Below are 72,089 nucleotides of genomic sequence, written 5' to 3'. Positions count from 1 at the left end.
AATTAGTCTGTCTAGAACTTTATTACAATATTGAGCAGATGGGGTGAAAATGAGCATCCTTTTCTTGATCCTAGTCCTAAGGTTGGGTTTTTAGTCTTTCAGCATTGAGTATGATATTACCTGTGGGTTTTTCATGAAGCTCTTACCAGCTTAAGGAAAGTCATTTCTATTCCTATATTGCTAAATGCTTTTATTATTAAAAGATGTTGAATACCATCAGTTGCTTTTTCTGTGTTATTTAGTATGATAACATTTTTGATGCCTTCATTCTACTAATGTAGTATTAAGCATAGTCTTATTTTTATACGTGGAAACACCTTTGCATCCTTAATAATCTTCACTTTGAAAAGGTTATATTTTTTAATATGTTTCTGGATTAGATTGAATAGTATTTTTCTGAGAGTTTCTCCATCTATACATAATGTGCATATACATATATATTCTATAATTTTCTTTTTTTTACAATGTTCTTTCCTGTATTTTAAAAAAAGGTAATCACGATCTCACAGAACATATTAGGATGTACTCCCTCGTCTATTCTTTTGGAAGAGTTTGAGAAAGATTGATATTAATTCTAATTTTAAAGGTTTGGTAGAATTCATCAGTGAAACCATACAGTCCTGAGATTTTCTATGTTAAATTTTTTATTACTGATATAATTTATTCTCTTATTGCATAATAGAGATTCCATAAAGATAAGAGGGACTCCCTGGTGGATCAGAGGGTAAAGCGTCTGCCTTCAATGCAGGAGACATGGGTTCGATCCCTGGGTGGGGATGATCCCCTGGAGGAGGAAATGGCAACCCACTTCAGTACTCTTGCCTGGAAAACCCCATGGATGGAAAAGCCTGGTGAGCTACAGTCCATGGACTCACAAGAGAAAGGGGGATCAAAAATGTATTTGGAGAAAAGTTCCCCAAGCTAAAGAAGGAAACAGATATCCAAGTACAAGAGGCACAGAGAGCCCCATACATTATGAACCCAAACAGACCTACAGAAAGACATATCATAATTAAAATGGCAAATTTAAAGGTAAAGAGAGGATTCTGAAGTAGCAAGAATAAAATAAGGGTCAGTTACAAGGGAACTCCCATATAATTATCAGATGATTTCTTTACAGAAACTCTGCAGGCCAGAAGAGTGTAGAGAGATATAATATATTCAAAGATTGAAAAGGAAAAATCTACAACTTAGGATACTCTAGCCAGCAAGGTTACCATTTAGAATGGATAGAGATAAAAGAATTTCCCAGACAAGCAAAAACTAAAATAATTCAGCAATACTAAACCTACCCCAAAAGAAATATCAAAAAGTCTTCTCTAAAAAAAAAAAAAAAAAGAAGTAAGAATCTATAGGAAAGGGAAAATTGCAATAGGAAAAGCAAATAAAAAAGATTATAGATCATTTAAATAAAGCAGTACATAGATTTAAGTAAACAAAAAAAATTTTGTGAAAGCAATTATAACTACTGTGAACAGCAAGAGGATAAACACCAAGATGTAAAATCAGACACCAAAATCACAAAATATGAGGAGAGGAGTAAGAAGATGTAGAATTTTTAAAGAATGTGTTTGAGCTTATACTACTACCAATCTAAAGCAGGTAGATGTAATAATGGGTCAACATACTTGAAAACAAGGGTAACCACAAGTTAAAAACACAAGTTAAAAAGATTCACAAAAACAAAAAAGACAAGAACTCAAGAAAAATTCAAAAGAAAGCCATTATACACACCCAATATAGGGACACCTAAATACATAAACACTAACAGACATAAAAGGAGAAATTAACAGGAATACAATAATAGTAGGAGAGTTTTACACCCCACTAACACCAATAGACAGCTCCTTCAGACAGGAAATCAATAAGGCAACATAGATGCTAAATAACACAGTCAAGCAATTAGGTTTAGTTGATATTTTCAGGACATTGCATTAAGAAAACCGGAATACAAGTTCTTTTCAAGCACACATGGGACATTCTCTTGCATAGTTGCTCCATGGCATGTGAGACCTTAGTTCCCCAACCAGGATTCAAACCCATGTCTCCTACAGTGCAAGGTGGATTCTTTACCATTGGACCACCAGGGAAATCCCTATTTGATGTAACCTAAAGGATAATTTTTATATAATCTTCCAGTTTGTTGGCTAGTCTATAGAGATAAAATTTTTGGTTTATCAAATTTGTGTGCATTAACTTTACCAAATTAACTTAATAATTATAAATGTTTATGGATCAATCTTAAAATTTAAAATAAGAAATAAAGTCATCCTGAAAATTAATGAATGATTACATAGAAACTAAACAACACACTACTGAAAAATCAATAGGCCAATGATAGAATCAAAGAGGAAATTAAAAAACAGCTAGAGACAAATGACAATGAAAACACAACTACAAAATATATGGGATGCAGCAAAAACACTCCTAACTGGAAAGTCCACAGAGATACAGGCCTTCCTAAAAAAATTGAAAAATATAAAATAAACAACCTAACCTACTACCTAAAGGAAGTAGAAAAAGAGGAACAAATGAAACCTAATCAGCTGAAGGAAGGCAATAATAAAGATCAGAGTAGGAATAAATAAAATAGAGATTTTTTAAAAGTAGGAAAGAATAAATAAAATCAGAAGCTGGTTTTTTGAAAGTATAAACAAAATTGACAAATATCTGACCAAGTATTTGACAAATATCACCAAAAAGAAAAGAAAGAGGACTTAAATAAACTAAATAAGAAATGAAAGAGGAGAAATTACATGCAATACCACAGAATACAAGAAACCATAAGAGAATACTATGAACAATTATATGTGAGCAAATTGGACAACCTAGAAGAAAGGGACAAATATCTAGAAACACACAGCCCACAAAAACTGAATCAAGAATAAACAGCTAATTTGAACAGACCAAACAGTTTTAAAAGAATTTGCAATTAAAAACAAACAAACAACAACAACAAAAAACTCCTCAAAAGCAAAAATACAGGACTAGATAGATTCACTGGGGAATTCTACCAAACATATTAAGAACTTATGTTGCTCCATCTCAAATCCCTCTAAAAGATTAAAGAGTAATGATCACTCCAAAAATCATTCTATAAAGCCACCATTACTGATACTAAAAACCAGACAAAAATACTATCAAAAAAACTACAGGCCAATGTCTGATGAATATAGATGAAAAACTTCTCAACAAAATGTGATCAAACTAAACCTAACAACACATAAAAAAGATCGTACATCACAACCAAGTGGGATTCATTCCAAGTTCACAAGGGTGCTTCAACATAGACAAATGATTCAATGTAATATACCATATAAACAAATGAAAATACAAAAACCATATCTCAATAGATGCAGAAAAAGCATTTGACAAAATTCAACATCCATTCATGATAAAAACTCTTACCAAAGTGGATACAGCAGGAATATATATAAATGTAATATAAGCTGTTTATGACAAAACCACAGCCAATATAATACTCAATGGTGAAAAGCTGAAACACTTGTCACTTAAACATAGAATGAGACAAAGATATCCACTTTCACTACTTCCCTTCAACATAGTATTGAAAGTCCTAGCCACAGCAATTAGGCATGAAAAAGAAGTAAAAAATATCCAAATTGGAAAGGAAGAGGTAAAATTGTTGCTATATACAGATGACATGATATTCTCTATATAGAAAACCCTAAGGACTCCACACAAAAATTGTTAAATCTAATAAATGAATTCAGCAAAATAGCAGACAACAAAATTAACACTCAGAAATTACTTACATTTCTTACACATAGGAATAAACCTGACCAAGAAGGTGAAAAACTCATAAACTGAAAACTGTAAAACATTAATAAAGGAAATAAAAGAGGATTTAAATAAACGGGAAAATATCCCATGCTCTTGGATTGGAAGAATTAATATGGTTAAAATGGCAATACTACCCAAAGCAACCTACAGATTTAATGTGAGCCCTATCAAATTAACAATGACATTTTTCACAGAACTAAAACACATAATCCAAAAATTTATATGGAATCATAAAAGATCCATAATTTACAAAGCAATCCTGAGGAACAAAAACAAAGAAAGAGGCATAATTCTTCCAGATTTCAAACAGTACTACAAAGCTATAGTAATCAAAAACAGAAGGGTATTGGCACAAAAACAGACATATGGATCAATGAAACAGAATAGAGGGCACAGAAATGAACCCTCACACATATGGTCAATTAATCTACAATAAAGGAGGCAAGAATACAAAATGGGAAAAAGTCTCTTCAGCAAGTGGTACTGGAAAAGTTGCACAGCTGCATATAATTCAATAAAGTTAGAACACACCTCCACACCATGAACAACAATAAACTCAAAGTGGTTTAAAGACTTAAACTTAAGACATGGCACCATAGAACTGCTCGAAGAGAACATAGGTAAAACATTCTCTGACATAAATTGTGTCAGTGTTTTCTTAGATTAGTCTCCCAAAGTAATAGAAATAAAAATAAAGATAAACAAATGGGACTTAATCAAACTTATGAGATTTTGCACAGCAAAGAAAGCCATTTAAAAAATGAAAAAACAACCTACAGATTTAATGTGATTCCTATCAGGTTACCCATGATGTCTTTTTCATTTTTCACAGAACTAAAACAAATGATCTTACAATTTATATGGAACCACAAAAGATCCAGAATTGCCAAAGCAATCCTGAAGGACTAGAACAAAGACAGAGGCATAACCCTCTCAGACTTCAGACACTACTGCAAAGAAACAGTATTCAAAACAGTGTGGTGCTGGCACAAAACAGACATATGGGTCAATGAAACACAGTAGAGAGCACAGAAATAACCCCACATACCTATGGTCAATTAATCTTCAACAGAAGAGGTAAGAACATACAGTGGAGAAAAGGCAGTCTCTTCAATAAGTGGTGTTGGGAAAAGTGGACAATTACGTGTAAAAGAATGAAATTAGAACACGCCCTAACACCATACAAAAAATAAACTCAACATGGCTGCCATATGACCCAGCAATCCCACTCCTGGACATACACACCGAGGAAACCAGATCTGAAAGAGACACGTGCACCCCAATGTTCATCACAGCACTGTTTATAATAGCCAGGACATGGAAGCAACCTAGATGCCCATCAGCAGACGAATGGATAAGAAGCTATGGTACATATACACCAATGGAATATTACTCAGCCATTAAAAAGAATTCATTTGAATCAGTTCTTTTTTTTTTTTTTTTTTGAGGTGCTAAATACTCTTTATTTGATGCTATACATAAACCACACTAAAATGCCTTTCATTAAGTAAAAGGCTAAATTTTAGATAGAGAATTTTAATTAAATTGGCATAGTTTATAAAACCAAAAAGATAAAGTGGAGTTTGTCAGTGTATTTTCAATTCTTGCCTTAACAGGCTAATGAACACAACTTCAAACACATCTGAATCCTCCTCTGTTCTATGAGACAGTGAAGGGACCTTTTCAGTATTTAAATATATTAATATAACCAGTTATAGAAATCTAAATATAAAACCAATCTCTTACAGGGTTTGAGAAGGAATGCACCATCTCCCTAAGAAGTTTAATATTCCTTATTCAAGTTCAATCATCTCTTTAGAATGGGAAAAGTGATAGTACTTGTTGAACCGGAATTACTATCAAAATTAAAAAAGCTGACCATATTTGTTTAGCCACAAACCAATCTTATTTAAATCAGGACTGTCCAACAGAATTATTCCATCAGCCGTTCATGATCTGAATTCTAGTGTGTGAGATCAATTTAAATATGGTACACATAAAAAGTCATGAGACACTTCTGTTTCATAATAAATAAGGCAGTGGCCAACTATTACTCATTGGTAGCTTTTTTGAGATAAGCTATCAAGTCCTCCCTCTCTCCCTTCTTCTTAATGCCAGCAAAGATCATCTTTGTTCCAGGGATGTACTTCTTGGGATTCTCCAAGTACTCCATCAGCGTCTCCTCTCCCCAGGTGATACCTTTGTTCTTGTTGGCATCTGTGTAAGAGAATCCAGCAGCCTGACCCGTCTTTCGTCCAAACAGACCATGGAGGTTTGGCCCAGTCTTGTGCTTGCCTCCCTTTTCCACAGTATGGCACTGGGCACACTTCTGAACAAAAATCTTCTTGCCCTTCTCAACATCACCCATTTTTAAATCGTTCTTTCTCTGGGCGCGACCGAGAAGTTCCCGCTCGCAAGCCGAACGCCCCGCTTTCTCTGAATCAGTTCTAATGAGATAGATGAAACTGGAGCCTATTATACAGAGTGAAGTAAGCCAGAAAGATAAAGACCAATACAGTATACTAACACATATATATGGAATTTAAAAAGATGGTAATGATAACCCTATGTGCAAAACAGAAAAGAGACACAAATGTACAGAACAGACTTTTGGACTCTGTGGGAGAAGGTGAGGGTGGGAATTTCTGAGAGAATATCATTGAAACAAGTATACTATCAAGGGTGAAACAGATCACCAGCCTAGGTTGGATGCATGAGACAAGTGCTCGGGGCTGGTGCACTGGGAAGACCCAGAGGGATGGGAAGGGGAGGGAGGTGGGAGGGGGGATCGGGATGGGGAACACATGTAAGTCCATGGCTGATTCATGTCAATGTATGGCAAAAACCACTACAATATTGTTAAGTAATTAGCCTCCAACTAAAAAAAAAAAAAAAAATCTAAATGTCAGGCCGGATACTATGAAACTCTTAGAGGAAAACATAAGTAGAACATGTTTTGACATAAATTGCAACAATATTTTTTTCAATCCATCTCCTAGAGAAATGGAAATGAAAGCAAAAATAAACAAATGAAACCTGATTGAACTCAAAAGTTTTGCACAATAAAGAAAATCATAAACCAAAAAAAAAGTAACTTGCTGAATGGGAGAAAATATTTGCAAATGATTTACTGATTAATTTCCAAATTATAGAAGCAATTAATACAGCTCAATATAAAAAACAAACAACCTAACCAAAAAAACCTAAAGAGACAGTTCTCCAAAGAAGATGTACAGGTGTCCATCAGGCACATGAAAAGGTGCTTAACATTACTAATTATCAGAGAAACTCAAATCAAAACCATATTTAAGTTTCACCTCACACCAGTCAGAATGACAATCATTAAAAAGTCTACAAGTAGTGAATACTGGAGAGTGTGTGGAGAAAAGGGAACTCTCCTACCCTGTTGGTGGGAAAATAGTGCAATCATGGGCTTTAGATGGTAAAGAATCTTCCTGCAATGCAGGAGACCTGGGTTTGACTCTGGGTAGGGAAGATCCCCTGGAAAAGGAAATGGCAACCTAATCCAGTATTCTTGCTTGGAGAATTCCATGGACAGAGGAACCTGGTGGGCTACAGTCCATGGTGTTGCAAAGAGTCAGACATGACTGAGTGACTAATACACACAGCACAACATAATACAGGTTCCTTAAAAATTAAGAATGGGTTTACCATATGATTCAGCAATCCTACTCTTGGGCATATATCCAGAAAATAAGAAAACTCTAATTCAAAAAGGTGCATACACTCCAATGTTCATAGCAGAACTATTTACAATATCAAAGACATAGAAGCAACCTAAGTGCCCACTGACAGATGAATAAAGAAGATGTGGTGTGTGTACATATATACAATGGGGAAACTCTATACAGTCCGTAGACAGAAGACTTGAAGCTGGCTGTGGCTCAGATCATGAGCTCCTTATTGAAAAAGTCAGGCTTAAATTGAAGTAAGTAAGGAAAACCACTAGGCCATTCAGGTATGACCTAAATCAAATCCTTTATGATTATTCAGTGGGGATGATAAATAGATTCAAGGGATTAGATCTGGTAGATAGAGTGCTTTAAGAACTATGGGCAGAGGTTTGTAACATTGTACAGGGAGCAGTGACCAAAACCATCCCCAAGAAAAAGAAATGCAAGAAGGCAAAGTGGTTGTCTGAGGAGGCTTTACAAACAGCTGAAGAGAAAAGAGAAGCAAAAGGCAAGGGAGAAAGGGAAAGATATACCTAACTGAATGCAGAGTTCCAGAGAATAGCAAGGACAGATATGAAGGCCTTCTTAAATGAAAAATGCAAAGAAATAGAGGAAAATAATAGAATGGGAAATACTAGAGATCTCTTCAAGAAAATTGGAGATATCAAGGGAAATATCATGCAAGGATGGACACCATAAAGGACAGAAATGGTAAGAACCTAACAGAAGCAGAGGAGATTAAAAAGAGGTAGCAAGAATACACAGAACTATACAAGAAATGTCTTAATGACCTGGATAACCACAATGGTGTAGTCAATCACCTAGAGCCAGACATCCTGGAGTGTGAAGTTAAGTGAGTCTTAGAAGGCATTACTATGTACAAAGCTAGTGGAGGTGATGGAATTCCAGCTGAGCTATTTAAAATCCTAAAGACGATGCTGTTAAAGTGCTGCACTTAATACATCAGCAAACTTGGAAAACTCAGCAATGGACATAAGATTGAAAAAGGCCAGTTTTCATTCCAATCCCAAAGAAGGGCAACATCAAAGAATGTTCAAACTACTGTACAATTGTGCTCATTTCACATGTCAGCAAGAAGACATGCTCAAAATCCTTCAAGCTATGCTTCAGCAGTGTATGAACTGAGAACTTCGAAATGTATAAGCTGGGTTTCAGAGCGGGAGAGGAACTAGAAATCAAGTTGCCAACATTCAATGGATCATGGAGAAAGCAAGGAAACTCCAGAAAAACATCTGCTTCATTGACTATGCTAAATCCTTTGACTGTGTGGATCACAACAAACTGTGAGCAATTCTTAAAGAGATGGGAATACCAGACCACCTTGCCTGTTTCTTCAGAAACCTGTATGCAGGTCAAGAAGCAGACATGCAACAACTGACTGGTTCCAAATTAGGAAAGGAGTACAAGTTTGCATAAAGTTACCCTGCTTATTTAATTTCTATGCAGAATATATGATGTGAAATGTCAGGCTGGATGAATCACAAGCTGGAGTCAAGATTGTTGGGAGAAAAGGCAACAACCTCTGATAAGCAGATGATACCTCTCTATTGGTAGAAAGGGAAGAGGAAATAAGGAATCTCTTGATGAGTGTCAAAGTGGAGAGTGAAAAAGCTGACTTGAAACTCAACATTCAAAAAACTAAGATCATGGCATCTGGTCCCAGCACTTCCTGGCACATAGAAAGGGAAAAATTGGTAGCATGAACAGATTTTATTTTCTTGGGCTCCAAAATCACTGCAGATTGTGAATGCAGCCATGAAATTAATTTTCTTTGGAATGAAAGCTATAAGAAACCTAGACAGTGTATTAAAAAGCAGAGACATCACTTTGCCAACAAAGGTCCATATAGTCAAAGCTATGGTTTTTCCAGTAGTTATGTACAAATGTAAGAGTTGGACCATAAAGAAGTCTGAGTGCTGAAGAACTGATACTTTTGAAATGTGATGCTGGAGAAGACTCTTGAGCATCCATTGGACAACAAAGAGATCAAACTAGTCAATTCTAGAGGAAATCAATCCTGAATATTTGTTGGAAGGACTGATGTTGAAGCTCCAATATTTTGGCCACCTGATGCAAAGAGCAGACTCTTTGGAAAAGACCCTGATGCTGGGAAAGACCAAAGGCAAAAGGAGAAGGGGGTGGAAGTGGATGAGATGGCTGGATGGTATGATCGACTCAATGGACAATAACCTGGGCAAACTCTAGGAGACAGTGTAGGACATAGGAGCCTGGTGTGTTAGAGTCCATGAGGTTGCAAAGAGTTGGACATGACTTTGCGACTAAACGCAACATATATATACTCACACAATGGAATATTAGAAATATAAAACAATAAAATAATGCCATTTGCAGCACTTGGATGACCCTAGAAACTATAATACTAAGTAAAGTAATTCAGAGAGAGAGTGATAAATATCACATGATATCATTTATATGTGGAATCTAAAAAATGATACAAATGAATTTATTTACAAAACAGAAACAGACTTAAAGACATAGAAAACTAATATATGTTTATCAAAGGGGCCAGGGGGAGTGGAGTTTGGGATTTACAGATAAACACTACTATATATAAAATGGGCTTCCCAGGTGGCACTAGTGGTAAAGAACCCACCTGCCAGTGCAGGAGACTTAAGAGATGTAGGTTTGTTCCCTAGGTTGGGAAGATCCCTTGGAGGAGGGCATGGCAACTTACTCCTGGAGAATCCCATGGACAGAGGAGCCTGGTGGGGCTACAGTCCATGGGGTTGCAAATAGGTGGACATGACTGAAGCAACTTAGTACACACTCATATATAAAATAGATGAATAACAAGTACTTACTCTATAGCATGGGACTTTCCAGGTGGTTCAGTGTTAAAGAATCTGCCAGCTAATGCAGGAGATGGAGGTTTGATCCCTGGGTTAGGATGAACCCTGGGGAAGAAAATGCCAACCCACTCCAGTGTTCTTGCCTTGGATTTCCCATGGGTAAAGGAGCCTGGAAGGCTGTAGTCCATGAGCTTGCATACGACTTTGCTGATAAACCACAGAAACAACAACTCTATTGCACAAGGAACTGTATTCAATATCTTGTCATAACATGTGATGGAAAAGAATCTGAAAAAGAACATATATATATATATTCTTAATAGAATATATTTATATAAATATATAAATTATATGGGCTTCCCTAGTGACTCAGAATCTGCCTGCAATGTGGGAGACCTGGGTTTGATCCTTGGGTTGGGAAGATCCCCTGGAGAAAGGAATGGCTACCCTCTCCAGTATTCTTGTCTGGAGAATCCCATGGACAGAGGAGCCTAGCAGGCTACAGTCCATGGGATTGCAAAGAGTCGGACATGATTGAGCCAATAACACTACAATAAGAAAACCATAGACTTGGAAGGCAGGGGAGTGGGGGTGGGGGAGCAGCCTGTCCTACGCCTGCACACTCAGACTAAGATGGCAGCAGTGGCCAGCCTGGGCTGGGGAGCTGCTGCCACTGCCATGTGTTGTTTTGTGATGCGATGAATCCATTAAGAAACAGTTTCTGTCTCAGTTTGCCCAGAGACCACTTTTCCCACTCCCTGTAACCTTATGTAACACAGTGAAATACATGTATGTTCAAACACAAGATACCCCAAATCCCAACAGTATAAAGTTTATTCCAGGAAAACCAGTTCTTGAGACAAGGACCATGGATTTTCCCACACCAGCTACAGCATTTCGCTCCCCTCTGGCTAGGCAGTTATTTAGGATTGAGGGAGTAAAAAGTGTCTTTTTTTGGACAAGATTTAATCACTGTCACAGAGGAAAATGAAGAATTAGACTGGAATTTACTGAAACCAGATATCTATGCTACAATTATGGATTCTTTGCATCTGGCTTACCTTTAGTTACTGAGGAAACACCTTTAGAAGAAGCAGGATCTGAAGATGATGATGAAGTTGTGGCAATGATTAAGGAATTGTTAGATGCTAGAATACGGCCAACTGTGCAGGAAGATGGAGGAGATGTAATCTATAAAGGCTTTGAAGATGGCATCGTACAGTGGAAACATAAAGATTCTTGTACCAGCTGTCCCAGTTCAATCATTACTCTGAAAAATGGAATTGAGAACATACTGCAGTTTTATATTCCAGAAGTAGAAGGCATAGAACAGGTTACGGATGATGAATCAGATGAAAAAGAAGCAAACTCACCTTAAACTCATTTGAGTTTTCTGTGGCCCCCACAGTTGGACTTGTTGATAATATGTACTAAGCTTTTATTATTAATCTTCTAAGGAATTTGAGGATTAATAAAATATGTCTTTTCTTCAAATGATTAAAAAAAAAGAAAACCATAGAGTCTCAACTCTTCCCCCTTCTCCATTGCCATTTTCCAAAAGTAAACTCTCCTTGACCTCTGCCTGCTTTTGGATGCTTTCAAGTACTTTTAAATATTTGTTTTCTTATATTCTTTTCCAGATTGCATAATGGCTATCTATGGGATGGTTCACCTGACTTTTTCATTCATTTTATTCTTCTCTTGTAACCAGTTCTGGACAATTTTTTAAATTCAGAAGAGAAAGGAAACTTATGAAGTCTCTGAAAGTGTTTTAAAGTGACAGGAAAGGGAAGATTTGACATACCATAAGTGAAAATTTTCCTGGAGTATCTGTATTCATTTGAGACTCCTCAGTAAAAGTTACACCAACACTCGCACAGGCCTCCCCCAAACATACAAACAAGATATATGCAGTGTTTACAGCATTGATATCACATTGCAAATATTAATAACATCCCCAGAAGCACTTTCTCTTTTCCTTCCTATCCCACTTGAGCACAACATTGTAAATCAACTATACTTCAGTTAAAATAACCAGGAAAAGAAAAGCTTAAATAAATACATATATTAAAAAGAAAAAAAAAAAGAAGCAGAAACCTCAATTAAATAAAGTTGATAGCCCAGAAGGGGGAATTGTGCCCTACAATGGTAGGAAAGTTGAATGACAGGAAGGAAGATATCTTATTTCTTGGCAACAATTCGGCCCATAAGAAAACATGAACTTTGTTTACTGTAACCCTCCAAATTTCCTTTCCCCTTCTATTAAAATGTTCTCCTTTCCTTTCTGTGTGGGAACTTGTGCATGACTCACTATGGCTGCAGATCTCAAATGACAACTCTTTGCTGATCCTAAATAAACACATTTTGCCTGGAGTAATAACTGAAAGTCTATTTTAGGTCAAAAGTAATAAACAATTCTTTCAAGAACAGTTGTCTCTGTGTCTGTCATCCTGCCATACCTGATTAAAACTAAATCCCAGTTGCTTTTTAAGACATTGGGGCAAAATTGTGGTTAAATGGAAAGCAGTTCATCCCTACAGGAGATCTTTCTGACATTCAAAATGATTCTGTCTACTAATCACAATTTGTTCACCAACTTTTCAATCACATGTGAAGATAATAACTCACCTGGTAATTTCTCTAACCAACTCATGACAGGTGACCCTCTACCAGCAATGTCAATAAATGGGGGAAAGGTTGAATTCATCATAAATCCTTAGAACTATGTTTTGAGAGGATAAATAATTCTACTTATGTGAGAATTCCCAGAAATTTCCATTAAGCTGTAAAGCTCATATTACAAACACTAGCCTTCAGACAAATATTCAACCTTTACACTGTTTGGTCTCCCTGGCTACTGTGGAAGAACTTGCATCCAATTTTTGTGTTGATGTTATCCATGACAAAGTAACAGACATTGGAAGAGTCACTTCTGTGGGTTCAGTATCTATTCAACAGAGGGGAGGAAATATGTTTTTAAGAAAACTGTGTTTATTTTCATTCTTTTCACCATTTGAAGTTACAACTAAGTTTTACGATTCAGAGATGAGTGACTTATTTTTTCAAAATCATATTCAGAATATTTCATCTTCAACTATCTTTATACAAAAGGTTTCCTTCGAGCCATCTGAAATGTACATTGTGGTAGAATTAAATACTGTCAATCAGGCTGGAGAATATGAATGTTTCTTTGGAACAAGAACATTTTTGCAGTCAATTGAAGGACCAACTTTTGCAGTCAATTGAAGGACCAGTATTTATATCACCTTCAGCTCAAGCAGGAATTTTCAGAAAAATCTGCTCCTATAGAGGACTAGCAGAAATGGGCAAGTTGGATATAGTATAGAAAAGAAATCTGGGTGAAATGGCAATGCTAGAGACAATTGAACTTGAAAGAGAGACTCCAGGTTACAGAAATGTGAGGCTGTCTTTGGAGACAATCCCAGATACTGTAATTCTAGAAGAGCCTTTTCATATTACCTGTAAGATAACAAACTACAGTGATAGGAAAATGAAATCAGTTTTGATGATGTGTGGTACAGATTCTATTCGTTGGTGTGGTAGTTCAGAAAGATACCTTGGAAAGCTACCACCAGGTTCAACTCTTAGCTTTACCCTGACAATACCGTCCTTGCAACTGGGCCTACAAATTATCTCTGGTATACAAATTACAGACAAATTATTAAAGAAAGATTATGTTTGTGATGATCTTGCAGAAGTCTGTGTAATACCTCCCATGGTTAAAATGAGAAGCTGAATAAAATTTGTAGTATTATGCTCTCCAGAGCATTTCACAGAAAAGCTTTTCATAGTTTTATTAGCAGCAAAATTATCAATTAATAGCAAATATATAGGCAGATTATTTTCATTTTTTCCTTTGAAATCATGAATATATTAAGAATTAAACATATCTTGATCTAAAAAAGTACAATCTTGACTTTCATGTTATATGAAGTACTTCCTAATTCTACATTTGTATATTTCCTAATATTTGTGACTTAATTAAGGTCATTACGGGTAGCCATTGATTTTTTTTTCAGAATGAGATCACCATTTAAAAATGATTACATCTGCTTTCCATAAATGCTTAATAGCATTCAACACTTTCTTTATCAGTAAAGCTGATATTGAGAGAACATAAACTACTGTAAATCTATTGACAATTTAATTAAAATAATTACTATGGTTTACTTGGTCAAATTTAAATATACCCTGTTTTATTATTTTCCTTTTTCATTTGCATTCAACAGAGTACTATCAGTGGCAGTGCTTAATATAATTCAGGATGGTCCTCATTATTTAAACTTGTTGACATTTACTACTTGGAAAAGACATAAGCTTTTCAAATAATATTCCAAATTATTGGGGCTATAGAAATGCATTCATGTGACATATTGAACTGTTTTTCATTTCTCTTGGCAAACTTCTATGAAATGTGGAGTTGGTTTACTTTCATTAGTTAGTCCTACAAGGGCCCTTGTGTATACTACTTGGATTGCTCACTTGCTTCTTAACCGTTCACACAATATATTCTTTTCCTTTTATACAAAACCAAAAATCATGACGAAGAATTTGCTAGAGTGCTTATATTTTGGTTTGCTCATTTCTTTTCATTCTTCTTATATTTTATTTACATAGCAGTATTTCTTTTGGAAAACAAAACCATTTCACATATTAACTAATTATTGACTTGAGAATGTAAACTTTACTTTTATTCTTTTTTCTCTTTTTTAAATTGAAGTATAGTTCATTTACAATATTATATTAGTCTTAAGTATAGAATATAGGATTCAATATGTTTATATATTATATATAGATATGAATATTTTACATAGTTATTACATAATAATGGTTATATTTCCTTGTGCTGTGCAATACATACTTGTTGCTTATTTATTTTACACAGAGTAGTTTCTTTCTCTTAATTACCAGCTGCACCTTTTTGGGCCCCAAAATCACTACAGATGGTGACTGTAGTCATGAAATTAAAGGATGCTTGCTCCTTGGAAGAAAAGCTATGACCACCCTAGACAGCATATTAAAAAGCAGAGACATTACTTTGCCTACAAAGGTCCATATAGTCAAAGCTATGGCTTTTCCAGTAGTATGTATGTATGTGAGAGTTGGACCATAAAGAGAGCTGAGGGGCAGAGAATTGATGCTTTTGAACTTTGGTGTTGGAGAAGACTCTAGAGAGTCCCTTGGAATGCAAGATCAAACCAGTCCATCCTAAAGGAAATCAGTCCTAAATATTCACCGAAAGGACTGATGCTGAAGCTGAGACTCCAATACTTTGGCCACCTGATGTGAAGAACTGACTCATTGGAAAAGACCCTGATACTGAGAAAGATTGAAGGCAGGAGGAGAAGGGGATGACAGAGGATGAGATGGTTGGATGGCATCACCGACTCAATGGATGTGAGTTTGAGTAAGCTCCAGGAGTAGGTGATGAACAGGGAGGCCTGGTGTGCTGCAGTCCATGGGGTCGCAAAGAGTCGGACTGACTCAGTCACAACTGAGTGACTGAACTGACTTATCTGATCTTGCACCTCCCTCCTTCCTTTTCCCTACTGATCACCACTAGTTTGTTCTCCATATCTGTAAGTCTGTTTCTGTTTTGTTATATATTAATATATTTGTTTCTTTTATTTTTTAGATTTCACATATAAGTGCTAATATACAGTACTTGTCTTTCTCCATATGGCATAATACCCTTTAGGTACATCTGTGCATGCACGTGCTAAGTCACTCAGGAGTGTGTGACTATTTGAGACCCTATGGAATGTAGCCCACCAGGATCCTCTGTCCGTGGGATTCTCCAGGCAGGAACACTGCTGTGAATTGCCATGCCTTCTTCCAGGGGATCTTCCAAACCTGGGGATCAAACGCACTTCTCTAATATCTCCTGCATTGGCAGATGGGTTCCTTACCACTAGCACCACCTGGGAGGCCCCCAGGTCCATCCATGTTGTTGCAAAAGACAGAATTTAATTCTTATGATTTATAAATATATGTGTTTATCTATCTATCTATCTATCTATCTATCTATCTATCTATCTATCTATCTATCTATCTATATCTTCATTCATCTGTTGATGGATGCTTAGATTGCTTCCATGTCTTGGCTATTGTACTAATACTGTTATGAACATTGGGGTGTAAGTATCTTTTTGAATTAGTATTTTTGTTTTATAGCAGTAGAAATGCTAGATCATATGACAGTTCTACTTTTACTTTTTCAAGAAACCCCATACTTCCCAGGGCCTACACCTCGTACACTCCATCAACATTGTATGAGGAATCCCTTTTCTCCACATCCTTGCCAGCATTTGTTATTTGTAGACTTTTTAAAAAATATAATTTATTTTTTAATTGAAGGATAATTGCTTTACAGAATTTTGATGTTTTCTGTCAAACCTCAGCATGAATAAGCCATAGGTATACATATATCCCCTCCCTTTTGAACCTCCCTCCCATCTCCCTCCACATCCCACCCCTCTAGGTTGATACAGAGCCCCTGTTTGTGTTTCCTGAGCCTTACAGCAAATTTCTGTTGGTTATTTTACATATGGTAATGTAAGTTTCCATATTACTCTCTCTATACACTTCAACCTCTCCTCCCCTCTTTCCATGTCCATAAGTCTATTTTTATGTCTGTTTCTCCATTGCTGTCCTGCATATAAAATCTTCAGTACCATTTTTTAGATTCCATATATATATATATATATATATATATATATATATATGTATATATATATGCATTAGTATACAATATTTATCTTTCTCTTTCTGACCTTCTTCACTCTGTATAATAGGCTCTAGGTTTATCCAACTTACTAGAACTGACTCATATGCATTCCTTTTTATGGCTGAGTAATATTCCATTGTGTATATGTACCACCATTTCTTTATTCATTCATCAGTAGATGGACATCTAGGTTGTTTCCATGTTCTAGCTATTGTAAATGGTTCTGCAATAAGCAATGGGACACATGTGTTGTTTTCAATTTTTGTTTCCTCAGAGTATATGCCTAGGTGTGGGCTTGCTGGGTCATATGGTGGTTTTATTCCTAGTTTTATAAGGAATCTCCATACCGTCTTCCAGAGTGGCTGGATCAATTTACATTCCCACCAACAGTGCAAGAAGGTTCCCTTTTCTCCACACCCTCTCCAGCATTTATTGTTTGTAGACTTTTTGATGATGACCATTCTGACCAGTGTGAGGTAACTCATTGTACTTTTGATTTGCTTTTCTCTAATAATAAGCAATATTGAGAATCTTTTCATGTGTTTGTTAGCCATCTATATGTCTTCTTTGAAGAAATGTCTGTTTAGTTCTTTTCCCCACTTTTTGATTGAGGTCTTTGTTTTTCTGGTATTGAGTTGTATGAGCTGCTTGTATATTTTGGAGATTAATCCTTTGTCAGTTGTTTCATTTGCTATTATTTTCTCCCATTCTGAGGGTTGTCTTTTCACCTTGCTTTTAGTTTCCTTTGCTGTGCAAAAGCTTTTAAGTTTAATTTGGTCCCACTTGTTTACTTTTGTTTTTATTTCCATTACTCTAGGAGGTGGGTCACAGAGGATGTTGCTGTGATTTATGTCAGAGAGTGTTCTGCCTATGTTTTCCTCTAAGAGTTTTATAGTTTCTGGTCTTATATTTAAGTCTTTAATCCATTTTGAGTTTATCTTTTTGTGTAGTGTTATGAAGTGCTCTAATTTCATTCTTTTACATGTAGCTGTCCAGTTTTCCCAGCACCACTATTGAAAAGGATCTCTTCTCCACATTGTATATTCTTGCCACCTTTTTCAAAACTAAGGTACCCATATGTTCATGGGTTTACTTCTGGGCTTCCTATCTTGTTCTGTTGATCTATATTTCTGTTTTTGTGCCAGTACCATACTGTCTGGATGACTGTAGCTTTGTAGTATAATTTGAAGTCAGGAAGGTGGATTCCTCCAGCTCCATTCTTCTTTCTCAAGACTGCTTTGGCTATTAAGGGTATTTTGTGTTTCCATATGAATTATGAAATTTTTTGTTCTAGTTCTGTGAAAGATGCCATTGGTAATTTGATGAGGATCACGTTGAATCTGTAGATTGCATTTGGCAGGATAGTCATTTTCACAATATTGATTATTCCAACCCAGGAACAAGGAATATCTCTCCATCTGTTTATGTCATCTTTGATTTCCTTAATCAGTGTCTTATAATTTTCTGTGTACAGTTCTTTTGTCTCCTTAGGTAAGCCTATTCCTAGATATTTTATTCTTTTTTTTAAATTTTATTTTTTTAATTGAAGGATAATTGCTTTACAGAATTTTATTGTTATCTGTCAAACCTCAACATGAATCAGCCATAGGTATACAAGTATCCTGTCCCTTTTGAACCTCCCTCCCATCTCCCTCCCCATCCCACCCCTGTAGGTTGATACAGAGCCCCTGTTTGAGTTTCCTGAGACATACAGCAAATTCCCATTGGCTAATAGATATTTTATTCTTTTTGTTGCAATGGTGAATGGGATTGATTCCTTAATTTTTCTTTCTGATTTTTCTTTGTTAGTATATAGAAATGCAAGTGATTTCTCTTTATTGATTTTTGTACCCTGTGACTTTGCTAAATTCACTGATTAGTTTTAGTAATTTTCTGATAGTGTCTTTAGGGTTTTCTATGTACAGTGTAATGTCATCTGCAAACATTGAGAGCTTTACTTCTTTTCTGATCTGGATTCCTTTTATTTCTTTTTCTTCTCTGATTGATGAAGCTAGGACTTCCAAAACTATGTTGAATAATAGTGGTGAAAGTGGATACTCTTGTCTTTTTCCTGATCTTATGGGAAATGCTTTCAGTTTTTCACCATTGAGAATAATGTTTGCTGTAGGCTTATCACATATGACCTTTACTGTGTTGAGGTAGGTTACTCTTATGCCCATTTTTTGAAGAGTTTTAATCATAAATGGGTGCTGAATTTTGTCAAAGACTTTTTCTGCATCTATTGAGATTGCTGCTGCTGCTAAATCACTTCAGTCGTGTCCGACTCTGTGCGACCCCATAGATGGCAGCCCACCAGGCTCTGCCATCCCTGGGATTCTCCAGGCAAGAACCCTGGGGTGGGCTGCCATTTCCTTCTCCAATGCATGAAAGTGAAAAGTGAAAGTGAAGTCGCTCAGTCGTGTCCAACTCTTTGCGACCCCATGGACTGCAGCCCACCAGGCTGCTCTGCCCATGGGATTTTCCAGGCAAGAGTACTGGAGTGGGTTGCCATTGCCTTCTCCCTATTGAGATTATCATATTTTTTTCTTTCAATTAGTTAATATGGTGTGTCACATTGATTGATTTGCATATATTGAAGAATCCTTGCATCTCTGGAATAAACCCAACTTAATCATGGTGTATGAGCTTTCTAATGTGTTGTTGAATTCTGTTTGCTAAAATCTTGTTGAGGGTTTTTGCATCTATGGTCATCAGCAATATTGGCCTGTAGTTTTGTTTGCGTGTTGTCTTTGTCTGCTTTTGCTATCTGGGTGATGGTGGCCTCGTATAATGAGTTTGGAAGTGTTCCTTCCTCTGCAATTTTTTGAAAAAGTTTTAGAAGGATAGGCATTAGCTCTTCTCTAAATGTTTGATAGAATTCTCCTGTGAAGTCATCTGGTCCTGGGCTTTTGTTTTTTGGGAGATTTTTGATCACAGCTTCTATTGCAGTGGTTGTAATTGGGTTGTTCATCATTTCTATTTATTCCTGGTTCAGTCTTAGAAGATTGAGCTTTTCTAAGAATCTGTCCATTTTTTCCAGGATATCCATTTTATTGCCATATAGTTATTCATAATAGTCTCTTATAATCCTTTGTATTTTTGCATTGCCTGTTATAGCCTCTACTTTTTCAGTTCTAATTTTGTTGATTTGATTCTTCTCTCTTTTTCCTTGATGAGTTTGGCTAATGGTTTGTCAATTTTGTTTATCTTCTCAAAGAACCAGCTTTTAGTTTTATTAACCTTTACTATTGTTTCTTTCATTTCTTTTTCATTTATTTCTGCTCTTATCTTCATGACTTCTTTCCTTCTGCTAATTTTGGGTTTTTTTTTATGTTTTTCTTGTTTCTGGAGGTAGGATTGTATTAATTTAAACTTCCCTCTTAGGACTGCTTTTGTTGCATCCCATAGGTTTTGAGTTGCTGTGTTTTCATTGTCATTTGTTTCTAAAAATTTTTTGTTTTCCCTTTTGATTTCTTCAGTAACCTGTTGGTTATTTATAAATGTACTGTTTAATCCTCATGTATTCATATTTTTTACAGTTTTTTTAATTGTAATTGATATCTAGTCTCATAGCATTGTGCTCAGAAAAGATGCTTGATATTATTTCAATTTTCTTAACTTTACTAAGGTTTGTTTTGTGATCCAAGATGTGGTCTATCCTGGAGAATGATCCATGCACATTTGAGAAGAAGGTGTATTCTTCTGCATTTGGATGGAATGTCCTGCAGATATCAATGAGATCCATCTCATCTAATGTATCATTTTCAGACTTGTGTTTCCTTATTAATTTTCTGTTTTGATGATCTGTCCATTGGTATTAGTGGGGTGTTAAAATCTCCTACTATTATTGTGTTACTGTCAATTTCTCCTTTCATGCCTGTTAGTGTTTGTTTTACATATTAAGGAGCTCCTATGTTGGATTCAGTGATATTTGCAATTGTTTTGTCATTCTCTTGGATTTCTCCCTTGATGATTATGTACTGTCCTTCCCTATCTCTTGTAAAGTTCTTTATTTTAAGGTCTATTTTGTCTGATATGAGGATTGTTACTCCAGCTTTCTTTTGCTTTCCATTTCCATGGGATATATATTTCCATCCTCTCATTTTCAAGGCTATGGTTTTTCCAGTGGTCATGTATGGATGTGAGAGTTGGACTGTGAAGAAAGCTGAGCACTGAAAAATAGATGCTTTTGAACTGTGGTGTTGGAGAAGACTCTTGAGAGTCCCTTGGACTGCAAGGAGATCCAGCCAGTCCATCCTAAAGGAGATCAGTCCTGGGTGTTCATTGGAAGGACTGATGTTGAAGCTGAAACTCCAATACTTTGGCCACCTGATGTGAAGAACTGACTCATTTGAAAAGACCCTGATGCTGGGAAAGATTGAGGGCAGGAGGAGAAAGGGACAGCAGAGGATGAGATGGTTGGATGGCATCACCGACTCAATGGACATGAGTTTGGGTAAACTCCGGGAGTTGGTGACGGACAGGGAGGCCTGGCATGCTGCAGTTCATGGGGTCACAAAGAGTCAGACACGACTGACTGACTGAACTGAACTGAACTGAACTGATTGCTTTTTGGGTGAAATGCCCTGTAGACATCAATTAGGTCTAACTGGTCTAATGTATCATTTGAAGTTTGTGTTTTCTTGTTAATTTTCTGTCGGTATGATCTGTCCATTGGTGTGAGTGGGGTATTATAGTCCCCCACTATTATTGTGTTAACTGTCAATTTTCCCTTTAATAGTTGTTAGCATTTGCCTTATGTGTTGAGATGCGCCTATGTTGGGTGCATATATATTTATAATTGTTTTATCTTCTTCTTGGATTGAACTTTTGATCATTATGTAGTGTCCTTGTTAGTCTCTTATAAGATACCTTATTTTAATGTTTATTTTATGCGATATGAATATTGCCACTCCTACTTCTTTTGATCTCTATTTGCATGAAATATCTTTCCAGTCCCTCACTTTCAGTATATATGTTTCCCTAGGTTTGATGTGGGTCTCCTGTAGACAGCCTATACGGGGGTCTTGTTTTGTATCATTCAGTCAGTCTTTGTCTTTTGGTTGTAGCATTTAGCCCATTTACCTTTAAGGTAATTGTTGGTAAGTATGATCCTGTTACCATTTACTTTACTGTTTTGGGTTCATTTTTATAAACCTTTTCCATGTTTCCTGTCTAGAGAAAGTCCTTTAGTATTTGTTGAAAAGCTGGTTTGGTGCTGCTGAATTCTCTCAGTTTTTGCTTGCCTGTAAAGCTTTTGATACTTCTTCGAATCTGAATGAGATCCTTGCTGAGTAGAGTAATCTTGGTTGTAGTTTTCTCCCTTTCATCACTTTATGTATATCCTGCCATTCCCTTCTGGCCTGCAGAGTTTCTGTTGAAAGATCAGCTTGTATCCTTATGGGGATCCCCTTGTATGTTATTTATTATTTTTCCCTTGCTGCTTTTCATATTTGCTCTTTGTGTTTAATTTTTGTTAATTTGATTAATATGTCTCTTGGCATGTTTCACCTTGGATTTATCCTGTTTGGGACTCTCTGGGATTTTGGAATTGTGTGACTAATTCCTCCCCCATTTTAGGAAAGTTTTCAGCTATTGTCTCCTCAAATATTTTCTCATGCCCTTTCCTTTTGTATTCTGCTTCTGGGATGTCTATTATTCAAATGTTGAGTTGTTTAACATTGTCCCAAAGGGCTTTGAGGCTCTCCTCATTTCTTTTTACTCTTTTTTGCTCTGCTTCATTTATTTCCACCATTCTACCTTCCAGTTCACATATCCTTTATTCTGCCTCAGTTCCTCTACCACTGGTTCCTTCCAGAGTGTTTTTAATTTCCTTTATTGCATTTTTCATTACTGATTGACCATTCTTTATTTCTTCTACCTTGTTAAACATTTCTTGCATCTTCTCAATTTGTGTGTCTAGTCTATTTATCTGTAACTCCATTTTGTTTTCAAGATTTTGAATCATCTTTAATATCATTATTCTGAATTCTTTTTCATGTAGTCTCCCTATCACCTCCTCTTTTGTTTGGTTTGGTGGCTTTTTATCATGTTCCTTCACTTGCTGGATATTTCTCTGCCTTTTCACTTTGTTTAGTTTGTTGTGTTTGGGGTCCCCTTTCTGCAGGCTAGAGAGTGTAGTTTCTTTTAATTTTGGAGTCTCCTCCCTGTGGGTGGGGTTGGACCAGTGGCTTTTCAAAGTTTCCTGGTTGGGGGAACTTGTGTCTGTATTCTGGTGGGTGGAGCCGGATCTTTTCTCAGGAGTGCAATATAGTGTCCAGTAGTGAGTTTTGGGGTATCTATGGATTTGGTATGACTTTGGACAGCCTGTCTTTTAGTGTTCAGGGTTTTGTTCCTGTTTTGCTGGAGGATTAGCCTGGGGAATCTTGCACTGGAGCTTGCTGGTTCTTGGGTGGAGCCTGTCTCAATGTAGTTATGGAGATTTTTTGGTGGGCTCTTGTCTATTAATGTTCCCTAGGGTCAGAAATTCTATGATGGTACAAAGTTCAGGAGTTGTGCCTCCTATCTCTGGGTTTCAGTACCCCTCTTACAGTAGTCTCAAGACTTCTCCATCCGCACAGCAAAGAAAAAAAAAAAAAAAACAACTACTAGGTTAATGGTGAAACAACTCCACAGCCAGGAACACCCAAAGAAATTCACAAATCTATATAGACAATGTAAGTGGGAGGAGGGAGATAGAGGTGACCAGGAGGAGAAAAGGGAGTGTAAAAAGAGAAGTGAGTAATTGAGCCAGTAATCAAATCTTTAAGCAAAAATTGATACTAAATATTAGCCTCTAAAATTTGCAAAATTAATGACAAATACCAAAATGCAATAGTTAAAAACCTACAATAGAGATTAGACTGTCAAAATGCCATATGGAAAAAAACAAAACAAAATCGGTCACAAAAAAATGAAAAATAATATGGAATTTGTTTTAAAAATAAGGTTTTTTCTTGAAAGGTAGTAGTAGTCTACAAATAATGTAAGTTAAAGGAAAAATAAAGGAAAGTTAAAGGAGTAGTAATAAAGAACTAAAAATTAAAAAAAAAATTTAAACATAATAAAAATATATCCAGGAACTTTTCTGGGCTGCTGTGGGCAGTGTGGAGTCAATCTGGTGTCAGATAGTCCTTTGTTACAGCTTGTACTTGTTCTCAAAGTCTACCATTATCCCTTAAATGCACAGCTGCAGCTTAACTTCAGGGTTTTAATCTGTTGCACCTGTCACTTCCTTGGCGGTTCCCCCTTGTTTGCTGAGTTTGGCCTCCTCTGTTTGCAAGTCTCTTTAATGTCTAAGCCTCACCCTGACACAAGGGGGTGAAAGTGGTCACTTATTTGGTCTCACTTGCTCAGCTGTGCTGTGGGGGATGGAGGACACTGAAAACAAACACTTCTGTCATGTGTGGGGAACACTTGCAGTGGATGGATCACACTTGGGTTGCCACAGCCCAAGGCATCATGCACTCCCTAGTTCCAAGCCACTCAGGCTCTAGGGTACTCCACAAGGGCACATTACCAGGTGGGCAATGTGTCTCATGCACTTCCCAAGTCCAAGCCACTTAGGTTCCTGGGTGCAAGGCAAGGGCACAGTTTTAGGTGGGCCTTGCCTCTCATGCGCCTCCCAGGTCTAAGCCACTTGGATTCCCACTTGCACTGTGAGGACAGTCCCAAGTAGGCCCTGCGTCTTCTCAGAGGAGCTGGTCTCAGATTGTGACACTTCAGGCAGATATGAACAGTCCAGGCTCCCAGACAGACATGGTTAGTGACTGGCAGCCTGCTCACAACTTGGCGGGAGATGCAGTCTCTGGGGCCGAGATTGCAATGGCCCCTTGTCTTTCACCTCTGGCTGTCACGCACCTCTCTCTCTGCCTTTGTGTAGGAAGGGCCATAAATGGCAGCTGGCTTGCTCTCTTTCAGTATTCGATAGGGTGCAATCCTAGTGATTGTTCTGTGAGTGCACCAGCGGTCACAATGTGGTGTTAGAGCCCTCCTGTAGGAAAGATCCTTTGTTTTTCTTTGTTTCTCTGGCATTCCCATGGTTTGGGTTACTATGTCATGTTAGTCCCCTCAGAGTGTTCTCAGGGCATTCAACCCTGGTTTTTACCCTAAGGACTGATGATGAAGCCTACACCTCCACACCCAACCCCCATTGCTGTGGGCAGACAAAGAGCATGTGAGCTGCTTCTCAGCTCGTAATTCTGTGGTGATTTTTTTTTTTTGGGGGGGGGTTATGTTGCCCTCTGAGATTCCAAAGTTCCCCACTGACCCCACCTGTGACAGAGTTTTCTATTGTGTGGAAACTTCTTCATGACTCCCTCCCCAGTACGGGTCTCTGTCCCTAAATCCTTTGTCTCTCTTTTTAGTCTTTATCTTTTGTCCTACCTCATTTTGAAGTGTTTAGGTTGCCTTTCTGGGTATCTGGGGTCCTCTGCCAGCGTTCAGAATTTGTTTTCTGGAAGTTGCTTCACACGCAGATAATCTTTTGATTTGTTGGGGAGAAAGTGGTCTCCCCATCCTGTTTCTCTGCCATCTTGGTACTGCCTGTTTGTTGCTTTTTCTGTTTAAATATTGAATTATATGAACTGCTTATATATTTTAAATAGAAGGAAATGGCAACCCACTCCAGTACTCTTGCCTGGAAAATCCCATGGACGGAGGAGCCTGATAGGCTATAGTACATGGGGTCGCGAAGAATCTGACACGACTGAGCGGCTTCACTTCAATCAGTCTTATCATTTGCAAATATTTTTCCCATTCAGTAGGCTGACTTTTGTTTTGTCAATGGTTTCCTTTACTGTGAAAAAGCATTTAAGTTTAATTAGGTCCCATTTGTTTATTTTTGCCTTTGCTTCTTTTGCTTTAAGAGACAGGTCCAAACATATTACTATAATTTGTGTCGGTGTTTCTATTTTTTCTTCTAGGTGTTTTACCATTTCTAGTTTTACATATAGATGTTTAATATATTTTTATTTTAGTTTTGCATGTGGTGTATGAGTTTCAGGTATATAGCATAGAAGTTTGATTTATATATATTGCAAATGATTACCACATAAATTTAGTTAAGATTCATTATCTCATATGGATGCAATAGAAGAAATGGAAGAAATTATCTTCATAATGAGAACTCAGTATTTACTCTCTAACAACTTTCATAAATCTCATACAAGTAGTAACTATAGTCATCATGTTGTAAATTACATCCTTTGTACTTATTTATCTCATACCTGTTAGTTACTATCTTTTGATCATATTCCTCTAATTCCCCCTCCCTCACTCTCTACCTCTAGTAACCACAAACCTTGTCTCTTTTTCTATGGGTTTGTTGTTGCTTTTTTTTTTTCTTTTTAGATTTCACATATTAATGAGATCATTTTTTTTTTTGTCTGACATTCCACTTAACATAATGCTTTCAGGATCTATCCATATTGTCACAAATGTAGGATATCCTCATAATTATTAATAGCTGAATAATATTCCATTGTTATTTATACCACAACTTCCTTATTCATTCTTCCATCAATGGACACTTAGGTTGTTTCCATGTAATGGCTATTGTAAATAATGCTGCTATTAACATGGGGTGCATGTGTCTTTTTGAGTTACTGCTTACATTTCCTTTGGCTATATATTCACAGAAGTGGATCTGCTAGATCATATGGTAGTTCTTTTTAATTTTGAGGATCCCTCAAAGTGTCTTCCATACTGGATTTATCAATTTATAATCCCCAAAATAGTGCACAAGGGTTCTCTTTCCCCATATCCACATGGCCAGTTATTTCCTGTCTTTCTGAGAATAAAAACTCAAAGAGGTGTGAGGTGATAGCTCATGCTTTTGATTTGCATTTCTTTGAAGATTAGTGATGTTGAGCATCTCTTCATGTATGTTTTGACCATATATATGTCTTCTTTAGAAAATGTATATTCAGATCCTCTGCCTATTTTGTAAACAGATCAGTTTTGGAGTTTGTTTTTTTGTTGTTGCTGTTGTTTTCCTGTGAGTTTTCTTTTTCTTTTTTTTTTTTTTTTTGCTATTGAGTTTTATTAGTTCTTTATATATTTTGGTTATTAGCCCTTTATCAGATATATGGTTTGCAAGTGTTTTTCCTATTTGACAGGATGTCTTTTCACTTTGTTTATTGTTTCTTTTTCTGTACAGAAGATTTTTAGCATTATATATTCTTACCTTTAAATTTTTTATTCTATTGCTTGTGCTTTAGATGTCAGATCCAAAAAATCATTGCCAAGACCCATGTCAAGTTGCTTCTTCCCTTTATTTTTTAGAAGTTTTATGATTTGAGGTCCTATATTTAAGTCTTTAATGCATTCTGATTTAGTTTTAATGAGTGATGTAATATAGGGCTTACTTTCATTCTTTTCCATGTAAATATCCAATTTTACCATTTATTGAAGAGCTTGTCTATTTTCCATTGAGTGTTCTTGGCTCTATTGTCAAATATTAGTTAACAGTATGTATTTCTGTTATCTCAAATTTGTTCCATTGGTCAGTTTGTTTTTATGCCAGTACCATACTGTTTTGATTACTATAGCTTTATTGTATAGCTTGTAATCAGGAAATGCTATGCCTCCTACTTTATTCTTCTTTCTCAGACTTTCTTTGGTTATTTGAGGTCTTTTGTGATTTCTTATAAATTTTAGGGGGCTTCCCAGTGACTCAGTGGTAAAGAATCCACCTGCCAATGCAGGAGATTCAGTTTTGATCCCTGGATTGTGATGATCCCCTGGAGAAGGAAATGGCAACCCACTCCTGTATTCTTGCCTGGGAAATCCCATGGACAGAGGAGCCTGGCAAGCTACAGTCCAAGGGATTGCAAAAGAGATGGGCACGACTTATCAACTAAACAGTGACAATAAATTTTAGATCTAGTATTGTTAATTTCATCTTTGATTCATTGCCTGTTTAGTGTGTTTTCATTTCCACATATATACGAATTTTCTAGCTTTCCTCCTGTTTTTGATTTTTAGTTTCATACCATCTGGTCAGAAAAGTTACTTGACATAATTTCAGTCTTTTTTATATGCTGAGACTTGTTTTGCTACCTAACATTTGCTACTTAACTATTCAGTGTGTGCTTGAGAATAGTGTGTTTTCTTCTGTTGTTGAATGAAATATTCTGTGTATATATGTTCAGTCCATTTTGTCTAAAGTATATTTTAAGTCTGATGTTTCCTTACTAATTTTTTTCTGTATGATCTATTCATTGTTAAAAGTGAGGAGATGAAGCCCCCAATTATTGTTTTGTTGCCTACTACTCTCTTTTGATTTGTTAGTATATGCTTTATATATTAAGTGTACTCATATTAGGTGCATATATTTACAATTGTTATATTTTTGATGAATTGATCCCTTTATCATTATATAAATGACCATCTTTGTCCTTTGTTACAGTTTTTGACTTAAAGTTAACTTTGTCTGATATAAGAGTAGGTATCCCTGCTCTCCATTTGTTTTCATTTGCATGGCATATTGTTGTTTCTTCAATTTGAGCCTGTATGTGTCTTATAAGCTTAAGTAAGTCTCCTGTAGGTAGCATATAGCTAGGACTTCTCTTTTTATCCATTCAACTACTTTGTGCCTTTTGAATAGGAATATTAATCCATTTACATTTAAAGTAATTATGATAAGTAAGGACCTGCTATTGCCTTCCTGATAATTATTTTCTGGCTTTCTTGTAGTATCTTTGTTCCTCTGTTCTCTTGTAATCTTCTTTTGTGAGTTGATAATTTTCTGTAGTGATAAACTTTGATTTTCTTTTTTGTATATCTATACATTTTTGTTTTGTGGTTATCCTAGGGTATAGTTGAAACATCTTATAGATATTTGAATGATTCTTTTTTGATTGTCTTCTGTTTAAACTCTCTATTGAATTCTTTGGTTTAATCATTGTATTCTTCAGCTCTAAAATTTCTTTCTTTCTTTCTTTCTTTTTTTTCTCACTATTTTCTACTTCTTTATTGGACTTGTTTTGTTCTTGTATTGTTTTGCTGATGTGGTTAAATTGTTAACTTGGGTTCTCTGAGCATCTTTAAACAATTATTTTGAAGTCTTTGTCAGGAAAATTCTGTATCTCCATTTTTTGGGTCTGTACTGGAGATTTACTATATTCATTTGGTAGAATCATGTTCCCCTGATTTTTTATGGTATCTATAGTTTTGTGTATGTCTCTTCATTTGAAGAAGCAGTCACTTCTAAACTTTATGGACGATTTTGGTAACAGAAGGCTTATCTGTGGGTGGGGGCATGATGGAGTGTATTGTGATCCAGGATCTAGTGGTATAGGGCATCAAGTGCAGAAGTGTTTGGTGGCACCAAGAGGGTGGGGGTAGTTCATTGACTGAAGCCATTGAGGTCCACAATATCCACAACTGCATGGTTCTTGGCAAACATTATGGGGGGAACCCTGAAACTGCAAGGACTACTGGGGTAATCAGTAGCATCTCCAGGTCCAGCAGGTAGGGATTGGAGCAAGCAGCTGTAGTGGTCAAACCAATGATATGTACACACAGCACAAGTGACAATGTAGTAGTAGATGCTGGTTGAAAACATAGTTGTGGCAGCCAACACAGGCAGCAACTGCAGGGCCAACTACAGTTATACTGGCTGTTGTGGGGACCCTGTCTGTCAGCATGCACTACTATGGCTGCTGGGTCTCACACTGGAGCATGAAAGCAGAGGCCAGTGATAGGGGTTGAGCTGGGCAGGTGCACTTTTGGAAGAGCTAGCTGCAGGTGAGTGCAGGCTTAATGTCAGAGACAAAAAATAAGGCCTGATCTTAGCCCACTAGCAGCTTCAGGAGCCCTGGATGTCAGTATGCTCTCCTGTGGCTGCACAGTCCCTCCTGTGGCCAGGTACATCAAAATGGAGGTCAGTGATGGTGTCAGACTGATGATGTGCAATCATGCTGCTTGGAAGAACTAGCCCCAGGCAAAAGCATGGTAGTGGGAGTCAGCTACACAAGTGTAGCCAGAACTTGGCTTTACTGAGGGTTCCTCCCTCTCCTAAGCTCTGGCATAATAAGCTTCAAGGGACAGATTTTTGTATTATTGACTCCTACCTGACTCTGGATTGGTTATATCTCAGCAAGAAGCCTTTTCTAGTCAACTTTCTTTAGTGTGTCTATACTCTGTCATTAGCATTTCCAAGCTAATTCTTGAGGTCCTTACTAGGAAACAAGTACCATTTCCCACCATCTGGTGCCCTGGCCTATGCCCATGGCCAGCCAGATCCATTTTATCTTAGCTCATATTTATACCTGCAGTGAGGAAATTTCACCACTTTCATAGCTCTATTTCCATGTGCTCTCCCATTAGTTAGGAATCAATAAACTTCTCTTATCTATCTTCTTACCTATTGGTAGGTAGGAATCATCATAGTGAGGGAGATCAGAAGGGCCTTTATTAACCCCCTGGATTATGAGTTTCTTTGATATAACAGAAGAGTTGGGAAAAATTAGCTCAATTAATTTTTGTAGCTACAATTTCTGGTCATAGTATGTGACTATTCTGAATCCTCAGAATGTTTGTGGAATTATGCTATGTTCTTAGCCGTCTCGCCTGATGTGCTGTGCTCAGTTACCTTAGTCATGTCTGACCCTATGCAACCCTATGGGCTGTAGCCTGCCAAGCTGCTCTGTCCATGGGATTCTCTAGGCAAAAATACTGGAGTAGGTTGCCATTTCCTCCTCCAGGAGATCTTCCCAACCCAGGGATCAAACCTGTGTCTCTTACAACTCCTGCATTGGAAGGTGGGTTCTTTACTGCTAGCACCACCTGGCAAGCCCTTATCTCACTAGGATAAACTTTCAAAAACATCAAAGTAGATGATTTACCAACCGGTATACTTTCACAAGTCATAAGCCCTGTCTTGGCAGTGGCTTAGGCCTAAACACCTTTCTCTAGAGTCCTTTACTTCACAATGAGGAATAAGGCTCAGAATGAGAAGCCCAGGATTACCCCACACATGTTCATGGGTTAAGGTCTCAAAGTAAGGCTTTTTCTCAGAACAGTACTGGAGAAGGTAAAGGAAGAGAACTCAAGGGCCAAAGGAATCTGTAATGGAGCTGAGAGAAAGGGTGAAATAGGGGGTTGTAAAGGTTCAGAAAAAAGTATGACTTAGTCAAAGAATCATTAAAAATTAAGACCTAGAGTTCCCTTTTCTCCACATCCTCACCAACATTTGTTATTTGTATGCTTTTTGATGACAGCCATTCTGACAGATGTCAGGTGATATCTCAGTGTGGGTTTGATTTGCATTTCTCAAGTGATTAGTGATGTTGAGCCTCTTTTCATGTGCCTGTTAGCCATCCATATCTAGCATTTATTTTTAAAAATCATGTGAGAAAATGTTCTAATCTCACCTTTATACATGTAGCTGTCCAGCTTTTTTTTCAGCATCAGTTGTTGGAGAGACTATCTTTTTTCCATTGCACATTCTTATCTTGTTTGCTGTATTAATAAGTGTATGGGTTTATTTCTTGGGGCTATCTATTCTATTCAGTTGATCTGTGTGCCTGTTTTTGTCCTGGCACCATGCTGTTTTGATGACTGTAGCTTTGTAGTATAATCTGAAGTCAGAGAGCCTGATACCTCCAGCTCTGTTTTAAATGCTTTGGCAATTTAGTGTCTTTTGCGGTTCCACATAAATTTTAGGATAATTTCTTTTAGTTTTTTGAAAACTGTCATGGGTATTTTGATAAGGATTGTATTAAATCTGTGGATTGCTTTGGGTAGTATGGGCATTTTTATATATAATTTTTTTTAATTAGAGGATAATTACTTTGCAATATTACAATGATTTTTGCCATACATCAGCATGAATCAGCAAGATATGCATATATCCCATTCCTCTTGAAGCCCCCTCCACTTCCCTCCACATCTACCCCTATAGACGGTCACAGAGCATTGGCTTCGGATTCCCCGTATCATACATTGAACTTCCATTAGCTACCTATTGTACATATGGTAATGTATATGTTTCAATGCTATTCCATATCATCCCACATTCTCCTTTCCCAACTGTGTCCAAAATGTCTGTGTCAGCTTTGCTGCCCTGCAGATAGGATCATCAGTACTACCTTTCTAGATTCCATATATATATGCATTAATATACAATATTTGTCTTTCTTTTTCTGAATTGCTTCACTCTGTATAACAGGCTCTAGGTTCATCCACCTCGATAGAACTGATTCAAATGCATTCCTTTTAATAGCTGAATAATATTCCATTGTGTATATATAAAACAACTTCCTTATGCATTCACCTGTCGATGGACATCTAGTTCGTTTCCATGTCCTACTACTGTAAATAGTGCTGTGATGAACATTTGAGTACATGTGTCTTTTTCAATTCTGGTTTCCTCAGGGTGTATGCCCAGTAGTGGGATTACTAGATGATGTGCTGTGCTTAGTCACTCAGTTATGTCCAACTCTTTGAAACCCCATAGACTGTAGCCTGTCAGGCTCCTCTGTCCATAGGGATTCTCCAGGCAAGAATATTGAAGTGTGTTGCCATGCCCTCTTCCAGGGGATTTTCCCAACCCATGGGTCAAATCCAGGTCTCCTGCATTGCAGGCAAATTCTTTACCATCTGGAGCCACCAGAGAAGCCCTACTGGTGACTTTATTTCTAGTTTTTTAAGGACTTTCCATACTGTTCTCAATAGTGGCCATATCAATTTGCATTCCCATCAACAATAGAAGAGAGCTCACTTTTCTCCACACCCTTTCCAGTATTTATTGTTTGTAGGCTTTTTGATGATGGCCATTCTGACCAGTGTGAGATGGTACCTCATGGCAGTTTTGACTTGCATTTCTCTAATGATGAGTGATATTGAATATTTTTTATGTTTCTTAGCCATCTGTATGTCTTCTTTGGAGAAATATCTGCTTAGGTTTTATGCCCACTTTTTGATTACATTGTCTGTTTTTCTGGTATTGAGCTGAATGAGCTGTTTGGATATTTTGGAGGTTAATTCTTTGACAGTTGTTTCATTTGCTATTACTTTCTTCCATTCTGGGGGTTATATTTTCACCTTACTTATAGTTTCCTTCATTGTTCAAAAGCTTTTAAGTTTGATTATTTTTGTTTCTTATTTGCTTATTTGTTTCTATTGCCATTATTCTAGGAGGTGGTTCATAGAGAATCTTGCTGTTGTTTATGTCAGGGAGTGTTCTGCCTATGTTTTTCTCTAAGAGATTTATAGTTTCTGGTCTTACATATAGGTCTTTAATCCATTTTGAGTTAATTTTTGTGTATGGTATTAGGACATGTTCTAGTTTCATTCTTTTACATGTAGTTGGCCAGTTTTTCCAGAACCACTTGTGGGAGAGACTTTCTCCACTGTATATTTTCCCCTCCTTTGTCAAAGATAAGGTGCCCATAAGTGTGTGGTTTTATCTCTGGCTTTCTATCTTGTTCCACTGGTCTATATTTCTGTTTTTGTGCCAGTATCATACCGTCTTGATGACTGTAGCTTTGTAGTGTAGTCTGAAATCAAGAAGGCTGATCTCTCCAGTTCTATTCTTGGTTCTAAAGATTGCTTTGGCTACTCGAGGTCTTTTGTGTTTCCATACAAATTGTGAAATTACTTGTTCTAGCTCTGTGAGAAATACCATTGGTAGCTTCCCTGGTAGCCGCAGCTGGTAAAGAATCTGCCTGCAATGCAGGAGACCCTGGTTTGATTCCTGGGTCAGGAAGTTCTGCTGGAGAAAGGATAGGTTACCCACTCCAGTATTTTTGCCTGGAGAATCTCCATGGACAGAAGAGCCTGGTGTGCCACAGTCCATGTGGTCACAAAGAGTTGGACATGACTGAGCAACTAAGCACAGCACAGCACAGTTTAATACAGATACATTGAATCTATAGATTGCTTTGGGTAGTGTCAGGAAGCATTTAATAAGAGGCTTCCTGTGTGCTATTTTGGATCTGTCAGGAACCCTCTGGCCCTTATTGATTCCTGAATATTCAGGAATTAAGAGGAGAGGCACGCTTTTCCGGGGGCTGAGGAATCCAGGCATTTCTCATTACAGTGATAAGTACCCTCTTCCTTTTTATGAGCCATATGGTAAAATGTGATTGTTTGCAACTCTCTCTCTTTGATAGGGATCATCTTATGATTTGTAAGTCTGGAATTTTAATCTTTGTCTTTGCTGAGAATAACCACCTTGTAAGACAGTATATATGCCCACGCCATGTTGATTAAAACACCTTTACTCCATCAGAGCTTTGGTCCCCGTGTCTTTCTTTCTTTTCTCTCTCTCTCTCTATTTCTGGCTAATTCCTTGGAGCGCGGAGGCCCGCTGAGCTCACTTTCTTGCCCGGGCTTCTAAGACCCTCTCGAGAAGGCACACTGTGCCTTCACCCACTCGAGGGGGTGCCCAGTGCCTATGTGCAGCAGCGCGAGCCCTAAGAACAGGACTCTATTGGCTTTCTGCGTAAACCAAGGGATATCAGCCTCTTTCTCTCTCTTACTCTCCGGGCCACCAGGTTCCGGTCCATTAAAGGACCAACAAGCACTATCAGCCTCTTTCTATCTTACTTTCTTATCGTCGACTCCAGACCACCAGGTTCCGGTCCATTAAAGGACGAACAGTGTAGCATAGGCATTTCACTATATTGATTCTTCCAACCCAGAAATATAGTACATCTCTCGACCCGTTTGTGTCATCTTTGATTTCTTTCAGCAGTGTCATAGTTTTCTTTATACAGGTCTTTTGTCTGTTTAGGTAAATTTATTTCTAAGTATTTTATCCTTTTCGTGGCAATGGTGAATGGGACTGTTTCCTTAATTTCTCTCTCTGATTTTTCATTGTTAGTGTATAGGAATGAAAGGGGCTTCTGTGTATTAATTTCTGGGGCATGAAAACCCACTCCAGGATTCTTGCCTGGGAAACCCCATGGATAGAGGAGCCTGGTGGGCTACAAATTCTATGGGGTCACAAACAGTTGGACATTATTTAGTGACTAAACAACAACAGCATGTTCCTTCCATGCTTACTTTATTGAGAGTTTTTATCACAAATGGATTTTGAATTTTGTCAAAGGCTTTCTTTGCATCTATTGAGATGATCTTGTGGTTTTTATCTTTCAATTTGTTAATATAGTGAATCACATTGATTGATTTGTGTATATTGAAGAATCCTAGCATTCCTGGGACAAAACCCACTTGATCATGATGTATGATCTTTTTGATGTATTGTTGGATTCTGCTTGCTAGAATTTTGTTGAGGATTTTTGCATCTATGTTCATCAGTGATACTGGACTGTAATTTTCTGTTTTTTTTTTTTTTTTTGTGGCATCTTTGCCTGGTTTTGGTATCAGGCTTATGGTGGTCCTGTAGAATGAGTGTGGGAGTTTTCCTTCCTCTGTGATTTTCTGGAAGAGTTTGAGCAGTATAGGTGTTAGCTTTTCTCTAAACTTTTGGTAAAATTCACCTGTGAAGCCACACATCTGGCCCTGGGCTTTGGTTTGTTGGAAGAATTTTTATTATAGTTTTGATTTTGGTGCTTGTGGTTGGTCATATTTTTCCATTTCTTACTGATTCAGTTTTGGAAGATTATACTTATCTAAGAATTTGTCTATTTCTTCCAAGCTGTACATTTTATTGTCTTATAGTTGCTCATAATAGTCTCTTATGATCCTTTGTATTTCCATGTCGTCTTGTTGTAATTTTTCATTTCTAACGTTAATGATTTGAGTCTTCTCCCTTTTTTTCTTGATGAGCCTGGCTAACAGTTTGTTGATTTTGTTTATCTTCTTAAAGAACCAGCTTTTGGTTTTATTGATCTTTGCTATGTGCATGAATGCATGCTATGTTGCTTCAGTCATGTCCAACTTTTTTCAACACTGTGAACTGTAGCTCCTCTGTCCATGGATTCTCCAGGTAAGAATACTGGACTGGGTTGCTGTGTCCTCCTCTAGGGGATATTCTCAGTCCAGGGATCGAAACTGCATCTCTTACATATACCTGAATTAGCAGGTGGGTTCTTTACTGCTGGTTCCACCTGGGAAGCCTGATATTTTCTATAGTCTCCTTCATTTCTTTTTCATTTTTTTCTATTCTGATCTTTATGATTTCTTTCCTACTACCAACTTTGGGGTTCTCCCCGTTCTTTTTCTAGTTGCTTTAGCTGTAAGATTAGGTTGTTTATTTGATATCTCTCTTGTTTCTTGAGGTACGCTTGTATTGCTATACACTTCCCTATTAGCACTACTTTTACTGCATCCCATAGGTTATGAGTTGTTGTGTTTTCATTGTCATTTATTTCTAGGCATATTTTGATTTCCTTTTTTATTTCTTCTGTGATTTATTGGTTATTCAGAAGTGTATTGTTGTATTTGTATTTTTTATAGTTTTTTCCTGTGCATGCATGTGTGTATAGTTGCTTCAGTCATGCCTGACTCTGAGACCCTATGGACTGTAGCCTGCCAGATTCCTCTGTCCATTGAATTCTCCAGGCAAAAATACTGGAGTGGGTTACTGTGCCCTCCTCCAGGGGATCTTCTCAACCCAGGGATTGAACCTGCCTCTCCTGTGGTTCCTGAATTGCAGGCAGATTCTTTACCACGGAGCCACCTGGAAGCCCTTCTCCCTCCCTGTGGTTGGTATCTAATCTTACAGCACTGTGATCAGAAAAGATGCTTGAAATGATTTCAATTTTTAAAAATTTATCCAGGCTTGATTTGTGGCACAGGATGTGATCTATCCTGCAGAATATTCCATGTGCACTTGAGAAAACAGTGAAGTCTATTGTTTTTGAATGAAATGCCCTGTAGATATCAATTAGGTCCAACTGGTCCATTTTATCATTTAAAACTCCTGTTTCCTTATTAATTTTCTGTCTGGATGATCTGTCCGTTGGTGTAAGTGGGATATGAAAGTCCCCTGCTATTATTGCATTACTGGTGATTTCCCCTCTAATCAGTTCAGTTCAGTTCAGTCACTCAGTCATGTCCGATTCTTTGTGACCCCATGAATCGCAGCATGCCAGGCCTCCCTGTCCATGATCAACTCCCAGAGTCCACTCAAGCCCATGTCCATTGAGTCGGTGATGCCATTAAACTATCTCATCCTCTGTCGTCCCCTTCTCCTCCTGCCCTCAATATTTCCCAGCATCAGGGTCTTTTCCAATGAGTCAGCTCTTCGCATCAGGTGGCCAAAGTATTGGAGTTTCAGCTTCAAAATCAGTCCTACCAATGAACACCCAGGACTGATCTCCTTTAGGATGGGCTGGCTGGATCTCCTTGCAGTCCAAGGGACTCTCAAGAGTCTTCTCCAACACCACAGTTCAAAAGCATCAATTCTTCAGTGCTCAGATTTCTTTATAGTCCAACTCTCACATCCATAAAAGACCACTGGAAAAACCATAGCCTTGAATAGACGTACATTTGTTGTACGTCAAAAGCAATGTCTCTGCTTTTTAATATGCTGTCTAGGTTCGTCATAACTTTCCTTCATAGGAGTAAGCGTCTTTTAATTTCATTGCAGCAATCACCATCTGCAGTGATTTTGGAGCCCACAAAAATAAAGTGAGCCACTGTTTCCACTGTCTCCCCATCTATTTGCCAGGAAGTGATGGGACCAGATGCCATGATCTTGGTTTTCTGAATGTTGAGCTTTAAGCCAACATTTTCACTCTCCTCTTTCACTTTCATCAAGAGGCTCTTTAGTTCCTCTTCACTTTCTGCCATAAGGGTGGTGTCATCTGCATACCTAAGGTTATTGATATTTCTCCCAGCAATTTTGATTCCAGCTTGTGCTTCATCCAGCCCAGCATTTCTCATGATGTACTCTGCATATATGTTAAATAAGCAGGGTGACACTATACAGCCTTGATGCACTCCTTTTCCTATTTGGAACCAGTCTGTTGTTCCATGTCCAGTTCTAACTGTTGCTTCCTGACCTGCATAGAGGTTTCTCAAGAGTCACGTCAGGTGGTCTGATATTCCCATCTCTTTCAGAATTTTCTACAGTTTATTGTGATCCACACGGTCAAAGGCTTTGGCATAGTCAATAAAGCAGAAATAGATGTTTTTCCGGACCTCTCTTGCTTTTTCGATGATCCAGCAGATGTTGACAATTTGGTCACTGGTTCCTCTGCCTTTTTGAAAAACAGCTTGAACATCTGGAAGTTCACAGTTCGCGTATTGCTGAAGCCTGGCTTGGAGAATTTTGAGCATTACTTTACTAGCATGTGAGATGAGTACAAGTGTGTGATAGTTTAAGCATTCTTTGGCATTGCCTTTCTTTGGAACTGGAATGAAAACTGAGTTTTGCAGTCCTGTGGCCACTGCTGAGTTTTACAAATTTGCTAACATATTGAGTGCAGCACTTTCACAGCATCATCTTTTAGAATTTGAAATCGTTCAACTGGAATTCCATCACTTCCACTAGCTTTGTTCACAGTGATGCTTCCTAAGGCCCACTTGACTTCACATTCTAGGATGTCTGGCTCTAGGTGAGTGATCACACCACTGTGATTTTCTGGGTCATGAAGATTTTTTTGTACAGTTTTTCTGTGTATTCTTGCCACCTCTTCTTAATATCTTCTGCTTCTGTTAGGTCCCTACCCTTTCTATCTGTTATTGAGCCCATCTTTGCATCAAATATTCCCTTGGTATCTCTAATTATCTTGAGGAGATCTCTAGTCTTTCCCATTCTATTGTTTTCCTCTATTTCTTTGCACTGATCACTGAGGAAGGCTTTCTTATCTCTCCTTGCTCTTCTTTGGAACTCTGCATTCAAATGGGAATATCTTTCCTTTTCTCCTTTGCTTTTCACTTCCCTTCTGTTCACAGCTGTTTGTAAGGCCTCCTCAGACAGCCCTTTTTCTTTTTTGCATTTCTTTTTCTTGGGGATGGTCTTGATTCCTGTCTCCTGTACAAAAGAGTCCCCTCTAATAGTTGTTAGCATTTGTCTTATGCATTGATGTGCTCCTATATTGGGTACATATATCTTTACAATTGTTATGTCTTCTTTGATTAAGCCTTTGATCTTTAAGTAGTGTCCTTCTTCGTCTCTTGTAACAATATTTATTGTAAAGTCTGCTTTATTTGGTATAAGTATTGCTAATCCCGCTTTCTTTGGATTTCTGTTTGCAAGGATTATCTTTTTCCAGCCCCTCATTTTCAATCTGTCTGGGTTCCTAGGTTTGAGATGGGCCTCTGGTAGACAGCATATGTAATGTAGGGGTCTCATTTTTTTATCCATTCAGGAAATCTGTGTCTTTTGGTTGGGCCATTTAGCCCATTTACATTTAAGTTTATTATTGATATTGTTTACTTTATCAAAGGCAAAGGTTACCCACTCCAGTATTCTGGCCTGGAGAATTCCATGGACTGTATAGTTCATGGAGTTGCAAAGAGTTGGACACGACTAAGTGACTTTACTTCACTTTCTTTATTATGCTCTGTTTCAGTTATTTCCACCATTCTGTCTTCCAGCTCACTTATCCATTATTCTGCTTCTTTTATACTCTACTATTGTTTCCCTTCAGTGTATATTTAATCTCAGTTATTGCATTGTTCATTGTTGATTGTTTATTCTTTAATTCTTGTACTTCCTTGTCAAATATTGCTTGCATCTTCTTTATCCATGCCTCCAATCTATTTATCTATGCCTCCATTTTGTTTTCTAGGTTTTGGATCATCTTTACTATCATTATTATGAATTCTTTTTCAGGTAGACTCTTTTTTTCCTCGTTGCTTCCTTGGTCTGGTGCGTTTTTACATTGTTCCTTCATCTGCTGGATATTTCTCTGCCTTTTCATTTTGTTTCATTTGCTGTGTTTGGGATCTCCTTTCTGAAGACTGGAGGGCCATAGTTCTTCTTAATTGTGGAATCTGCCTCCCATGGGTGGGGTTGGACCCATGCCTTGTGAAAGTTTCCTGGCTGGGGGGACTTGTGCCTCTGTTTTGGTCAACTGAACTGGATCTAGTCTCTGTGAAAGGCAGTGTCATGTCCAGTAGTAAGTTTTGAGGTGTCTCTGGGTTTGGTATGGCTTTGGGCAGGCTGTCTACTAATGAGCAGTGTTGTGTTTCTGTTTTGTTGAAGAATTGTGATGGGGCATCTGGGCATTGGAGCTTGTTGGCTTTTGGGTGGGCTTGGTTTTGGTGTTGAGATGGAGGTATTTGGGAAGGCTCTTTCTCCTTAAAGTTCCCTGGGATCAGCAATTCTCTGGTGGATCAAAGTCTTTGGCTTTGGCCTCCTACCTCAGGGGTTCAGGCTTGACCCTTACTGTAGCTCCAAGGCCTCACAAGCCACATAGCCTAGAAGACAAGTCCCCAAGACTCTTGGTGAAGGTAACAATCAACAGCCCAAAACACCCAGTGACACTTACACCAAAGTCCTCTAATAATTCTAAGAAGGTTTATGGACCTGTTGTGGGCAGTGTGGGGTCAGTTCAGTCTCATATCTGGCCTTATTCCAGCCTGTAGTTGCTCCTAATGTTCACATTTGCCCCTAAAGTCCACAGTCTGTTCCCCACCTGGACACAAGGGGGCAAAGGCTGAGGCTCATTAGGACTCACTTGCTCTGCTGTGCTGGGAAGAGGGGAGGATATGACAGCTACAACTGGGATGTACCAGGGAGTGTCTGGGGCCATAAAGACCTGTTGGATGCTTTTAGTGTCTGAGGCAGGTCATGAGTTCTCCCAGAGGAAAAGGCCCTAGTTTGTGGGTCCCTAGAAAGAGCCAAGCTGTTTAGACTTCCAGCAAGGTGTGGGAAGTAACCTGTACCAGCTTATAGCCTGGTGGTAGCTGCCACCTCTTGGGTTGGGACCACATCAGTGCTGTTTTGTTCACTGCCTCAAACACCCGCCCATCTTTGGCAGTGACAGTCATGTCTAATTTCACAGCTATTTCAAAGTAGCCCTCTCAGCATACCCTCATGGCTGCCAGGCCTCAAACTCTCCATTGGATCTTTGAAATCTCTTTGGGGTCTTTGCCAGAGCCTCAGCACCCCACCCCCCACCCTGTGAGGTAGGCCAAGGCTTGCAGGCTGCTCCTTTTGGCTCCCTGCCACCACCCTCTGATCTGGGCTGAGGCTTGTGAGCTAACAGCTGAGAAGTGCTGTTCAGCAATAATTTCTGTGGCAAATTTTCTCTGTGTTCTGCCCTCTGAGCCCCACTGATGCATAGCACTCTGAGGTCCCATAGCTTTCCCTTGGCTCTGCCTGTGAGGAGTTTCTAGTGCCTGGAAACTTTTCCTCCTTTAGGACTCTCTCCCTCCCTCCCTCAGGGCACAAGCCCCCACATTGAAATCCTTTATATCTTTTTATGTCTTTATCTTTTGTCCTACTTCATTTTAAGGAGATATTCTTACCTTTTTGGAGGTTTGGGGTCTTCTGCTGTCCTTTAGAAGTTGTTCTGTAGGAGCTGTTCCATATTCTGATGAATTTTTTATTTATTTGTGAGGAGGTAGGTAATCTCCCTGTCTTACTCCTCTGCTGTCTTTTTCCATCTCTCTGGACACTTTAATAACTTTAATTCTTCCAATCTTAGAACATCTTTTAATTCATATTTTTTAAATTTGTTTTATAATTTCAAATTCCTTCATCATGGTTTTGTTATTTTTCAGGGTATAAATCTTCCACTTCTTTGGCTAAGTTTATTCCTAGGTAGTTTATACTTTTTTTTTTTTTTTTTACTGATGAATCATTTACTCGAACAAGACAAAACGTCTCCACATTGTTTCCTTTTATACAGAAAGTGGAACATTTCAAATATATTAACTTTTCTCTTCAACAAAATTTCTTTCAATCTGGTCCCAGGAACTGCTTTGCACTTCAGGATTCACGTTTCAATAACACATATGCACCCATTACGGCCAAAAGAGCATACTTAAGTTTTGGATAGTAGTTCATTATTATGGTGACCATACCGACATATGGCAAAAACCCTCGGGCGCACCCCACCACGTCCTTCTTCTCGAGCCAGTTCTGGCCTTCTTTGTACAAGCCTCTATCATCAACTTCATTATTATCTCCTTTAGTCAGAAATTTGATGTCTCCATTGTCTTTTTCATGAACTTTGATTACTCTGTGAACTATTGGGATGTCTCGTCCTTCGACTTTGAAAACAACGATTTCTCCAGCTCTAATGGGGTCTTCCCGGAAATTCGTTAGGAACAGAAGGTCGCCCCTGTGAAAGGCTGGCTCCATGCTGCCGCTCAGCACCACCAAGATGGGGCTTTCACTGCTGGTGAGGACAATCAGGCCTTTCCAGATCATGAGCGCAGAGGACACGATCATGGCAAAGTTTAAGACCTGGTAGTAGCGCTGGCGCTTGTTCATCTTCCTCAGGTCCCCATAGATGTTCAAGCTGGACGCGGGGAGCTGCGCCCCCACGGTGCTGGTGCGCACCTTGCTGGTGTCTCCGGTGGGGTCGGGGGGGGGGGGCACACCTAGGCAGCCGGCCGGCTACAGGAGTCGCTGACAGCTGCGGAGCGCCGGCCCGGCCCCTCCCCTATACTTTTTGATGCAATTTTGCTGTTCAGTTGCTAAGTCATGTCCGATTTTTGAAATCCCATGAACTGCAGCATGCCAGGCTTCTCTGTCCTTCACTATCTCCTGGAGTTTGCTCAAACTCATGTCCATTGAGTCAATGATACCATACAACCATCTCATCCTCTGTCACCCCCTTCTCCTCTTGCTTTCAATCTCTCCCAGCATCAGGGTCTTTTCCAATGAGTTGACTCTTCCCATCAGGTGGCCAAAGTATTGGAGTTCAGCTTCAGCATGAGTCCCTCCAATGAATATTCAAGGTTGATTTGATTTAGAACTGACTGACTTGATCTTGCTGTCCAAGGGATTCTCAAGAGTCTTCTCCAGCACCACAATTAGAAAGCATCAATTCTTCAGCCTTCTTTATAGTCCAACTCTCACATCCTTACACGACTACTGGAAAAACCATAGCTTTAACTGTACGGACATTGGCAGAAAAATGATGTCTCTGCTTTTTAATATGTAGTTTCTAAAAAACTAAAAATAGAACGATCACACAATCCAGCAATTCCAGTCCTTTGTATACATCTGAAGAAAATAAAAACACTAATTCAATAGATACACTCCAATGTTCAAAGCAGGGTTGTTTACAGTTACCAAGCCAAAGAAGCAACCTATATGTCCATCAACAAACAGATGGACAGATAAAGAAGATATGGCATATCTATATAGGCTGGGTGCTGTGTGCTTAGTCATGAGTTGCTCAGTCATGTTCACCTCTTTGTAACCCCATTGACTGTAGCCCGCCAGACTCCTCTGTCCATAGGTATTCTCCAGGCAAGAATACTGAAGTGTGTTCCATGCCCTCCTCCAGGGGGTCTTCCCAACCCAGGGATTGAGCCCAGGTTGCCCACATGGCAGGCAGATTCTTTACTGTCTGAGCCACTCGGGAAGCCCAAGAATACTGGAGTGGGTAGCCTATCCCTTCTCCAAGGTATCTTTCCAATCCAGGAATCAAACCAGGGTCTCGTGCCTTGCAGGCAGATTCTTTACCAGCTGAGCTACCAGGGAAGTCTGATATATGTACACACACGCGCGCGCACACACACACACACACACCCCGAGTGAAATATTACTCAGCCGTAAAAGGATGAAATTCTGCCATTTTCAACAATTTGAATGGATGTAGAGATCACTGTCCTTTGTTTTTTTTTCTGGTATAATCTTTTTTGAAATTATTTAATTTTTTGGCTGTAATAGGATTTTGTTTTTGTTTTTTTTTTTTTGCTGCATGTGGGCTTTCTCTAGTTGAGGCAAGCAAGGGCTACTCTTCATTGCAGTGGCTTCTATTGTTGCAGAGCACAGGCTCTAGGCATGCAAGCTTCAGTAGTTGTAGCTTGCAGGCTCTAGAATGCAGGCTCAGTGGTTGTGGTTGCCTGGGCTTACTTGATCTGTGGCATGTGGAATCTTCCCAAACCAGGGATTGAACTGGTGTCCCTTGCATTGCAAAGCAAATTTTTAACCACCAAGGAAACACTGGTATAATCTTTTAAGTCTATGATATTCCTTTGAAAACTGCTTCATCTCCTTATTGCACACATTTTGGTATATTGTGTTTTTATTTTCATTTTTCCTCATCTATTTTCTAATTTCTTCTGATTTCTTTGTTCAATGTGTTATTTAGAATGCCATTGCTTAACTTCCAATTATTTGTTTTATTTGCAGTTATTACTTTATTATTGATTTCTAATTTTATTTTCATCAAAGAATAGATTGTTCTAATCATTAAAAATATATTGGTATTTATTTTGTGGCAAAATACATGTTTATGTTTATGAATATTCTGTGTGCATTTCAAAAAGTGTGTTAGGTGAAGTGTTCTATAAATGTCAATTAAATCAAGTTGGTTGATAGTATTGTTCAAATTCTATATCTTTACTCATTTTCTATCTGTTATTGAGGTCAGAGTATTAACACCTCTGACTGTAATTGTGCAACTGTCTATTCTTTCTTTCAATTATATCTTAGCTTTATGAATTTTAAAGCTCTTTTATTGTGCTCATAACATGGAAGATTGTCATCTTTCCTGCTAAATTAACTTTTTAATCATTAAAAATACCCCTTTCATTATGATAATAGTCCTTATTTTCAGTTTACATTTTCTGATATTATTATGGGCACTCCAAATGTTTTGTTTAATTTTTGCATGGTATTTTTTCATTATTTCTCCTTGAATCTTTCTTTGTTTTTATGTTTAAAGAGGTTTCAGTTGGGCAAAATATGTTAGAGCTTTGTTATCCTGTCTGAAAATATCTGCCTTTTATTTAAACTATTCAAATTTAATGTAATTCTATACATGAGTGGGTTTAACCCTGTTATTTTGCTTTTTCTCATTTTTGTTCATTTTTTTCCTCTTTCTTATGTTTTCATGGCTTTAATATTTTCTACTATTTAATTTACAATATTGGCTTATTATATAAACTTCTTTTACCTCTTTCTTGAGATGAAATTCACATGATAGGAAACTTATACTATTGATAGTATATATAAATAAAACTGATTTTTATTTAATAATAAATAAATAAATAATAAATAAATCTTGTATCCTGCAACTTTGTAGAATTCAGTTATGAGCTCTAATAATATTTTTATTCTTTATAATTTTCTAAAAGATTCTATTATCCACAAAGGGGGATAATTTTACTTCTTACTTTTAATGTTTAATTTTTTCTTACCTAATTGCTCTAGCTATATCTTCCAGTACAATGTAGAAATGACATGGTGAAATTGAGCATTATTGTCTTGTTCTCATGTTAGAAGGAAGGCTCTCAGTTTTTCACCACTGAGTATGGTGTTAGTTGTGAGTTTTTCATAAATGTCACCTATGAAGTTGAGATAGTTCCCTTCAATTTCTAATTTAAGAATCTATTATCTTGAAACTACTGGATTTTGTCAAATGCTATTCTGTCTTGAGATGATCCTGTGGATCTCCTCCCCCACATTCAGTTACTATGGTGTGTCACATTGATTTTCATATATTGAACCACACTTGCATTCCTGGTGTAAATATAACTTGATCCTAATGTATTGTATAATTATTTTAATATGCTGTTGAATTCAGTTTGCGAAGATTTTTGTTGAGGCCTTTTACATCTAAACTCAAAGGGTACTTTGCCTGTTGTTTTCTTTCATTGTGATGTCTTTGGCTTTGTTTTGGACGAGTTTGAGAAAGATTAGTATTAAATCTTTAAATGATTTGAGCAATTCATCAAGGAAGCCATTTTGTTCTGGGATTTTCTTTGTTGAGAGCTAGTCATTAATCATTTGATATCTTTACTTATTATGTGCTGTGCTTGATCACAGAGTCATGTATGACTCTTTGTGACCCCTGGACTGTAGCTCACCAGGCTCCTCTGTCCATAGTGATTCTCCAGGCAAGAATACCAGAGTGGGTTGCCGTGCCCTCCTCCAGGGGATCTTCCTCACACAGGGACCAAACCCAGGTCTTCTCCATTGCAGAAGGATTCTTTACCATCTGAACCACCAGGGAAGCCCAAGAATACTGGAGTGGGTAGCCTATCCCTTCTCCAAGGATCTTCACAACCCAGGAATTGAACCAGGGTCTTCTGCATTGCAGGGGGATTTTTACCAGCTGAGCTACCATGGATGCCTTACTTATTATAATTTTATTCAATATCTACTTCTTCTTGAGTTCATTTTGATAGTTCATAAGTTTCTAGGAATTTGTCCATTTTATCTAGGTAATCTAATATATGTTTTCATAAAGTTATTTATAATATTCTCTTACAGTCCTTTTAAGATCAGTAAAAATCTCTCTACTGTCATTTCTAATTTTTAGTAATTTCAATCTTTACTCTTTTTGCTTAGTCATTTAAAGGTTCATCAATTTTCTTGATCTTTTCAATGAACCAACTTTTCAGATTCGTTGATTTTCTCTATTATTTTTCTATATTTATGCTATAGTCACTTTTATTTCCTTCCTTTTGCAGGCTTTGGGTTTAGTTTATTCTGTTTCTTCTTTTATCTCTTTTTTTTATTGGTTTCTCTAAGGGATTTCTTGTCAAAGTATGGTTCCCATACTAGCAGCAATAATGATACCTGAATACTTGTTAGAAAAGCAAATTCTCAAACCCCATCTCATCCTACTGAATCAAACTCTGGAGATAGGTTCAATCACATTAATTTTTAACAAACTTTTTAAGTGATTCAACAACCTAAGATATGAAGATGATGCCACCATAATGGAAGAAAGTGAACTGGAACTAAAGAGCCTCTTGATGAAGGTGAAAGAAAAGAGTGAAAAAGCTGGCATAAAACTCAACATTCAGAAAACTAAGGTCATGGCACACGGTCCCATCACTTTATGGCTAGTAGATGGGGAAAAAATGGAAACAGTGGCATATATTATTTTCTTAAGCTCAAAAATCACTGCAGATGGTGACTGCAGCCACGAAGTTAAAAGACACTTGCTTCTTGGAGAAAAGCTATAACAAATCTAGACAATGTATTAAAAAGCAGAGACATCACTTTGCCTACAAAGGTCCATATAGTCAAAGCTATGGTTTTTCCAGTAGTTACATATGAATGTGAGAGTTGGACAATAAAGAAAACTGAGCATGGAATTGTGCTTTCAAACTGTGGTGCTGGAAAAGACTCTTGAGAGTCCCTTGGACTGCAAGAGATCAAACCAGTCAAACCTAAAAGAAATCAACCGTGAATAGTCATTGGAAGGACAGACAGTGAAGCTGAAGTTCCAATATTTCGGCCGCCTGATGCAAAGAGTTGACTCACTGGAAAAGACTCTGCTGCTGGGAAAGATTGAAGGCAGGAGGAGAAGGGGGCAGAAGAGGATGAGATGGTTGGATAGCATCACTGTTTCAATGGACATGAATTTGAGCAAACTCTGGGAGATAGTGAAGGACAGGGAAGCCTGGTATGCTGCAGTTCATGGGGGTCACAAAGATTTGGATACAACTTAGTGACTGAACAACAATCAAGTGATTCAGATGTAAGCCAAACTCTGAGAGCTGCTGATCTATTGGGTTGGGCAAAATGTTCTTTTGGGGGTTTTTTGCTGTTTTACATATTTGTAATAGGAGGACAATTGCTTTACAATGTTGTGTTGGTTTCTGCCATACATCAACATGAATCAGCCATACGTATACATATGCCCACCCTCTTGAACTTCCCTCCCATCTCCCACCCCATCCCACCCCTTTAGGTTGTTTCAGAGTACCAGATTTAGGCTCCTGTGTCATACAGCAAATTCCCACTGGTTATTTGGTAATGTATATGTTTCAGTGCTTCTCTCTCAATTCATCCCTCCCTATCCTTCCCCCACTGTGTTCAAAAATCTGTTCTCTATATCTGCGACTCAACTGCTACCCTGCAAATAGGTTCATCATTACCATCTTTCTAGATTCCATATATATACATTCAAATATGATAGTTGTCTTTCTCTTTCTGACTTACTTAACCCTGTATAATAGGCTGTAGGTTCATCCATCTCACTAGAACAGACTCAAATGTGTTCCTTTTTATGGCTAAGTAATATTCCATTGTATATATGTACCACTGCTTCTTTATCCATATATCTGTCAATAGACATCTAGATTGCTTCCATGTTCTAGCTATTGTAAATAGTGCTGCAATGAACATAAGGATATATGTATCTTTTTCAGTAATGGTTTCCTCAGGGTATATGTCCAGTAGTGGGAGTGTTGGGTGATGTGGTTGCTTTAATCCTAGTTTTATGGAATGCCCATACTATTCTGCAAGTGGCTGTATCAATTTATATTCCTACCAACATTGCAAGAGGGTTCCTTTTTCTTCACACCTTCTCCAGGATTTCTTGTTTGTAGATCTTTTTCATGATGGTCATTCTGACTGGTTTAAGGTGATACCTTATTATAGTTTTGATTTGCATTTCTCTAATAATAAGTGATGTTGAGCATCTTTTCTCGTGTTTATTATCCATCTGTATGCCTTATTTGGAGAAATGTCTAGATCTTTTGCCCACTTTTTTATTGGGTTGTTTGTTTTTCTGGTATTGAGGTGAATGAGCCACTTATATATTTAGGAAATTAATTTTTGTCAGTTGTTTCATTTGCTATTATTTTCTTCCACTTGGAGAATTGTCTTTTCACCTTGTTTATAGCTTCCTTCACTGTGCAAAAGCTTTTAAGTTTTATTAGTTCCCATTCGCTTTTTTTTTTTTTTTATATTTCCATTAGTCTAGGAGATGGGTCATAGAGGAATTTGTTGTAATTTATGTCAAAGCATGTTCTTCTTTGTTTTTAAAAAAGTAGAAATAAAAAAGCCACATTTTTTATTTTCACCAACGACTTTATTTAACAATGTATTCACCATTTTGTTTCACTACCTTCTGCCATTTTCCAGGAAACTTCACAATTTCATCTTCCCACAAATTTTTGTTTTGAGCTAAGAGTTGGTCCAGGTGTATTTTACACTCTTCCAGGGAATTGAAATTTTTCCATTAAGAGAATCTTGTAAATACCAGAATAAATGAAAAGTGGAAGGTGCAATGTCTGATGAATGCAGTGAATGAATCAGAACTTTGCAGCCAAGCTGTAATAGCTTTTGCCTTGTCATCAAATGGACATGAGGCCTTGTGTTACCCTGATGGAAGATTATATATTTTCTGTTGACTAATTCTGGATGCTTTTATCGAGTGCTCCTTTCAGTTGGTCTAACTGGGAGCAGTACTTACTGTAATTAATTGTTTGGTTATCTGGAAGGAACACATAAAAGACAGCTCCTTCCAAACGTTTCTTTTTTGGAGGACAATCACTTCACAACACTGTGGTGGCCCCTGCCACACACTGACATGGATCAGCCACAGGTGCACACATGACTCCCCATCCTGAATCCCCCTCACATCTGCCTCTCCACCCCATTCCTCTGGGTTTTCCCAGAGCACCAGCTTTGAGTCCCCTGTTTAATGCATCAAACTTGCACTGGTCATCTATTTTACACATGGTAATATACATGTGTCAATTCTATTCTCTCAAATCATCCCACCCTCGACTTTTCCCACAGAGTCCAAAAGTCTATTCTTTACATCTGTGTCCCTTTGCTGCCTTGCATATAGGGTTGTTGTTACTGTCATCACAAATTCCATATATATATATGCTAATATACTGTATTGGTGTTTCTCTTTCTGACTTACTTCATTTTGTATAATAGGCTCCAATTTCATCCACCTCATTAGAACTGACTCAAATGCTTCTTTAAAGCTGAGTAATATTCCATTGTGTATATGAACCACAACTTCCTTATCCATTCATCTGGTGATGAGCACCTAGGTTGCTTCCTTGTCCTAGCTATTGTAAACTGTACTGCAATGAACACTGGGGGTACATGTGTCTGTTTCAATTCTGGTTTCCTCTGTGTGTATGCCCAGCAGTGGGATTGCTGGGTCATAAGGCAGTTCTATTTCCAGTTTTTTTAAATCTCTGCACTGTTCTCCATAGTGGCTGTACCAACTTGCATTCCCACCAAGAGGGTAAGAGAGTTCCCTTTTCTCCACACCCTCTCCAGCATTAATTGTTTGTATGATTTTTGATGGCAGCCATTCTGATCAGCTTGAGATGGTACTTCATTGTAGTTTTGGTTTGCAATTCTCTCATAATGAATGATGTTGAGCATTATTTCATGTGTTTATCAGTCATCTGTATGCGTCTTTTGAGAAATGTCTGTTTACATCTTTGGCCCACTTTTAGACTGGGTTGTTAATTTTTCTGGTATTGAACTGAATGAGCTCCTTATATATTATGGAGATTAATTTTTTCTCAGTAGCTTCATTTGCTATTATTTCCTCCATTCTGAAGGCTGTCTTTTCACCTTGCTTATAGTTTTCTTTGTTTTGGAAAGGCTTTGGGGTTTAATTAAACTCTGTTCAGTTCAGTTGCTCAGTCGTCTCCGACTTCTTGCAACCCCATGGACTACAGCACGCCAGGCCTCCCTGTCCATCACCAACTCCTGGAGTATACCCAAACTCATGTCCATTGAGTCAATGATGCCATCCAACCATCTCATCCTCTGTTGTCCCCTTCTCCTCCTGCCCTCAACCTTTCCCAGCATCAGGGTCTTTTCAAATGAGTCAGCTGTTCGCATCAGGTGGCCAAAGTATTGGAGTTTCAGCTTCAGCATCAGTCCTTCCAATGAACACGCAGGATTGATACCCTTTAGGATGGACTGGTTGGGTCCCCTTGCAGACCAAGGGACTCTCAAGAGTCTTCAACACAACAGTTCAAAAGCATCAATTCTTCGGCACTCAGCTTTCTTCATAGTCCAACTCTCACATCCATACATGACCACCGGAAAAACCAGAGCCTTGACTAGATGGACCTTTCTTGGCAAAGTAATGTCTCTGCTTTTTAATATGGTGTCTAGGTTGGTCATAACTTTCCTTCCAAGGAGTAAGAGTCTTTTAATTTCATGGTTGCAATCACCATCTGCAGTGATTTTGGAGCCCCCCAAAAATAAAGTCTGCCACTGTTTCCACTGTTTACCCATCTATTTGCCATAAAGTTATGGGACTGGATGCTATGATCTCAGTTTTCTGAATGTTGAGCTTTAAGCCAACTTTTTCACTCTCCTCTTTCTTCACTCATTCTCTTCTCCAAGGGATCTTCCCAACCTTGGGATCAAACCTGGGTCTCCTGAATTGCAAGCGAATTCTTTACTGTTTGAGCCACATGGGAAGGCCATATATATTATATAAGCTCCATAATTAATTGTTGATTTTGTTTTATACAGTTCGCTTTCTTTTAAATGAATGAAAAAAATGACAAAAGTTTATTTTGTATTTACTCATATAGTTGCCATTTCCTGTCCTTTACATTCATTTGTTTAAATTAATAGTTCCTAGGTGGTGATTTCATTGGAGAAGGAAATGGCAACCCACTCCAGTGTTCTTGCCTGGAGAATCCCAGGGACGGCGGAGCCTGGTGGGCTGCCGTCTATGGGGTTGCACAGAGTTGGATATGACTGAAGCAACTTAGCAGCAGCAGCAGCTGCAACAGGTGGTGATCTCACACATCCACCTGCAGATACTTGGTGATATTTGGAGAAGTTTTTGGCTGTCATAAGTGGGAGGTAGTGGGCTTCCCTGGTAACTCAGCTGGTAAATAATCCACCTGCAATGCAGGAGACCCTGGGTTGATCCCTGGGTTGGAAAGATTTCCTGGAGAAGGGATAGGCCACACACTCCAATCTTCTTGGGCTTCCCTGGTGGCTCAGATGATAAAGAATTTGCTTGAAATGTGGAGACCTGGGTTCAATCCCTGTGTTGGGAAGCTCCCCTGAGGAGGGCATGACAATCCACTCCTGTTTTGTTGCCTGGAGAATTCCCATGGACAGAGGAGCCTGGTGGGCTACAGTTCATGGGGTTGCAAAGAGTCAGACACAACTGAGTGACTAAGCAAAGCACAGTGGTATTTAGTGGATACAGGCCAGGGATATTGCTAAATACCCTACTAGACAGGCTTTGTTGTTGTTGTTCAGTCACTAAGTTGTGTCTTAGTGTGTAACCCCATGCACAGCAGCATACCAGGCTTCCCTACCCTCCACTATCTCCAGGAGTTTGCTCAAACTCATGTCCATTGAGTTGGTGATGCTATCCAACCATCTCATCCTCTGCCACCCTCTTCTCTTCTTGCCTTCAATCTTTCACAGCATCAGGGTCTTTTCCAAATCATTGGATCTTTTCCAATTCATTGGCTGTTTGCATCGGGTGGCCAAAGTATTAGAGCTTCAGCTTCAGCAACAGTCCTTCCAATGAATATTCAAGGTTAATTTCCTTTAGGATTGATTGGTTTGATCTCCTTGCAGTCCAAGGGATTCTCAAGAGTCTTCCCCAGCACCACAATTCAAAAGGTTCAATTCTTTAGTGCTCAGCTTTCTTTATGGTCCAACTCTCACATCTGTAAATGACTACTGGGAAAATCATAGCTTTGACTATTTGGACCTTTGTTCACAAAGTAATGTCTTTGTTTTTTTAATATGCTCTCTAGGGTTTTTACAGCTTTCCTTCCAAGGAACATGAGTCTTTTAATTTCATGGCTGTAGTCACCATCTGCATTGATTTTGGAGACCAAGAAAATAAACTTTGTCACTCTTTCTACTTTTCCCCCTTCTATTTGCCATGAAGTGATGGGACCAGATGCCATGATCTTAGTTTTTTGTTGTTGTTTTCTTTTAATGTTGCATTTTAAGCCAGCTTTTTTCCTTTCCTCTTTCACCCTCTAAAGGCTGTTTAGTTCCTCTTCACTTCCTTCCTTTAGGGTGGTATCACCTGCACATCTGAGGTTATTGATATTTTTCCTGGAAGCTTGTGATTCATCCAACCTGGCATTTCACATGATGTACTCTGCATGTAAGTTAAATAAGCGGAATGACAATATCCAGTCCTGTCATACTCCTTTCCCAATTTTGAACCAGACTAGACATTGTATCATAACAGAGAATTATCTGAACCAAAATGTCAATAGCGCCATAATTTAGAAACCTTGATGTGTTAATAGATCAAAGTTTCTGTTTGATACTATTTTCCTAGTTCCTTCTGTCAACTTATAAAAATTGTGAGAGTTGTGAGTTAAGCTTTATTTAGGGAAAAATGTGGACTATAGCTTGAGAAACGGCATTTCAGACCTCTGAGAAACTGCTTCCAGACTATAGTCCTCATTTTGCCCCAAATATAACTTAACTTGCAGCTCTAATATTGCATACATTTTTTAAGTTGACAATTTTATTTAATTTTGAGTTAGGTTTTATTTGGGGCAACATGAAGACTGTAACTGGAGAAACAGCATTTTAGATGGCAGGCAGCAAGGTCAGTATTCATGTGATTTTTATGATATGGGAAGACATGCAGTCAATCCTTTTTTTTTGTTGTTTTTTTGTTTTTTTTTGTTTTTTTTTTTTTTTTTTGCAGAATAATTATGCTAGTCAAAAGGAGCAGTCATCATCATGAATTATTTTAGTGTTTTTTTAAGATATGAGTAGATACAAGAATTGGGCTCATAAAATTGACTCCTGAGAATATCTAACTGAAGACCTGTCCTGCCAATTTTTCCCAAAGCACAGAATCCCTCATTTCTGTTCTCCACCCTGAAATCCTTTCAGAGGGTTTTGAAAATAATCTGTTGCAGCAGCACATGGTATAGTCCTTGTAGAGGTAGATGGCAAAAGTCAACAGCAAGTGCCAACTTGTAGTTGACACTTCCCAAAACTTTCTTTAACGTTTCATGTAGTGCAGGTCTGCTGGTGATAAATTCTTTCTCTTTCTTTTAGAAAAAATTTTCTTCTCCATCATGAAAGATATTTTTCCTTGTAATAGAATTCCAGGTTGACTGTTAGTTTATAGTTCTGAAAGCTGTAAAGTTATTTTATTGTTTTATGGTATGCATAGTTTCTGATAGGAATTATATTCATCTTTGTTCCTCTGTACAAAATGAGTCTTTTTTTCCCTCTGGTTTCTTTGAATGTTTTTCTTTATTTCTTGTTTTCAGGAATTTTATTATGAAGTACCTTGGTGTGGATTTCTTTCTGTTTATACTGCTTGGGATTTATGGAACATGTTGAGACTCTAGGGTCATAAATTTCAACAAGTTTGGAAAGGCCAACTATATTTTATCTTATACCATTTTTGTCAGGGAGGGTACATTTTTTACCTCATTCTTTTTTCTCTGTGTTTCATTTTGGCTAATTTATATTGCCATTTCTTTGAATTCACTGGAGTATCTTAATGCTCTTAATCCAATCAAGTATATTGCTGCTTTCATATATTGTACTTTTTATTACTAAGAAGTCCCATTTGGTTATTTTTTTATCTTCCATTTTTCTCATCATTATGTTTATAATTTCTTTTCATTACTTGAACTTTGTAAATTAGTATCATCTGCTAGATTCATTATTTTTCTCATTTTGAGTTTGCTTCAACTGATTGATTTTTCATCCAGTTGTCAGTTGCATTTTCATGCCTCTGAGCTTGTGTAACAAATTTTAATCGGATGCTGGACACTTACAAATTTATGCTTTTGAATGTCTGGATTTGGTTGTCTTCCTTTAAAGAATGTTTTTTTCTAGTTGTCTAGTTACTTTCTTTTGTTGTTCAGTCACCATATCATGTCTGACTCTTTGCAGCTGCATGAACTGCAGCACACCAGGCTTCCCTGGCCTTCACCGTCTCCCAGAGTTTGCTTAAACGCATGTCCATTGAGTCAGTGATGCCATCCAACCATCTCATCCGTCCCCTTCTCCTCCTGCCTCCAATCTTTCCCAGCATCCGGGTCTTTTCCAATGAGTTGACTCTTTCCATCAAGTGGCTAAAGTATTGAGGCTTCAGCTTCAGAATCAGTTCTTCCAATGAATACTCAGAGTTGACATCTTTTAGGATTGACTGGTTTGATCTCCTTGCTGTCTGGGAGACTCTGAAGAGTCCTCTCCAGCACCATCATTTGAAAGCTGGACGAGGCTGGATCACTCAGAGATTTTGTGTAATAAAGTTATATTAAAGTATAAAGGAGATAGAGAAAGCTTCTGACATAGACATCAGAAGAGGGTAGAAAGAGTATCCCCTTTGCTAGTCTTAGCACTGGAATTATATACTCTCAAATTAGTTATTAAAGTGAATCAAAAGAATGTCTGGAGGTTGTAAAGACCTCACCAGACCTACTCCCATAATTTACATTTTGAGATAACAGAATTAGCCAGAAGGTTTTTTCCAGAGACTGTCCTCAAGCAGGATACATTATTATTATATAATCCTAAGGAATGTAGAGGGGGAAAAAAGTTTGTCCTTTCTTCCTCCTTGAGAATTCCAGACCCTTCTCTGCATGGGGACCCCTAGACTTCTTATCAACCTGACTTTACTTTTAGGAGAATTATGTTGCCAAGGGAAAGGGGAATCATTTTCATTCCATAACTACTTCCTGCTGTTTAGGGGCATGGTCCCTAAACTGTTAAGGCAACATATTCTCCTAACCCTCATATTGAGGGTCTCTGATCCAGGGGCCCCAAGTAATAGTTGGAGGAGGCTGTGGCACTCATAGGAGCTCAGACAACCTCAGAATTATTGTAATTAAAATAGCTTTCCACCATGGGGAACTAGTTAACATCTCCCAAAGTGAGACAATTGAGACTTCAGGAGTATCCATAGCCCCAGTCATCTTGGTCATGTGTTTAGTAAAATGAGTAACATTAGTGCTCATATCAGATACATAAGTACAGCATTGGGTATGATTAATGGCATAAGTTCCTCCTTGCGCAGCTGTCAGAATATCTAAAGCCAATCTGTTTTGTGAAACCACCTTTCTAATCTGTGCTTGTTCAGCATGAAGTGCTGAAATAGCTTTTTGAGAATCCTGTAATGCCTGTTGAGTAAAATTAGTCAAAGCATCCACTCGTAGCATAACATCTGTAGTTCCCAAAGAAGGAACAAACACTGCAGCCAAATAATCATACCAGTGAAATACAGACCTTGCCCACCGAGTTTTAAGGTGGGGTAAATTAGCAGGTTTCTCTGGAAACTCTGAAAATATAAAGCTGTGAGTCAAGGCTAGACCTAGGGTACATCTCCCTATCCAACCAGGGGGAAGTCATGCCCATAGGTAAGAGCCACATATCGAGTAAGTCCCATTTGGAGCAAGCCAGGGTGACTGAGATATTGAGTCCCAATCAGTGCCTGGCCAGACAAAGGGAGGACCTGAATTGGGGTTGGAAAACACGGGAATGATTATATTGCATATTTCCTGAGGCAAAAATCCCAAGTGTTTCCAATCACTATAATTATGTTGTTGGCTAACCTCTGGGGATGGCTTTATTTGTTCCCAGCATACAGGGGCAGTAGATATTAGACGTCCTTTTTCAGGAGTTAACCATATCACCTCATCCCATATTTGATAAACATCAGATAAAAACCCATTAGATCTAGACCTATTTGCCTTATGTGTAGCAAAATAGTCATTGAGCCGAGACAATGTATAATCAAAATTAAAAGTCACGTTATGTCCATAGTTAAAGTACAACGTGTTGCACCAGTCCATTTTAGGGTTGTTAGATGTCATCAGTTTAAGAAGAGGCATCGCATATGATTGTTGTCAAAGATATTCACAGACTTGGAGGAGAAAGTCTTTTCCTTGAAGTGGAGATGTCCACCACGGGAAGCCTTCCACTGATGAAGAGGGGAGTGCGCCACAGACCCAGCAGTTAGACTGATTGTGAAATGCTGCATAGGAATGAGCTCAGGACAGGAAGGCATTGTCTTGAGGATCAAATGGAAGACTCAGGGTTTTTGGAGTCAGCAGAAGTAGGCTCACATAGATTATCAGGCCCATCTGAAAAGTACAAAGTCAGAGCATAGAAAGTAAAGACATAAAATGAAATCACTTAGTTCTTGTCAGGGTGCCACCTCTTAACTCAAGTGTGATGTACCCACGAATCAATTCCTGGCACTTTGACAGCTGTGGGAGAAGAAAGAATAACCTGGTAAGGGCCTTCCCAGAGGGGCTCGAGGGATGAGCCCCAAGACCCCAGTGTTTTTATGAGGACCTTGGTTCCTGACTCAAATAGAGGCTTGCTTGACTCAGAGGCTGGGTCAGGAGTTGTCTCCCGGAGTTCTGTTAATGCCTGTTGAAAAGCTGAGAACTGAGTTACATAATTAGCTAATTCCAAGGCTTCAGGGTCTATAACAACGTCTGTGCATAAGAAAGGCCTTCCATAAATACATTCAAAGGGGGACAGTCCCTCCTTTTGGGGGGCAGTTCGAGCCCTCATTAAAGCTATGGGTAGGACTTTAATCCAATTGTCCTGTGTCTCTTGAGTTAATTTGCGCAGATGTCTTTTGATAATGTCATTAACTTTTTCAACCTTTCCTGAGGATTGGGGTCTCAAAGAACAGTGTAAGTGATACTCCATTCCTAGAGCTTTAGACACCCCCTGAGTTACAGCAGCTTTAAAGGCAGAGCCATTGTCACTCTGAAAGCTCCGTGGCAGCCCAAACCTGGGGATAATTTCATGGATTAAAATCTTTATAACCTCCTTAGCCTGCTCACTATGACAGGGAAAAGCTTCAATCCATCCAATAAAAGTATCCACCCAAACTTGTAAGCAAGAATACCCATTAGTTTTTGGCATATGAGTAAAATCAATTTCCCAGTTCTCTCCAGGATACTTTCCACTTCGTTGTAATCCAGATTTTGCTAGCTTTCCAGTCTTTGGGTTATTTTTCTGACAAATCTCACACCTTTTGATAATGTTCTTTAAAGTTTTCAATACATTTTTACCTTCAAACAAACGAGAAGCCATCTGGTAAGTACTCTCTGCACCCAAATGAAAACTCTGGTGCAAACCCTTAAGAATTTTCCATTGAGCACTTTCAGGAATTATTAATCATCCATCCTCAGACTGTAACCATCCTTTATCAGTAATCTTTGCTCCTCTTTTCTCATATCTTTCTAATTCTTCCTCAGTATATTGTGGTTTTTCCTGTTCCACAGGACCTGTCCAGATCAAAGGCATCTGTAGTGAGGGGGTTTCGTAAAGTGACACTTTTCTGGCTTGACAGTCGGCCAGTTGATTACCTTCAGCTATTTTACTCCCATCCCTGTTGTGTCCTTTGCAATGTATAACAGCTACTTCTTTAGGATAATATGTAGCAGTTAAAAGCCTCTCAATCTCTCTGAAACGTTTAGTAGGTTCTCCTGTTGCTGTTTCAGACTGTCTTTCTTTCCATATTGCAGCATGAGCATGTAAAGTCAAATAAGCATACTTAGAATCACTGTAGATATTTACTCGCTGCCCTTTGCTTAACTCTAGAGCTCGGGTCAGAGCCACTAGCTCCGCTAACTGGGCACTGGTTCCCTGGGGGAGAGATTTTGCTTCTAAAACCTGTTCAACAGTCACCACTGCATAACCTGCTTTACGCTTTCCATCCCAAACCAAAAAACTGCCATCTGTAAATATTTCCATGTCAGGATTGTCTAATGGGGAATCCATTAGATCTTCCTAAGCTGCATAGTTTAAAGTTAGGAATTGGGAACAATCATGATCAGGTGTTTCATTTTCCTTCTCAGGAAGGAAAGTGACAGGATTTAAATTTCCACAAATTTTGAGTTTAGTTACTGGTCCTCCTAACAACGATGACTGATATTTAAGAAGTCTACTGTCTGTCACCCAAATATTAACCCTAGAATTTAAGATTCCACTCACATCATGAGAAGTCAGTACAGTAAGGTTTCATCCATTAATTATTTTTAAAGCTTCAGGTGCTAATAAAGCCACTGCCCCAATTACTCTTAGGCAGTGGGGCCACCCACTTGAAACTATATCCAATTCTCTGTTTAGATAAGCAATAGGTTGCTGGTGAGGCCCTTGGGGTTGTGTCAAAACTCCCAAGGCCACACCTTTTCTTTCAGTGACAAACAAATTAAATTCTGACCCTGTGAGCAAGCTCAGAGCAGGAGCTTGCAGGAGAGCAGTCTGAAGAACCTTAAAAGCCTTTTGAGTATCTGGAGACCAAATCAGTTTGTTGGTTCAGGCCTTCTGAGCTTCAGCTATAAGTTTATATAAAGGCCAGGCAAGTTCCCCATAACCCGGCATCCAAATGCGACAGTAGCCTGTGATTCCCAAAAATCCTCTCAATTGTCTTAAAGTCATAGGTAGGGGATGGTTTAGTATAGGTTTAATTCTCTCAGGGCCTATGGCCCTAGTCCCTTCTGATATGATTAGGCCCAGATATATAACAGATTGTTGACAAAGTTGAGCCTTTTCTCTTGATGCCTTGTAACTGCAACCTGCCAAAAAGTTTAAGAAGTCTTCTGAGGTTCATGAACAAGCTTCCTCTGTCTCAGCACAGAGCAAAACATCATCTACATATTGTAATACCACTGCTTCGGAGCTATTAAAGTTTTGGAGATCCTGTGACAAACTTTGTCCAAATAAGTGAGGACTGTCACGAAATCCCTGGGGCAAAACTGTCCAGGTTAACTGAGAAGCTAGCTGCATAGGGTCCTCAAAGGCAAATAGAAATTGACTTTCCTCCGCCAAAGGCACTGAATAGAAGGCATCTTTCAAATCAATTACAGAGAAATATTTGGCTCATTCAGGAATTTCAGACAATAGAGTATAAGGATTAGGCACCACAGGTGTAAAGGAACTACAGCCTCATTTATTATTTGTAAATCTTGAACTAGTCTCCATTTACCATTTGATTTCTTTATACACAAAATAGGAGTATTGCATGGACTGTTACAGGGAATTAATAGCCCCTGCTCCTTTAAATTCTCGATGATGGGTTTTTACCCTTCCTTAACCTCAGGTTTCAGTGGATACTGCTTCTTATGTGGAAATAAATGTGGGTCTTTGAGCTTTAGAACTACAGGAATAGCATTTTGTGCTCAACCCACAGATTTTCCATCAGCCCATACTCTGGGATTTATATTTTGTTCAATTAAAAGGAGAGAAAGGGAAGGCTCCATATTCATGAAAACAGAGGCATGGACCTTGCTCGGTATATCCCTCCCCAAAAGGCGTGAGGGAGACTCGGGCACAATCAGAAACTCGTGTGAAAATAGCACCGAATCCCAGTCACAACTGACAGATACACTGAAGTAATACCTTTTGGCTCGTCCAGACAGTCCCATTACAGAAGCAGATTGGGAAGAAAGTGGTCCAGGGGCTTCAGTAAGCACGGAGTAAGTTGCCGCAGTATCTAAAAGGAAATCGGCGGATTGGCCCCCCACAGTTATTAATACCCAGGGTTCCTCAGGTGTAATTAGGATGGGAGCTTGTGTGGGGACCCCTGGGTACCTTCAGTCCTGATTGTCTTGAGAGGCCAGCTCCTGAAACCTACTCCTCTGAGGGCAGTCTCTCTTCCAGTGTGGTCCTTTGCAGATCGGACATGGAGCTGGGGGAGGCTTAGATGCCTGAGGGCAATCTCACTTGAGGTGCCCCTCCTTTCCACAGTAATAGCAAGCCATCTCTTTTCACCTGGATCCCTCTGGACATTTTTCCCAGGCTGTTAAGGAAAGGTTTTCATAGCCATTGCGAGGGCTTCCGCCTTTTCTTTTGTCCTTTTCTGGCTTTCTTTCTTTTCCTCATATTCCCTTCCATAATAGACTGTCTGAGCCAGGTGTAACAGATTATCTAAAGACTGATTTGGTCCATACGCCTGTTTTAATGGCTTACGGTGGATATCTGGAGCTGACTGAGTGAGAAATCTATCCTTTAGGATCACTTTTTCCTCTTCACTTTTGGGATCAATTTCAGTGAATTTGCGAAGGGTTTCTCTCAATCTATCTAGGAATTTACCAGGAGCTTCCTTCTCCTCCTGTTCTATGTCTGCCAATTTGCCATAGTTTAAAGGCTTAGCATGCGCCTGTCTGAGTCCTTCAAGAATACATCTGACAAAATGACTCTGATCCCATCTTCCTTTAGCTGTGTTGTAGTCCCAGTCTGGTTCTGTAGTTGGGACCACCTGATTTCCAATGGGGAGGGCGGTTATCTCATCCTCCCTCTTCCCTACTGATTCAATACCAAACCATTCATCTCCATAAGCAACTGCTTTTCCCAAAACTTGAGTCTTTGAGTCAGGAGTCAGTGTTTGTCCCAAATATACATCACATCCTTCCAAGTAAGGTCATAAAGCAGAGTAACACCTTTAAAAGCTCTAATATATTTTTCTGGGTCCTCTAAATAGTCTTCCAGCTCTTCCTTGATTTTTTGTATTTCTTGATAAGAAAAAGGCTTCTTAACTCTCATAGACTGGTTATTTCTCCCAGTGGGTGCTTCATGAAGAGGCAACAGCTTGTGTGGCTGTTACTCAGTCTCTCCGGCTGCTCTGTGCATATGATCCCAGGGATAGATTGGAGAAACCTGCTTTTCTTTATCTCTTTGTCTCCTGTCCTCCATCTCATCTAGCAAAGTAGGAGGACAGGAGGGAGCAGAAGGTGTCACACCCAAATCTATACCCTTAGGACATAAGTCTGACATATTATACAGAGAGAAAAAGGGAAACACATATGCTACTTCCACCCATTTTCCTTGTTTTCTACAGAACCGGTCTAATTGTAAAACAGTATTATACTCAAGGAACCCTCCAACTGTCCACTGTTCGCCATCCTCCAATGGATACTGTGGCCATGCAGTATCACATAAGAAGACCAGGTGTGTCTTCTTTAAGCCCTGCGGATCAAATTTATCCCAGTTTTCCAGGATATAGTTCAAAGGAGTGAAGCTGGTATTGTTAGCTCCCATCTGTAAGAGAGAAAAAAGTGACCAGCACCATCTTTCTACCAGAGGCATCCCTCCCTGCTCTAGATGGGGGTGTAGACAGACTTTACACCAAAGCTTTCCTTCCCTGGTCGGACTTAGTCTGTCCTTTACCGACGCAGGTGACCTGCTCGTCCCTCCCTGCCCTACCACTGAGACAGGGTGGAGATGCATCAGGGGTAGGCCTAATGGCATCCCTGACTAACATCCAGCTCCTCACCATTAAAACCTTGCTTACCTCTGATGCCACCTGGGGTGCAATCAGAGTAACCCTCCAGAATGCCTCCCAGGCTAAACCTCTGGGGGAAACATTCGTCACCTGAGTGCCTGTGCATGACCCTGAGTATATTCCTGACCACAATAAGACCAATACAAACATGAAACTGAGATGTTTCTTCCAGGTGTCACCACACCAGTATGAGCCTCCTCTTATTCACTAAGAGCCAGCGTTACCAAAGGAAAAAAAAGATCCCTTGTAGTTCCAGTGTGAGTAACCTTTAACCTCAGAGATGCTCTTGGAGCTAGAGCTCCATCTAGCTTCCAAACTTTCCATGCCTAGAGAGACTAGGTGCTTCCTGACTACCAATCCAAGTTTGGGACCTAAGTCATAGTATGCAGTAACAGATCACAAGTCCCTTGAAAGTCTATGATCTGATAGATAAGGTTAGTACTTCTAATTTTCAAGGAGTTATGAAATGGTCAAAGAGACCGAAAAGTTTGACCGAGAAAGGAGTGTTCGGTCCACACACTTTGTCCCTTTCTGCTCGGTCCAAAGGAGATATTGGGTGCCTCTTGGCATTGGCAGGTTGGTATAAACCCCCAACAGGTTTCTGCCATAGGCTGTATGGGGTTATCGCGGAACCGCAGAGCAGGGCTCCTCATTTGCTTCATGCAGGGCGTGTCATTCATTAACACAAGCACACCGTAGAGTTAATAAAGTACGGCAGGAAATATGTTCTCTAGGAGAACAAAGAACTAGAGCTCCAAGCATCCTTACCTTGTCCTGAAGAATCCTGGATGAGCCCCCAAGATGAAAGGTTTTTGCTGAATCACAGAGAGACGCCAGGGTTCTTGGCCTCCGGAGGAGAAGAATTCAATCCTGGGCCAGAGACGAGGCTGGATCACTCAGAGATTTTGTGTAATAAAGTTATATTAAAGTATAAAGGAGATAGAGAAAGCTTCTGACATAGACATCAGAAGGGGGTAGAAAGAGTATCCCCTTTGCTAGTCTTAGCACTGGAATTATATACTCTCAAATTAGTTATTACAGTGAATCAAAACAATGTCTGGAGTTTGTAAAGACCTCACCAGACCTACTCCCATAATTTACATTTTGAGATAACAGAATTAGCCAGAAGGTTTTTTCCAGAGACTGTCCTCAAGCAGGATACATTATTGCTATGTAATCCCAAGGAATGTAGTGGGGGAAGAAAAGTTTGTCCTTTCTTCCTCCTTGAGAATTCCAAACCCCTCTCTGCATGGGGACCCCTAGACTTCTTATCAACCTGCCTAGGAATTGACTCTCTCAATTTGATCTCTGGTTCCTCTGCCTTTTCTAAATCCACCTTGAACATCTGGATGTTCCACATTCACATACTGTTGCAGCCTGGCTCAGAGAATTTTGAGCATTACTTTGCTAGCTTGTGAGATGAGTGTGATTGTGCGGTAGTTTGAGCATTCTTTGGCATTGCCTTTCTTTTGGATTGGAATGGAAACTGACATTTTCCAGTCCTGTGGCCACTACCAAGTTTCCCAAATTTGTTGGCATATTGAGTGCAGCACTTTCACAGCATCATCTTTTAGGACTTGAAATAACTCAGGTGGAATTCCATCACCTCCATTAGCTTTGTTCATAGTGATGTTTCTTAAGATCCACTTGGCTTTGCATGCCAGAATGTCTGGCTCTAGGTGAGTAATCACACCATCGTGGTTATCTGGGTCATGAAGATCATTTTTGTATAATTCTTCTGTGTATTCTTGCAACCTCTTCTTATTCTGTTGATAGTTTAGCTACAATACTAAGGTACGTTCCTGTGTCCCTACTGAACGCCCTGAGTGACCAACAAAGACTCTATATTCTTTCTTGTCATATTTCAAACATCTCCCATTTTATGCTATCCCTGAGACTACATTGATAAGAGTTATGTTTTCTCTTTTTTCATCATCTTGAAGTTTCATTCTATGGATGCTTATCTTAATAGCATAAATCCAAGGGAATCCTCATGCAAATTTCTGGACTCTTTTTGTATAGTTCTTTCTCTCTGGAATTCCAACCCACAATTTCTCACTCCATCAGCATTTCTGAACACTGATTTTTCTTTCTCTATCTCTATTACAGGATAATTGCTTTACAATGCTGTGCTGGTCTCTGCCTTACATCAATGAAAATTAGTCATAATGATATATATGCCTCCTCTCGCTAGAGCCTTCCTCCCCTGCCCCTCTAGGTCATCAAAGAGAACCAGGCTGGGCTCCTGTGTTATACAGCAGCTTCCCAAATATTATTTATACACATGGTAGTGTATATATGGCAGTGCTGCTTTCTCAATTTGTCTTACCCTCTACTTCCCCCACTGTGTCCACCAGTTCATTCTCTGCATCTGTGTCTCCCTTTCTTCTCTATTAAGAGGTTCATCAGTACTATTTTTATAGATTCTGCATATATGCATTAAATACATAATATTTGTTTTTCTTGCTTGTAGTACTCTCTTATGATCCTTTGTATTTCTGTGGCATCTGTTGTAGCTTCTCTGTTTTCATTTCTAACTTTATTGATTTGATTGTTCTCACTTTTTTTCCTTGATAAGTCTGGCTAATGATTTGTCGATTTTGTTTATCTTGTCAGAGAACCAGACTTTAGTTTTGTTGATCTTTGCTAATGTTTCCTTTTTTGCTTTTTCAATTTTCCCTAACCTGAAATTTATTATTTCTTTCCTTCTGATAACTGGGAACTTTCGTTTGTTGCTTTTGATGTAAGTTTAGGTTGTTTTTTGATGTTTCTCCTTTTCCTTTAGGTAGCCTTGCATGCTATAACTTTCCCTTTTAACACTGATTTTACTGCATCCCATAGGTTTTGAATTGTCTTGTTTCCATTGTTATTTGTTTCTAGGTATTTTTAATTTAATCTTTGATTTCTTCAGTGACTTCTTGGTTATTTAGTAGTGTATCGTTTAGCCTCCATGTGTCTGTATTTTTTACAGTTTTTTTTCTGTAGTTGTTATCTAATCTTACATATTGTTTTCAGAAGAAAAAAAGTTTGATACATTTTCAATTTTCAAAAACCAAGAATTGATCTGTGACCTAAGATGTGACCTACTTTCAAGTATGTTTCATGTATACTTGAGCAAAATGTAAATTCTTTTGGTTTTGAATGAAATGTCCTGTAGATATCAACTTGGTCCATTAGGGCCTATTTGTCATTTAAGGCTTGTGTTTCTTTATTAATTTTCCGTTTGGGTGATATGTCCATAGATGTGTGAGGATTGTTAAAGTCCCCCACTATTACTGTGTTACTGTCATTTACCCCCTTTTTTTCTTGTTGTTGTTCACTCTCTAAGTCATGTCTGACTCTTTGTGACCCTGTGGACTGTAGCTTGCCAGGCCCCTCTATCCATGAGATTCTCCAGACAAGAATACTGGTGTGGGTTGAGTTTCCTTCTCCAGGGAACCTTCCCAGACCAGTGATCAAACCGGCAACTAGTACATTGACAGATGGATTCTTTACCACTGAGCCACCAGTGAAGCTTATACTATTATAGTAGTTAGTATTTGCCTTATGTATCAAGGTGTTCCTATGTTGGGTGCATATATACTTACAATTGTTATATCTTCTTCATAGATCAATCTCTTGATCGTTATGTACTGTCCTTCCTTGTCTCTTGTAATGGTCTTTATTTTAATGTTTCTTTTATTTGTTGTGAGTATTGCTATTCCTGCTTTCTTTTGGTTTCAATTTGCACAGAGTATCTTCTTCCAGACCCTCATTTTCAGTCTGTATGTGTCCCTAGGTCTGAAGTGGGTCTCTTGTAGACAGCATTTATAAGGGTCTTGATTTGTATCCATTTACCCAATCTGTGTCTTTTCATTGGAGCATTTAATCCATTTACATTTAAGGTAATTAATGATATATATGATATTATGGGGGTTTATTTTGGTAAGTCTTTTGTTTCTGTTGTTTCCTATACAGAGAAATTACTTTAACATTTGCTGTAGACTTGGGTTGTGAAAGTGAAGTTGCTCAGTCGTGTCCGACTCTTTGCGATCCCAAGGACTGTAGCCCACCAGGCTCCTCTGTCCACGGGATTTTTCAGGCAAGAATACTGTAGTGGGTTGCCATTTCCTTCTCCAGGGGATCTTCCTAACCCAGGGATCAAACCTGGGTCTCCCCACTGCAGGCAGACGCAATACCGTTATTTCCCTTTGTGGCTCAAGTCGTTCCTTTGATTCTTGTGGCCCTGCTAAACAAACAAACAAAAAATTCTTCCATTACTTAGTTAATTCTAATTAATACCGCACAGGAGAGTATAGTTTAATCCTGAGGAAAGACACCCAAGCACCACAGGAGGTGAGTGGGAGGGCGAGAGCAGAGGCATCACTGTAGGGAGTCACCTCTCCTGGCAGCCTCCCCACCACAGACGCGCGCCCATGGCCCGCTCTCTGGCACCAGCTCCACACAGCCGGCAGCCAAGCGCCCCCATCGGCACTCCCAGACCTGCAGGAGGTGGCTGCGGCTACGCCGTCGCCTTCCTGCCCTCCCGCCTCCTTCAACTTGGGTTGGTGGCAGTCAGTTCTCTTAACTTTTGCTTGTCTCTAAAGGTTTTATTTCTCCATTGATTCTGAATGAGAATCTCACTGAGCAAAGTATTCTTTGTTATAGGTTTGCTTCTTTCATTACTTTAAGTATCTCTTGCCACTCCCTTCTGGCCTCAGAGTTTCTGTTGAAAGATCAGCTGTTAGCTTCATGGGTATCCCCTTATATGTTATTTGTTGTTTTTCATTTGATGGTTTTAGTATTTTTTTGATTGTGTTTCATTTTCATTAGTTTGATTAATATGTATCTTGGCCTATTTCTCTTTGGGTTTATTTTGTATGGGACTCAATGAGCTTCCTGGATTTGGATGGCTATTTCTGTTTCTATGTTAGGGAAGTTTTTGACTATAATCTACTCAACTATTTTCTCAGAAATTTTCTTTTTCTCTCCTTTTGGAATCCCTATAATTCGAAAGTTAGTGTACTTAATGTTGCCCCAAGGTTTCTGTCTCTGAGACTGCCCTCATTTTTTTTCCCACTTTTTTCATTATTCTGCTCTGCTTCAGTCAGTTATTCTGGTATTGGTTCCCTCTAGTGTATTCTTTTTAATCTCAGTTATTGTGTAGTTCATTGCTGATCATCTATTCTTTATTTCTTCAATTTCCTTGTTAAACATTTCTTGTATTTTCTCAATCTGTACCTATATTCTATTCAACTGTGCCTCCATTTTATTTCTAAAATTTTGAGTCAGCTTTTCTATCATTACTCTGAGTTTCTTTTCAGATAGTTTGCCTATTTCCTCTTTATTTGTTTGGTTCCATGGGTTTATACCATGCTCCTTCACCTGCTTCATGTTTCTCTGTCTTTTTGCTTTGTTTAATTTGCAGTGTTTTGGTTCCCCTTTCTGCAGGCTACAGGGTCATAGTGCCTCTTATTTGTGAAGTCTACCCCAATGGGTGTGGTTGGACCAGTGCCTTGTGAAGGTTTCCTGGGTGGGGAAACTGATGCCCATGTTCTGGTGGATGGAGCTGAATCTTGTCTCTGTGAAGGGTAATGCTATGCCCAGTGGTGTGTTTTGGAGCGTCTGTGGGCTTGGTATGGCTTTGGACAACCTGTCTGTTCATGAGAAGCATTTTGTTCCTGTTTTGCTAATGGTTTGCTGTGATGTGTCTAGCCCTGGAGGTTGCTGGCCTTTGTGTGGGGCCTGGTCTTTGTATTGAAATGGAGGCCTTTTGGAGAGGTCTCAATGATTAATATTTCATGGACTGGGAGTTCTCTAGTAGTCCAACGTCCTGGGCTTGGATCTCCCACCTTGGAGGTTCAGGCCCAATCTCTTACTAAGACTCCATAAGTCATACAACACAGAATAGAAAGAAATAGAGAGATAGAGGGGGGAAAGAGAGAGAGAAAATAGAAAAAAAGGAAAAGAAAGAAAATAGAAAATAAAATGAAAAGCAAAACAATTATTTATTTCTCACACTTCTGAAGGCTATGTCTCAGTAGTTGTGGCTCCAAGGTCAGGGTGCCAACAGTTTTATGCCTGGTGAGAGCCTAGTTCATAGACAGTAATCTTCTTGCTGTGTCCTCACTTGGAGCAAGAGGTGAGAGAGTTCTTTGGAGTCTCTTTAATAAGGGCATGAATCATATTCACGATGGTTCCATTCTCATGATCTAATCATTTACCAAAGGTTTCTACTTCCTAGTAAAATCACATTGAGGGCTTGGATTTGAACTTATGAATTTGGGGGGGACACAAAAATTCAGTCCATAATAGATCTGTTTCAATTTTCTATTTTTTGTTGAGTCAATTTTGATAGTCTGTTTCTGGGTTGTTGTACTTTTTTTTTTTTTTAATCTATGCTATCTAATTTGCTTGTATGCAGTTGTTTATAGTATTCTCTTGTTGCTGTGCTGTGCTGTGCTTAGTCACTCAGTCCCATCAAACTCTTTCAACCCCATGGACTGTAGCCTGCCAGGCTCCTCTGTCTATGAGGATTCTCCAGGTAAGAATACTGGAGAGGGTTGTCACGCCCTCTTCCAGAGGATCTTCCCAACCCGGGAATCAAACCTAGGTCTTCAAATGGCAGATTCTTTACTGTCTGAGCCACCAAGGAAGCCCACAAATACTAGAGTGGGTAGCCTATACCTTCTCCAGGGAATCTCCCGACCCAGGAATCAAACTGAGATCCCTGTATTGCAGGCGGATTCTTTACCAGCTGAGCTGCCAGGAAAGCCCATAGTATTCTCTTATAATCCTTTATATTTCTGTAAGTTTGGTAGTATAATCTCCCATTTTCATTTCGGATTTTAATAATTTGAGTCTTCTTTTTTTTTCTTAGCCAATACAGCTACCAATTTGTCAATTTTGTAGATCTTTTCAAAGAAATAACCTTTGGTTTCATTGATTTTCTCTTCGCGATTTTGATTATTTCCTCTATAATCTTTATTATTCCCTTCCGCCAAGTTGACACATAAAAATGACCATCACATTGAGTGAGGCCTCATCTCTGTGGTTCTGGGCTAAGTTCTATAAATTAGAACAGAGTAGTAATCAGAAAAGGAAGAATTGTAGAGATCTGGGGAGGCAATTAAATCTGTGGATACCATTAAATGTCCATGCAATAGCTCTGAAATTAATATATTGTTGTTTTTGTTTAGTTGTTGAGTCATATTCAACTCTTTTGTGACCTCATGAACTGTATAGTCCACCAGGTTTCTCTGTCCAAGTAAATTCCCAGGCAAGAATACTGGAGTGGGCAACCATTTCCTTCTCCAGGGGATCTTCCTGACTCAGGGATTGAACCCACATCTCCCTCATTTGAAGCAGATTCTTTACCACTGAGCCACAAGGGAAGCCCTAAGTTAACATAAGTAGCAGTATAATTTATTGAGGCATTACTTTGTGGGGGTTTCTCTCCATGTATTTTTTCCTATCTTGTTATAAAAAGAAAGACTTTTGTACTTTCTTATCTCAGAGGAGTTAGAAACAAAACCAGAAGATTTCTACAGAAAAAAAAATTTGTAGTTAAAAAAAAAAATTCTAGCCCATAGTTATCACAGAAACCACCAGATTTCAAGGGTAGTAAGCAGACATGGACAATGAGGGTGTCAGTGCTAAAACTCACTGTTCAAGAACCACACAAATCTCTAATATTCTTCTATAACTTAGGGGAAGGGGAGGACCTCACAATTAACTTACATTTAATTTCCCACCAGCGTGGTGGGATGAAAATTTGGAGTTGAATTTAATTATTTAACTAAACTTAAATAACATAGTGGACTTAATTAAACTGAAATAAAATAATGTAGCATTTCTCACACACCCGTTTACTGAGTTAAGAGTTATACTTGCTATGCATATAAGTTTGACCACAGAAAACATTTTCTCCTTCTATCCCAAATCCAAATCTGTAGGGAAGAGACTCTGAGTAGTTCAGCTGAGTCTGAGTCCTACCCCTGTTTCAATCAACTATGATCACAGGAATATTGTAATTATTAGAAATCATAGGAATAGTATAAAACTGATCACTATGATCACAGAAACAGTATAATATTGAAACACAGCCACTAAGAACCCATTCTTGTGACCATATATAATGGCAATGTCATTTACGAGAAGAAGTGGGGGTCATCTGTTTAAAATATCCAATACAACGCCACCATTGATTTCTTCCCCTATGGCCAATTCAGAGGGTATCATCACATGCCTAATCTAGTCTCTTCAGCATTTTCAGTTTAAGTCACATTTCATAAGTGATGCAGCTCCAAAATCTTACTGTCTGAACCCAGGTCTCTCTCTGTCTTATGGTTCCAAAGTTAGTATCCTAAATTTGGATATATCAGATAATTGGATCATTTTTATTCATAAAATAAATATAAATTTTATTTGTTCTGGTATTTGTGAGGAAATTCCAAATAAATAATGTAGAAATACCATATAAATAATTACTCCAATCAGCAAATATTTATTAGATACTTTCTACTAAATAAATTAATTAATCCAATCAAAAAATATTTATTAAATGCTTTCTACTACTAGATATTGGTATATATACTAAATGTACACCCTCTCTCAATTCACCCCATTCTTAAGTGACAAGGTTATACACTGCACAAGCATCATTATACTGCAAATAATATGATAGTATCACTCTGAAATGTCACAAATCCTCTCCTCACATTTAGCTATATAAATACCCTTTCTTTCCCACAAAGCTCAACAGTGAAGAATACATGTTGCTCAGACTATAACAGAATCATGTCATAATACAATGGCATCAATTTAAAATATTAGTGACATTCTCCATCAATAATGATATGACCGCTCACCCCCAAAAGCTCTCTACAAAAGTTATATATTTTATACTCTAAAAGAGTATCATCAAAACTAAACAACATATAACAGCAGCATAAAATGTCAACTATCCTCAATTCTCTAACATTTTAAAACCATTAGCCGGAGAGAGCAGATCTTGACATCAGATGTAAGAGTTAGGCCTGAATGCTTTATGATATTTTTGTCCTGAGATCACTTGGTTCTATGAAAAGGAAGGAATAGAGAAGACAATGGAAGAGGCTGCATTGCACTGACTGAAGTTCATAAAATGATAAGTGCTGAAGGAATGAGCAAAGAGATGGAAGGAACAATGAAGGACAACAAGGTTGCTGGCCCTGAAAGCCTCTGGGGGATGTAAAGAGTTACAATTGATGTCATACGAGCTGCAGAGTCTCACTTATATTCTCAGAGACCTTCCATTTAATTCTCTCCCTTCCCTGAACACTCCAAATCCCTGAGTATAGATGGCCGTGCCTCCCTCCAGGTCTCTTGCCAAGGCTTCCAGATCGCCAGCTTGAGAGTCTATAAGTTGGGTAGCCCAGAACATCAGTGGGTAGTGATTGCCAGCAGAAAGGGCATTGCTGAGATAAGCAAAAGAGACTCAAGTGGTATTTCTCTCTCATCTCTGCCTTCATCTCTGGCAGGGTTTACCTCCATGGCTTGAGGGATAAAGAATGGAGGGGAAGGTGGCTAGTTTTTGAAACCAGTGTAATTCATTCTAGGGACCAGGAAAGACCTTTCCTACTCTTAATCAAGATAAGAGCAGAAACAATGGAGTAGATCCTGTCCTTTTGACATTTTATACTGGAAGCAAGAAGGATATCTTAATTTAGATTCTTGGTTCTGTTTTGTGTGCTGGGCTACTGCACCAGCCTCTCAAAACTGGACTTCTGGAAGGTCGCGGCGAGACACAGGCCGCAGGCACCCGACCGGCGCGGGCGGGGACTGGGGCTGGGGACGCGGACGGTGGAAGGCGCGCACGCCCGACTGGCGCCAGCGGAAACTGAGTCTGGGTCCGCGGAAGGGAGTGGGCGCGCCACACCTGGGTAGAGTGCGCCCACCAAGACCCTGGCTGCCTGGACCGCTCTGACGGGGAAGGCACAGAGAGGGGGCGCAGCTTTTCCTTCCGTGCTTTTGTGGAACACCCGAGGGC

The 72,089-nt window shown here is 38.7% G+C and overlaps 2 protein-coding genes and 1 pseudogene across 2 annotated transcripts; 1 reads left to right on the top strand and 2 right to left on the bottom strand.

Moving 5' to 3' along the window:
- Window positions 1-5,691: 5,691 nt before the first annotated feature.
- On the bottom strand, window positions 5,692-6,237 carry LOC122435448 (cytochrome c). Its single transcript, XM_043459631.1, has one exon. The coding sequence runs from the start codon at window positions 6,170-6,172 to the stop codon at window positions 5,855-5,857; it is 318 nt and encodes a 105-aa protein (XP_043315566.1). The 5' UTR covers window positions 6,173-6,237; the 3' UTR covers window positions 5,692-5,854.
- Window positions 6,238-11,024: 4,787 nt separating this feature from the next.
- LOC122435499 lies at window positions 11,025-11,827 on the top strand (annotated as a pseudogene).
- A 29,905-nt stretch (window positions 11,828-41,732) lies between these two features.
- LOC122435068 (signal peptidase complex catalytic subunit SEC11C-like) lies at window positions 41,733-42,469 on the bottom strand. The gene has a single exon (XM_043458946.1). The coding sequence runs from the start codon at window positions 42,385-42,387 to the stop codon at window positions 41,881-41,883; it is 507 nt and encodes a 168-aa protein (XP_043314881.1). The 5' UTR covers window positions 42,388-42,469; the 3' UTR covers window positions 41,733-41,880.
- Window positions 42,470-72,089: the final 29,620 nt, after the last annotated feature.

This window comes from Cervus canadensis, chromosome X (assembly GCF_019320065.1).
Source record: "Cervus canadensis isolate Bull #8, Minnesota chromosome X, ASM1932006v1, whole genome shotgun sequence".
Lineage (NCBI taxonomy): Eukaryota > Metazoa > Chordata > Mammalia > Artiodactyla > Cervidae > Cervus > Cervus canadensis.
Note: the sequence above shows the minus strand (reverse complement) of the source record. Positions and strands in the feature narration are given on the sequence as shown.

Excerpts from the sequence above, each read along its gene's own strand:
- LOC122435448 (XM_043459631.1), bottom strand. The coding sequence starts at position 6,172 with ATGGGTGATGTTGAGAAGGGCAAGAAGATTTTTGTTCAGAAGTGTGCC.
- LOC122435068 (XM_043458946.1), bottom strand. The coding sequence starts at position 42,387 with ATGAACAAGCGCCAGCGCTACTACCAGGTCTTAAACTTTGCCATGATC.